The sequence below is a fragment of the Melospiza georgiana genome, chromosome 3, assembly GCF_028018845.1.
Source record: "Melospiza georgiana isolate bMelGeo1 chromosome 3, bMelGeo1.pri, whole genome shotgun sequence".
Lineage (NCBI taxonomy): Eukaryota > Metazoa > Chordata > Aves > Passeriformes > Passerellidae > Melospiza > Melospiza georgiana.
Genome location: NC_080432.1, coordinates 96,354,945 through 96,427,033, shown reverse-complemented (window position 1 = coordinate 96,427,033; position 72,089 = coordinate 96,354,945). Strand labels below are relative to the sequence as shown.

The 72,089-nt window shown below is 39.3% G+C and overlaps 1 protein-coding gene across 1 annotated transcript; it reads right to left on the bottom strand.

Annotated features, from left to right (window-relative positions):
* Positions 1-35,002: 35,002 nt before the first annotated feature.
* TMEM18 (transmembrane protein 18) lies at positions 35,003-46,603 on the bottom strand. The gene is given in 7 exon segments (XM_058019942.1): positions 35,003-35,744; positions 35,837-35,930; positions 36,802-36,856; positions 37,468-37,588; positions 37,790-37,908; positions 37,911-38,151; positions 46,406-46,603. Coding segments are annotated over 7 exon segments (918 nt in total). The 3' UTR covers positions 35,003-35,654.
* Between the last annotated feature and the right edge of the window lie 25,486 nt (positions 46,604-72,089).

Below are 72,089 nucleotides of genomic sequence, written 5' to 3'. Positions count from 1 at the left end.
TGGTGAGTTCTATCTGAAAATTAGGCTTTTATACATATTTTGGGAATAAAATGATTTAATTTTCAGTTATCTGTCTTGCTACATTTCTTTGCAATGTTTTGATTCTAAGAAGTAAATATCAAAACAGCTATGATAATGCTAATTTGTCAAGAAGCAAAAGACATAGAAATATTTTGTCTCTATGCTTGTCTTCAATGTCTTCATCCAAACTGAACAAAAACCTGTGTATATGTTTTCTTTTCTTCACCATGATGGAATTATAAACATATAAACAACATTTTAACTTTGCATGTATTTATATATATCCTGGTTTGGGACAAATTTGGAAGGGAACTTTCAAAGGAATGTTCCCTAAAGGGCAATATTCAGCAGCCCTCCTCCCCACAACTGTTTGGGAGATAAACCTCTTTCAAGAAAGGTGGGGAAAACTGTTTATTTAACAAGCAAAGTACTCACAAACTTGAAAAAATGGATAATATTGAACAGTGGGACCTCTCACTGTCCTGAGATGGCAAATTCAGAGAGTCCTTTCTGTGGGGTGTAACTCGGCCGGCTCAGTCTCCGATCAATCCCCTCTGTGCTGGAAATGCCACGGCCCGGGCCCTGGTGGGCACAGGTGTGGGCGCACAGGGCTCTTCTGGATTTATGGTCCAGAGCAGGACTGATCCAAGAAAAGAAAAGCCACACTCAGGGGGACTTCTCTCCCTCAGCTAGCCAAAAACTGACTAAAAGCAAAGGAGAGCTCCATCCTGCTGTCCGTGCTACTGACAAAATGCAGTGAGAGAGAGAGAGAGAGAGAGCTGAAGCTCTTATCTCTGTGTTTTGATTACAGCCACCTCAGACATTCCACCACTTCTCCTTCTCCCCCACTTCACTCTCAGATCTAGTTTTAAAAGCACAGAACTTATTTCTGGGCTAAACAGATGAATAGGAATACAATTTAACATCATGAAGTCACTCCAGGACAATACATTAGTGGTTCATTGCATTATTTTACCTTTCATATTGAAGTGTTTCCAAAAATTGTATAAATGTTTTCATATTATTTTTGCATTTGAAATTTCTTTATTACTAATATAATAACACTTTATTGATCTTCTAAACACCCATTTGATTGGTAGTATAGCAACTGACATTTTTCTAATTAAAATAAAGAAAGAGAGAGTGTTACTTAACTCTTTATGGGACATCAGGAACTATTTTGCAATACTACTTAGAAATATGTGCTGTTCTGTTAAGGACATAAATAAAAGCTTGAAAATTTTAACATGGAACATTTTTAAACACATGATAATAATTTTTAAGAGCCAATTTCTAAGAAGAAATAGAAATCTACACAAAAATTAAGAGGAAAATACAGAACTGGGATTGAAACGTAGTGACATAAAGGAGAAATGAGAATCAAACAGGGTCTGAGAGAACAATAGGTGAATTGCTTAATGGTGAATTAGTAATTGCTTCATTTGATTTGTTTACAGGATGAAGGGAGAAGGGTGAGAAATCAGATCAGGTATATTTGCCTGCTGACTAAGACTGCAGTCTGCAGTAGAATAAGTGAAGATAATATATTATATGTGTTTTTCATGATCCAGTTTTCTGACAAGTTTATTCTACATGCACTATGACACCACTACAGATATACACAACCTCAGAGAATAATCTCCCTAGAACTTGGGATGTGCTGGGTATGAGAAGGAATTCCATTCAATTGTATATACAGGATAAATGTTCAAATCTGAGTTAGTATTAAAAGCCAGATTTGTTGATCCCATATGGCGTCAGGTTATTCTTATGTCAGTCTTAACAGAAAGAGCTCAACACATGCAGTGCAAATTTACATTTTCCCTTTTTTAAAAATCTAATGGAAATATACATCTATGAAATATAATTCAACCATATATGAGGGCATAGAAAAGCAAAGTGCTATTAAATATGTATACTACTGACTTAATTATAGGAGTTAAGGGGAAACTTGAGAAAACTAGGATTTTCTGGTATGTTTTTCTTCTCCCTAATCTAATCAGACAACACTAAAAGCCCAAGAGATATATAAACTTCAGTAACTAGTTATATTAAACCTGTGTTTACTTAGATGATTTGTATGAAATAAATAAGTAATTGCCCAAAGGACATTAAAAAATGGAATATATGAGACTGCATGTGAACAAGCTAACACAAAGCAGAAAGCTTGACTAGTGCATATTTAATAAGAAAAATTCCCGGTGCTTTTATATCTTCTACCATTCTATAGAAGTCCTTATGTCACCTTTATCACCATAGTAACTCAGCACTTTGCAGTCTTCCTCTATTCATTCCTCTATTATTTTATCAGTTTAGTAAAAGACAAAGGATTTCCCTGATTATCCACTATTTGGTACCCTATGGTGTGGGCATCTTGCTGAGAAGTATTGAGAACAATGTAATAATTCATCAATCTTCTACAGCAAACAAAAAGTGGTCCTTGGTTTATATTATGGTATTATCAATTTGTTATTTCATAAAAAAACTAAAATTAATTAATCATCAGAACTGAGTCTTTTTTAAACACTTGATAATTTTTTCTGTAGCCTTGTGAGAAGAAGAAGCAATTATTATAGTTTTGAGCCCTGCATAGGTTGAAGACTGACTCTAAATTGTCAAAACCCAGCATTCAGAAGAGACAACAGTATTTAGGTTTACTAGAGGGTATTTTTTTTCTATCTTCCTCTATTATAGTACCTCCAAAAGGATGGAGGCTTCCAGTAAAGCATGTTTTGTAGCCCCAGTTTACTCTACTACTAAAATACAACAGATTAGAAAGAACAAGAAGGAATTCTCATTTACATCCATTTCTAAACCTTTGAGTTGTAGTGTATGAAATTAAATAAATATGTAGTTACTTATGTACTTAAAAGGAAAGAGAATTTGCAGTTAATTAGTTCTATACAAATAGGAGTAGCAAACACTCAATCAGTGACTAAAACCAGTTTTATAGACTGGACTCAAAAATTTAGGATATTTGCCTCTCATTTAATTTTTTTTCTAAGATACCACCTTGACGGCTTCTAAATATGCATTTGGCTGACTTTTATTTATTCATACTAAAGCAGTGTGCTGAGAGGCTTTGCCAGAGAACTTAGGTTTATCTGCATGAATGGATACATATTACTACTTTGAAACAAAGCTGACACTTCTGGGGTTTGATCCTTCGAGCGCAGACTGAATGTGCATGTGTCCCGGCTTTTATCTAACTTTGCAATATACTCTTCTCCTGTGGTACAATACTTCAGTTTGATCCAAAGAAGTGTTTTTATTCTGAATGCATGTTTCCAAAGTCCACGTTTAGATGTGGTTTTATTCTTAATAGAACTAACTTTTTTTTCCTATACAGTTTCCCTTAAGGTTACTAATAAAGCCTCAGAAGGACAATTTTTTTTCAACTGTAAAGTACTATTGGTACATCAAAAAATATCTTGTCCCCTTGCCATAATAAATTTAATTGAAGTAAATATACTAACTTCAATCCATTAAAATAAGTGCCATGATTTGTGCAGTTTCACTCCATTAATCTCAGCCTTGATCTGTGCTTTCTCAAATGAGTAAAGCAAAGTACAAACAAAAGAGTACAAAATTCATCTCATGATTGGTCAGCCAAGAGCTGCACTGACCAGCTCATGGGATGTGTGAGTCTCTGTGCTGATCAGCAGCTTGGGTGGGGCCAGATCCATTGGTTAATTCAGCCTGACAGAGCTTCAGGATCTGATTCGCGGATTTGAAAACACGAGACGAGGAGTAACTGGAGCAAGTTAAGTTGTACAAACTATGCTTAAAGACTGGCTGTGATATTTCCTGCAAATAAAGAGTTAAACACTCCTGGTCTAGATAGATGAACCTAACATTTACAGAAACCTATTTATCCAGCACTGCAGGCTCAGTGATTCTTTCTTCTGCCTTGCCTCACAAGGCATTTATATGCTTTCTCCACTGTAGGGACTTTTCCAAGCAAAGTTCCTCCACCAAGATTAGAGATTTCCTTTTTAAACCTCTTCTGATTACTCTTTCCTTACTCACCTGACAGCTGAGTGTGATTAAGCACCAATGAAGAAAATGAAAGGTTCCAACACAAGATTCTTGTGAACAGGTGATACTTCGTTTTAACATACAGTTAAAGCTGATTTAGCTAAAGGAGCAAAGAGACAGAAATAAGTCCAAGTTTGATACATGTAAATTTCCTTTAAAATCCCCAGTGCCCTTTATGTATTAGTCAGTCCTGTCTTGGCCCTGTTTTGAGCTTAGTTCCATAAGCTTGTTCCTGCTGTAGAAGCTCTGATTCTCTTTAAGGGCAATGGCAATATTTGAGATGAACTCAAGTGTTACAGGGCCAACAGTGATGAAAAACACTGGTTCCAGTTCTCCTGAGCCATGTAAGCTCACAGCTCTTAACAAACTGCTCTAGAGATTCTGTCTCAGTGAGGTTGCCAATAATGAATGTAGTGTAGCTCTTCTGTTCCTAGCAGCACATGAGAAAAGGACTCTTTCAGACTGTGACTGAATAATAAACAAACTAGAAAGTTAAAGCCCTGTAGTCTTAAAAGAAAACTTTCCCAAGTAGTAGCCAGGAAAGCTTCCATTTTAGGATAGGTTGATGTGAATTGCAATTATTTGTAATTTTGTACAGAATGCAGTCTTTAAAAACCCCAAGTCTTAGCTGTTTGTATCAGGAAGTGAGTCAGTTTTGGTTTGTTTTGATTACTTGGCAAGCTCATATCCCCTTGCTGTTACGTACATTTTAGTCTGCATGTCCATCACTGGAACTTGAATATGATTATGTTTGGCCCAGTAGGTTCATGTCTTTTAGAACTATAACATTACTTCACTTGAGCAGTTATTAGGGCTGCAGAGATGTAACTACAATTGCTTAATGGGATAATGCAAAATGAATGAAGTGAGAGAACCCCTGGAGGCTTCTTGATGTTTACTCTTTCAAGTAATGCACTCTACTAAGTCTGTCAGCTCATCACAACAGAGAATTATTTAGGGAACCGTGTGAACAGTGTTGCCTCACAAATCTTATAGCCACCCAAAATATAAAGTGTGTATTATACAGTGCAACTCAGACATTTCCCTGTTTTCTGCAAATCACTCTCACTACAATAGCTTGTCTCATCACAGCAGAGCAAATGAGAAAGCAAAGACGTAAAGTAGCAGCACACTGTTGCGTTTATATGCGATTTTCAAATTATTTATTGGTATAAAGAAAGCTAAATTACTAGGCTTATTATCATTTACATTCTTCTGAGAGTAGACTAAGATGGAAACATTTCATTCTCAACACAGGATCTTTTAATAGGTCACCCACAGTAACGCCACTGCTTAATGTTGTTACATGTTTTAACTCCAAATATATTTATGCAAAACTAATTACCTCACAGCATTATAGGCGTGTGAGACATATGTTACAACTTAAGAATGTGCAATCCTCGTGAAACCATTAAGATCACTTGCAAGAAGAATTGGCACCATTCTTTTCTGGAATTTTTACACATATGCATTAAAGACACCCATACAGTGCCGTCTATTGCTAATGGAATAGAAATATATTCTTGAAGTGAAGTGAATAGAAATACATATTTGAAGTGAAATATATATGCTTTAATAGCAATAGAATATTTTAAAGACCCTTTTACTAATAGTCTCTCTAAAGTAAAGGAAGATCAAGGCACATTTTCTGGAACTCTTCTAACCACTCCAAGGCCAGGTGGAACAAGTAAGCATCAACTCCTCCCCTGGACAGGGAACAACTTCTGATGTTCAGTAAGAGGAGGAGGCAACAGGGAGTCATGGACCAGTCTGTGAGCTTCCAGGGTGTATGACGGAAGTGTGACAGAGGAGCTGTGCATGTGCCATGGCATAGAAAACCAAGCCAATAACATTTTACAGGATTCTCAGTGGCAGCTGCTGCCCTGATCTCTGGACTCACAGGAAGCAGAACAGAATCTCAGAATCCCCAAATGGGCCAGGTTGGAAGGAGCCACAGTGGGTCACCTGCTCCAACCTTCCTGCTCAAGTAAGTTACATACAAACATTCCTAAGGATTGTCTTCTTCCAGTCACAGCTATCAACACTGAACTTTTAAATGTAGAATTTGGGCAACAAATGTGTCTGTATCAATGCCCTTCACATCATCTCAAATTTTCTGTGGTAAAGCCTATGCACTGTGAGTAGGAAGTGAGAAGAAAAGGTGACTTTTGTAACTGTGGTTTAAGGAGATAGAAGTCAAAAAATCCTCTTCTGCTTAAAAATTGGAATAAAACACTGGAACAGGCTGCTTAGAAAGGTTATATAGTCTCCATCCTTGGAGATTTTCAATACATACTTGGACAATGTCTTAACCAACATCAATTTAATGTCCTGCTATTTAGAGATGAGCCTGGATGATTTTATGAGGTCCTCTCTTACATAATGGTTCAGTGGTCCTATGATTTTTGGGGTCAGATAGGCTACCTGTAAGCCTAAATTTTACATTTGGCACCAATTACAGTTGAAAATAGCTCAATCTTGTCAATGTGTTTTACTGGATCAGAGAAGGGAGGAATGAGAGACTGAGGTTATAACTTTTTTGCTGGAGAATGGAGCACAGGCAGAGTTGCTGTCTGCTGAAGTTCTGCAATGAAAGTTTTACCTCTTTACCTCTGAAAATAAATTCACAGATTCCAGAATTATTTCAGGTTCACAGGAATGAACCTGATGTACAGCACAGTGTCAGGAATGCTATTGCTTCCATTTTCTCTGGACCATGGCATGGAAGAGGAAAATATGCCATGATTAGCTTCTGTCTCTTCTGTGAAGACTCCAACATGCTCATTTTGAAACAATTGGAACCAGAGATTTTGATGTCAATGTCATAGTGGCAAAATGTACAAATTACTGTTTCCTTACTTTTGTTTGACTGCTACTACTGTAATTCCTTCCTTTCACTTATATCTCATTCCACTGATGTGTCTGAGAACAAACTGCTAATGTACTTACATGATCTGGGTGACAAAGCTCCATTGTGAAGCAGTCAGTTTGGTAGTCTATGTTTAGCATTCCTGTGGTTATTTATTATTTATTCCCATCTCATCATCCTATTACAGGCAATAAATATATAAAATTGCAGAGCCTGATGTGTTCCTTGCCTGTCCCCAAAGTCAATACAGTCAAAACTATATCCAGGTGAATGATGAAATATTAAAATAAATATGCAACAAGCATCCATAGGAAATGCTACTTCAGTCGTCAATCTTGTGTTCAGATAGAGAAGGCATTCCCTGATGAAAAAGCTTCTTAGCATCAGACTTTGTTGCTGCTGACATGTTTTGGGGGAATTAAGATGTTTAATTCAGATGTGCAAAGGAAACCATAATCCAAGCATTTCTTTTTTCCTGCCTCTAAAGGAAAACCAAAAAACTCCAATTACAAGCCTGCTTTCCCAGGTAGAGAATGTGTAGGTTACATGTTTTTATTTTTTTTCACATATGTAATTATTCCTCACTTACCTTTTTTTCCCTTTCACTGACAAAAAGGACTGTTGTCCTCATTTGTTCTCTCTTCTCATACTTTACTTTTCCAGGTCTATTATACATTTCCTGGACTTGATGATCTTATAGGTCTCTTCCAGCCTTGAACTTCTGTGATTCTGTGATTCCTGACTCTTGTTTACTCTGTTATCTATTATCACTTTAATTCCCAAGAAGGAAACTCAGGCACCAATCCTACAAAATAACAGAGCTGCCTGGGGTAGGCGTTGGTTATTTAAATCAATTAGGGGATTTTAACATCTCTTCTTCCACAGAAGACTTCAGTCATCAAATAATAGTTTGTTCCATGGGGATCTGAGTGAAGAAAGGAGATACAATCCAAACTTCCTGGAAGCTGTGCAGCTATTTAGAAAATAATGTCACTGGATCACAGGAAGCACAGCTAAGTGCTCTATGCTTAAGCATAGCTTAAGGAGCTCAGGTCTCTCAGTTCAGGGCAGATTCCTCTCATGAGCTGAGAGATTCATTGCCTGTAGCATTTTTAATACATGTGACACTGGTTTCTCTACCTTTGCAGATTCCTGTGGCTCCTTTCAGCTTCCTCTGCTCCTGTTCCCTGTCAATAATGTGATGGTACTGTCTTATCCTTTGTCACTTTTCTAGCTCAGTGTCTGGAGCCCCAAGCAACTCTCTTAGAATACAAGTAAATAATAATAGAATCTACAGACTCTCACTGCTCTTGTCCTTAAGGCATTGTCCCCTGACCCTTCAGTCTCTTACTATGTGAATTCAAGGGAAAGCATTTTCCTCTGACAAAAACACCAACCAACCAACCAACCAACCAACCAACCAACCAACCAACCAACCAACCAACCAACCAACCAACCCCCACAATCAAAAAAACCAAAAACCCCCAAATCAAACCTGAGCTATAGAGTGAAATTGCTATACCCATAATGAAGTGTCTATTTAACTTTGACATAAACCCAAAATTTGGATAACCTAGAACATTAGAAGCTTTTTTAAAAGATTCCATGCTGCTGCTTAAAAATTTAGAACATTCCTTCTGTAAGTACACTATGCCACCACAGTGCAGAGAGCATGAATCACAATCCCCTGCTTTCTGGATGGCATAACAATTGTTTTCTTATGATCAAAAACACTCAGAGATTGCAAGGAGAGATTCAAAACTATAATATATGACATCTAGTCAAATGTTTAATGTATTTAAAACACAGTCAAATCTAAGAAAGCAAAACCATCAAAACATCTCTGGCACCACCTACAGAAGTAACTCAGTATGAGCTTTAAAGATTTTCTGTTGGAAGAAAAAATATTAAATAAAGACAGAAAATTGAAGAGGAGTACTCCTCTCTCCCAGTAAATAAATAAATAAATGAAAAACCAAAGAATTTCAGGAACTAGAATTATATGTAGGCTCAGTCCTCTACTGATGAAGTGCTGCTTATTAGTAGCTGCTATGCTTTCCATGCAGCATATTCAAACTCCAAAGTGTACTTACATGCTTGTGAATGTTCCCCAGGAAATGATGAAGTGACAAGATTCAATGTAATGTGGGGAAATCAGTTTTTACTATGAAGAATTTACTTTCTAGTACTGGAAGACTACATATATAGATTAATCACATTTTCACAGCTGGATTTTTGAATAGAGCCTCATTAAACTGGTATAAATATACACCATATTGTTGTGTATGTTTTGGTTTTTTCATCAGCATCAAGATAACTTTGGTACAGAAGAATGCTGTTTCATTATATCCACTCCAGCTGTGCTCTTCTTCCAAAGTCCTAGCACTTGCCAAATATAAAACTTAGCGCTTGCTCACAGCAGTAAGTTGGTAAAGTTTGAGTGAATGAAAGATAATATGAGAACAGAGTAAGTAAGGGAAAAGATAAAATGAACTTCAGAATGAAAATTTTGGTCACAGATATTTTTTGTCTCTTTGCTATTCACTAAGGTTGCTGTGCTTATTACCAGAAACAAAATAAACACTACTGAGTCCCCATAACAACGAAAGGAAAAAAATAGTTTTGATGAAAATGACAGACTACAGCAGAAAATCCCATATAACATCATTATGGTTGTGTAGATAGGCACAGAAAGAGCAGGTTATACAGCTGATATTGTCCTCAGAGCCCTTTGAGGAAAGTGTTTCACAGTAACAGTGATCTGAGAAGTTCAGAAAGATCTTATGATTTTAGTCCGGGTATAAAAATTGGTGGAAAAAAAAAAATCAAATAATGAGCTCACCAAAGTTAAAAATGCAAAATATCTTTTTAATTTCATCAAGGTCAGATTTCCTTTGTGGATTCCTTAGAGGTGAAACAGGTATTTTTATGTTTTCCAGACACAGGGCTGTGGCACAGCCATCAAAGAGGAAGTCAGTGGAGACCCTTCCTTAGGGGCTTGCAGTCCTGAAGGATCCAGCTGCTGGGCTGGACGCCCTGGAGGCAGCCAGGGCACTGCTGGCACACCAACACCTGCCCAGCAGCTCTGGCACACCCCTTGAACTGGTTATGCTTAGCTGTACCAAGTGTGCAGCATCTCTGAATCAGGCTGGGCACCTCGCTGGGCACTTAAGGAAGAGAAGCAAGGTTTAAGTGCACTTGTCGAGTATCTTAGCCAAAATCTCTGGTTTTCAAGATGTTTTGTAGCTTGCCAGCTAGCACTTTTATCCCCAAAGTTGCTGTGTAGTCTCCAGGTAGGTATAAGATTCAACAGACTTGCTGTATATATTCATATTTACATTCTTTAAAATTTTTATGGGAATATAAAATGTCTGTGAGCATTCTTTATTGATGCTTTTTATTGAAAGTAGCTCCCTGATGAAATTTCAGTTTATTGCACTGATATAACTCAGAGGGAAATTAGACTTGAGATTAATTTTACATCTTGCATTTCCTCACAGATTTTTCTTTTTTACCAAAACCAAATTATATATAACCATTATATATAAACATTACCTTTTGAATGGAATGAGTAATTATTAAACTGGAGATTGCTATGATCTCATTCAAATAGGCCTATTCTTGTAATAAAAGCAATGATTCACTGTTCACAAGTGAGTTTAGACCACTGACGTTAAATGCTAATCCTTCCACCAAACCAGAGCTAGAATGGTTTTCTTCGTGAGCTGCAATATCAAATTCCAGTAAAGGAACCATTTAAGCAGTGCAGGAGTGTCAAAAATATCAGTAAGTAGTGAGACCAAGGCCTGCATTGTCACAGAGGGCACTGAAGAGAGCACAATCCCTACCAGTGGGGAAGCAAAGGAGAGCTCTAGCTGATGGACTGAAGGACGCTATCCAGGTTCGTGTCATGGCAAAAAGGGTGGGAAATGAAGGGCATGACAGCCTCATTTGTCAGTGGCTTCTTCCAGGTGCAACATGTCAGATTTTTACCAAAAGCAACATGCTTTTTTTGTGGGTGAACAGTTGAATACCAGTGACATTATATCCTACTGCCCAAAAAAAACAGAACACCAAAAACAAAACCCCCCAAAAATCTGTTGAGTGACTGTAGGGGGAAAAAATTATGGACAAAGTTATCTCTCATCTATTTTCAGTTTATTTGCTTTGTGTATTTCATAGCACTTTTGATAATGTCATTTTTACTTTCTTCTCTAAATTACTATGTTTTCTCTCTTCTTGAGGGAGAAAAGTTTATGTCAATCAGACTCTAGTTGTCTATTCTATTTTATTATGTCCATAACAACTATTGCTACTTATTCTGGATTTATCTAGTGTATGTAAGGTCAAAACAAAAAGTTGCTGGTGAAACTGCAATTTCTTTCAGTACAATAAGGTTTTGTAGAAATAAGTCAGTTTTGCATGCTGTAGGTGGGTTTCATTTAACTAATTTGACATATCAATTAATATGGGCCACATAGCAGGCAACAACTATTATTATTGCAACAATTAAATAATGCTTTCCCTTAATTAAGAGGATGATTTTAAATTGATCACTTAGTAGTTAAGAGGTCGGCCAGTTACAACTCAGCTTCCTGCCATCCATGGATTAGATGTTTTTCTGTAAAATTATTTTCATGTGGTTTGCTCTGAATTCATGGATTTGCTTTAAAATGTCACTGGTGAGAAGGAAGTGTTCTTGTACTCTTGACTGAGTAGTTTTTTGGCAGACTTCTTAGCAACCCTGCATACTCTCTGTGACAGAGTGTTGATTTCTAGTCCTTCTATGAGATGGGGCCAGGATGGAGGGAATTGTTTTCTTTTTCCCTTTTCTATTGTTTGGAAGCAAATGTTTCCAACACTGTTCTTGTCACATTGGCAATGAATATTGCGCTTTTGTTTTGGGAAGCAGATGCACTTCAGAAACATTTTAATGATTTCTCAGTGAGGTTACATTATGTTTTCTTCTTTTTTTTTTTTTTTCCCTTTGGAGTACTTTTAGTATAGTATGGTCCTCTAACAAAACCTTACAATTATATCACAAATTCAATCGATGGACTCAAAGAGTAAGCAATGAGAAATGTGCATGATGCCAGAATCTGCGGCTACGGTGACTCATGCCCCAACAAAGAAGATGAATGGTTTCAGTGATAATATCCAAGTGGAGTATTCCACTAAACTCATGGCACTGACTCACTGCTTGATTAGATATGGCCCACAATAGCTCCAGTGAGCAGAGGGGGAGCCTTCAAGGGTAGGTTATAATGCTTTTCTTATCACAGACCTTCAGAAAACTCTAGAAGGTAGCCGATCCATTCAGCTGTTCCCACTGTCATCTGCATCTCATTTTTCACTGCACTGATATCTTACAGATCTTCCAAAATACATTTAGAGTAGGTAGATGTGTCAATACACTCTTAGGCACACGTTTAAGGTATTTTTTAGCTAGTGGTGGTCATCATTAGAAAGAATCATGGGTTTCAGAAGTTACTTGTGGATTACACGATTCTCTGAATCTGAAATCCACACATATGCATGCATGTAATCATATACAAACATATGATACATAATATGTATTATGCTATGTATTTCTGATTAAAAAAAAAAATGGAAGTATGACAATTTGAGTATTGAAGCCGAAAATATTAATAAATTTTTTAACTGGGAACTTTAAAGGGATATTTTCATCCTTCTTTATCCTGAAGTTTAAAAATAATACTGCCTTGAGAAGAGTAGATGGTACATGCAAACTTACACAGTCTCACATAGCATATTGCTAATAAAAATAGAAAAATCAAAGTACTCACAGCCTGTTAGAAGTGAAATGGCATCTCAACCTAAATTAGCAGAAAACAGCTGGAAAGATTTTATTTGAGAAATTAAAGTACTGAAATGTCTTTTATAGTGATGAAAAGGTATTACAGGGCCTAATAAATCATCTGGTTAAAATGCCATAATAACATCACTTTCTAAGAAGGCAAGATTTTAGGCAATTTTTTTTTTTGCTAAGCCCAACTGAAAATTTATTGTAATTGAAGCCTTTTCTAACTCCAAGAGGGAAAACAACTCACTCACTTCCTCTCTTCAGCAGTCTTTCATAGATCTGAAGAGCTCCATGTCATGGCCCAGATTTCTCTTTCTTCCACTCAGCAAATCCTCCATATCCTCCATGTAGAGCAGAGCTTCAATCTTGCCCAGCACTTCAAGTGAATTTTGAAGAGGAGGGAAGGTTATATGTGATGTAGGCTGTGACTCCTCATGTGCTGTCCACCTGTAGCTCTGGAGTGTGTGCCAATACCACTGTGTTAGCATCCATTGTACTGCTCACTGTAATCACAAAATATTTCATTTCCAAAAGTGACAACTTTTCTGTCCTGTATTTTATCCTACTGAGAGGTTGATTGTCTGAGTTAATCTTTCATTTACTTTGTTATATATCATAGTGTTTTAAAACTATTTTTTTTAATTTTGTCAAGATAATTTTGAACTCTATTAGTCTTTCAATACATATGTAGTCCTTACCTTATTGAACATTACTGTCTGCAGTTTTCTAGTCCCTTATTTGCAATTTTTCCAATTCTTTGATTTTTCAATAGTGTTTCTTAAAACTGTAAAATGAATATGACAAAATGATCCTGCTTCTGCTGAGCCCTAAGCAGCTCATTATGTTTGAATTACAAAGTTGTAGTATTTACAAAAAATCACTCTCAAAATATTTACTTATTATTTATCTACCCAAAATAAAACTCCTGGACACAGAAGGCAACATAATTTTCCTTTGAGTAGTACATAAGTAGCACAAAAATAGTCTAAATGATTGCATGAATAACTGATTTTTAATATTGGCTAAATGTTTTTTTAATAGTAAAAAAATAAAGAAACTTTTTTTTCCAGTCAAATAAAATGCTTGCTAGACTGATCCAGAACATTAATTTGGGAATTTGACTTGTTTATTATTCTTGGTTTTTCCTATTATTCAAAAGTAAACAGTGAGAAAATGCATAATTGAAATACTTGTTTTAATTAATAATTCTTTCCTATTTTGTTTTCATTTTCATTAATTTCTGAAACCAGTGACAGTTACTAAATTACTTTTAAAAGAAACCCTACAATGAGAGGGTTAAACACTGAAATAAGATCACTAAGAAGTTTGTGAAATCTTCAACCTTAGAGACTTTCAAAACTCAACTAGACAAAGTCCAGCACAGATGAATCTAATTTTCAACTAACCCTGCTTTGAGTAGCAGGTTGAACTATACCACACAGAGGTCCCTTCCAGCCTATATTTTCCTGTAATTCTATGTAAATTAAGATGGCAAAAAGCAATAATTTGCCTGCTTGACAAATGTCAGTATCCGTTGTTCCAAAATTCATAAGCTAGTATTTTTGTGCTTAGTGTGCTTTTAAGCACACAAATAGACATGTTTATTAGCTGAGGGCAGGATGGGCACGGTTCTTGGACATCTCATGTAATTGCAGGGACAGCGGCTGCTGTCCCATGGGCTGGACATGAGTGACTGTGGGCAGGGAAGGGGAAGCCATGGGGGTGGCAGCAGGGAGTGTCAGGGCTGGCCGTGCCCTTCCCCTGGACCCAGCACACCTGGGTCCCATGTAGCATGACAGTGATACCCATCAGATCAGATCATAAATGATACCCATCAGATCAGATCACAAATGATACCCATCAGATCAGATCACAAAGATTCAGCAGCACCATGTGAAGGCAGCACACAGCTGTGGGGGCGGCGAGCGCCCTGCCATGGTTCATCCATGGCCAATGAAACCCATCCCAAGGAGAGCACACCAGTGAAACCCACCCCACTGAGCACACACCAATGAAACCCACCCCAGGGAGAGCACACCAGTGAAACCCACCCCACTGAGCACACACCCAGTGAAACCCACCCCAGGGACAGCATACCAGTGAAACCCACACCAGGGAGTGCACAGCCAGTGAAACCCACCCCAGTGAAACCCACTCCAGGGAGTGCACACCAGTTAAACCCACTCAGTGAGCACATGGCTAGTGAAACCCACCCCAGGGAGCACACAGCCAGTGAAACTCATCCCACTGAGCACACACCCAGTGCAACCCACCCCAGGGAGAACACACCCAGTGCAACCCACCCCAGGGAGCACACAGCCAGTGAATCCCACCCCAGGGAGCACACAGCCAGTGAATCCCACCCAAGGGACTGCACACCCAGTGCAACCCACCCCAGGGAGCACACACCAGCCGATGGAGGGCATGGAAACCACGGGGAGGGAGCCAGAGCTGCCTCTGCAGCAGCCAGCACTGCCTGCTCTGAGCCATGTGCACCTGCCTCAGCCTCTGCTGCTGGGTCTGGCACCCAGGCTCTCCTGCTGGCCCTGCTTGTGCACACAGCAAGGGAGAACTCTGTGTTACACCTTGCACAGGAGACAGCGCATGAGAACAGCCTGTACACACAGTTTGGTTCCTGGAAGGGAAGGGACAGTGACATGCAGCTGGCATGTATGACCCGAGGTCAGGGTACAGGTGCCACTTGGTGGGCTGTCAGAGGTGTTCTGGTTGTGACCATGCTCTCATGCTATCAATGAAATTTCATGGTCTTGTCAGAGCATTGTGTCCTGTCATGCTGTTATTTTTTATTGGCTTCAGGAACAGCCATTCTCATCTCACACGCTTTGAGAGATGTAGCCACTAAGGCTTTATTCTTCAACTGCTCATGATGCCTCAGGTTTTAGCTTTTATATTTTTCATATTCTGTACTACTTTAGAATGTAGTTCTGAGCTTTGTATTAGGGGATAGTAAGCTCTCTTCACAGAATAGGGAGATGAAACAATTCCTTCTTCTGCTGGGAACCAAGAACAAATGATCCAAATCTCAGGCCCAAGAGCATAAACAATGGCAGAATGAAGAGAGAAAAATAAGAAGGATGGGACTGCATAATCTAAAGCTACAACTGGACAATTAACTCCAATATGCAAATGGACCAGAACTTATAAAAATGAAAGACCTCGTGACTAGTTGTGCATTTTGTGACTATTTTGGGTTCATCTTGGTTGTAGCCCTGGCTGGGCTCTTGTACTGCCCAAGGTGTATCCATTGAGGCCTTTGAATAAATATCTACTTTATTCTTTAACTCCATCTAGTCTCTGTTCTAGGACAGCCTTCACAAGGTATCACTCATCCTACAAAGTCTCTATGTAGCAGGGTGTGAAAATCTACACCAATGAAGGGCAAAATTCTGTTGAACTTGCCTTTTTTTTTATTATTATCCAAGGCTCTTTGCTTTTTTTTAATAACTTCACTTTTCACTCACCTGGCTGTGTCCAGCAGGAGATTGACACCATGTTCTTGGAAATACATACTGAATTGCACATGGATTATCTCACCCAAATCAATATCCCTGGAGTTTGCTAGAAGCAGTTGAAAATTTTCTAATACATCTTTCCTAATAGAAAATAATTTAAAACTTTTATCTTCCACATCCTTTCTGCAACCAATCATCCTGAGAGATGAGCAACAACCTATGGGAAAAACCTTAGAAAGTTCACTTTTAACAATTACTTTGTGAAAAAGTATGTGTGGAACAACCCGCTTCTAACCTCCAACATCTCTTTGAAATGTATTTCACAGTGTATGTGAGCTTGAGTTCACTGAGTTGAGCAGTGAACTTTTTCTCATGGACAGTGCCATGGTTAAATAATGATCAACCAGATCTTCTGAAGCAAAAAAAATGCCACAGCTAAAATTTGTGAGGAAAAAATGAGATCAACACATAAATTATAAGCTGTAGTTTACAGCTATGCAGGCACTCAGGAATTCCAATCCACCAGCTTTTCACATTCACATTTTTTTGGAAAGGAAGTGTGTCAGTGTCTCCTGATAGGGGCTATCTCTCAGCATGCTCTGTGGCCTGTATTCTTTTCCAGACTTGCTAACCAGAAGTGACTGAGGTGTGTTATCCCCTGCACCTCAGTTGAGGTGACACTTCCCCAGATTTAGCACCTGCAAGAATGATTTGATTACCCTCTGGTGACTCCAGTTTCTGGAGGAAATGTTTTTTTAGGCACAGATTGCAAGAGAATTAATGGTTCATTCACTTACTGCACTGGTCATGTCTGAAAGCACATTTTAAAAATGCTCCTTCCTCCAAAATACCACCTCTCTCTTGGACTATTGTCTAAGGTGCAAGCAGAATTTGTTTCTAACTTGCTTGTATTCTTACATGCTCCAATTCTCCACATGAAGAGAGAGATCACCTGTATGAGGTCCTGTTTGCCCTGTGGCATTGCTGATAATGCTGGGAATTAAATCAGCTCAAATTAGCTTAGTTTGCCTGTACCATTCACATTCTTCCCACTCGGAATGCTTTACTTCCACTTAGACAATCTGTGTAATTCATAAACCTTCAGCTGATTCCTAATATATTGTGAGAATTGTTGAAATCTCATTGCACATTTTGGAGCTCTCGTAAATGCAGTAAGCAGAAGTCCGGATGTTCAAATCAGCAAGATATGACATGGCAATTCATCCTCAAAAAATAAATTAGAACTGATCAAGAAGAGACATGGATGAATTAAGTAAAAAGCAGAACCAACAGAGGCAGAATAACAAGATTCCCTTCCTCCACTCTCTTCAGTGAGGTTAGCAGTGAATTTTTTCTTCCTTACAGGATCATTAAGAATTTCAGATTCTAGCATCTTTGTATTCCTCCCAGTAAGACTGCTGTGAACAAGAAATAATAGTGTGCTCAGTGCAATAATACTACAGCATAAGACATCAGGAGTATAAGATTTCTAAAAGAGCAGAAAGAGTTTGACCATGAATTAGTGAGAAAATTAGAACATTTTATTCCATATTATCAGGAGCTAACAGATGAGATTACACAAATAAGAAACATTGCAAAAGAAGTTAGCCTCTGTAAATGAAAACAAGGACATGCTATAATTAGAAAGAAGCATTACCAATAAATTGCAAAAATAGAGGCTTCATTAGAAGAAAATAGAAGTGAGGGAAATGCTTACTTTTGTTTTCCAAAATTCATATTTTAAATGTTTACCTAATTTTTCACCTCTGCAGGTAATAAAATAGAAGATTTACTTCAGAGTCCCAGAGGAATCTTGGGATTTTTTATTAAAAAAACCCCAACAACACAACAACAAAAGGAGAGAGTAGAAATACTAAAATTGTGGTTGTTTTTTCCTGCATCAAAGTAGTTCCCAGACAGTTGCACTGGCTGAAGTGTGTTTTTAGTTGTTATGTGATTAATTTTAAAATATCCTAGAAAATTTTGAGATCTTACAGCCAAAAGGTTGCCTGACAAGGAAACAATATTTTGTAAAGGCTTTCATGGTATTAGATGGAAAACAGTGTTTAAACTGTCTAACAGTGGTAACCTTGTAATAAGTGACTTGTACAAAGAGCCTAGTTTTATTTTACAGTTAAAGTTGATTTTGGCAGGAAGGAAAAACTGTAAATGCTAAATATGAATGAGGTATTTATGACATTATTGTAATGAAGATTTCCCTATGAAATGAAATTTAGTACGGCAAAGTGATTCTCCAATCAGTGTGTAAACAGAATTAAATTCAATGAAATACTATCAAACATTTTTAACACTTTCAATTTTTAAAGAATAAACAGTTAGAAGTCAAGATCTAAACTGCATATTTTAATTGCTTATTAAACTTTAACATTTACATACTAAATATAAAAATTTCAAATGCAAGAGATATACCTTTATTTAAACATGGATTTTCAAATTTACAGTTGTAAATAACCTACCACCCATGACTAACCAGAAAAATAATTCAGATGAAGCTAGTTTGCAGCCACGTCTAACATCTTTGTAATGTATTATTTCAGTAACTTAGAATTCATTTAACTACATAGTGGTTAAATGGTTTAAATGTAGTTTTTTTTTAACTACATAGTGGAGTGTGTTTTCTTGCTCCAAGATAGATTTAATGTTAATTCATACTTTCAGGAAAAGAGTAAGTGACCCTTTGCTTCCCATGCTAATGGTCACCTGCGGGTGGTGAACAACAGCTGTCTGCTGACTCAGAAAAGCATCTTCTCACCTCTCTCCCCGCCCCAGGCACATCCCTAAACTTTGTATGTGTATAAAGTGTTGCAACCTCTACTAATCTGTCTCTAATATTTTAAGGTCAGTAAAAGCAGAGTCATGCTCAAAAGCAAAGCTTTAGGATGTAATAAAATTTGTGGCAAATAAAGCACAAGGAATTGTACAGAAATATTATTCAGGCGGCCCACCAGTCATTTTCACATCTCCCTTAAGCAGGGTTGAACATCATATTGGCTGTAGTGAGACACAGCACCCCTCTTCTACTTGTGGTCTTCCAGCACTCGCTGCCCACCAGGAATTCTCACACTGTGGGTGTGCAACTTCTCTTCCCAGCTAACAGGGAGAGCAAGAGCAGCGTCTGATAGGACCTGAAGACAACTCCTTCTCTGCTGCACCCACTTAGAGGACACTGAGAAAGCGTCTTTCTCACCCTGCCTTCAATGGTGCTGTGTTTAATAGTGTGGCTGTGACCTTCTCTGTCATCACATTTCAAACATTTGTGCTTCTAACATGATAATGTGAAACTTTAGTTAACTACTTGTCTATAATTTTGTTATCTGATTCCTTTCAATTTTCAAGATAAGGCTACCTGAATTTCACAGTCAGAATTTTGGGGATGGAATGAGACTGGGACACACACACACACATACACACACACATGGGAAATGCATATACAGTCAGAGAACAAGAGAACAAATGGGGGAAATCTTATGCTTTACTGAGGCTGGTGCTTCCTTCAGTGCTTAAGAAATGCCCCTCCTGAGGAATACAGCTAAAGTCTCTCTCAGGTTTTGCCCTCAAACTGTAAAACAATTTTAGGCATAACTTTGACCTAAAAGCTCTGAACTGAACTGCTCCACTTTTTAAAGGACTTTTAAGGTAATGTTAGAAGAAGCTCTCACATTGAAAAAAAAAGTCTTGTCATAATTTTGCGATTTTTGATGTATACTATACAGTTTTGCTTTCAAGTTTTTGGAAAAAACATCAAAGTTTGTGCAATTCTAAGAGTCAAAATACTGCAAAAATCCCAATTCAACTTTCTTTTTTTTTTTTTTCTCCCCAGAAAAATGATCTGGGTAATTTCAGACATAATCTTGTTGGGGAAAAGCAGCTCAGAGACCAAAATTATGAACCTTAAAAATTCATCCGTTTTTCATAATAACTTTACTGCCAATGTCCTTGCCAGAGCTTCAGGAAAAATTTCACAGTGGGACTGACACAAGTTGAAACAATAACACAGCAGTACATACAGCATTGATGGACATTCGGAAACACCTGTGCATTGAGACTTTATATATAAAGTTTTTGCTATCCTCATAGCAAAAAATGAAGCATTAAAAATATTGAAACTGACCAACAGTGGAGCAATTAATAGCACAGAGTAAATAATGTGTAGGAAAATGATGATATTCTGTATATTTTAAGGCTCCAGCTTTCTCATGTGTTAAAGTAATCAATCCCACATGCACTATAAATGTCAATTACTATATATGAAGTTTAATGTAAATTTTCCCTCTTGCAACAAGAAAACAATATTATGTAGACCTGGAGAAAAACCACCATACACTACTAAAATGTTTTCAACAGTTAAACAGGAAAAACCTATCAACAAATGCAAGAATAATGATCACTTAAGCTGTTACAAAAAGATTAGCAATAGTCCTTCCTTACCATATGCATGTAGTTATTTTTACTGTACATATTAACATTCATTATCTTGTAATTTCCCATGTGCATGAATAATTATAATCACGAAAGAAGATTATTTTTAAAAAATTATGCAAATACCCAAGCATTTCGCAGCACAGTATTTTTTTCCTTAAAATTGTACAGCAATCTTTTGAAAAAATAACATAGCTTTAACTGAATTTTTGCTTCTGTATCTTTTGGCTCCTTATTTCAAAGATTTCTTGGTATTAGCTCAAATATTATGTACATACAAACTAATGTTACTAATTTTTAAGCACATTTCTCAGTGATTTCTCCTTCTGTTTCTTTAGTAATCCAAATAAAAAACTGTCCATCTACTTCTAGTATGATACTTAAAGAATGAGTACAGATTTAGTCAAGCGTTCCTTTGAGCATTTCCAAAATATATCTCCTTTATTAACATTTACAGGCAAGCCAAAATAGCATAGAGAGCCTCATTCCAGAGTATTTTGATGTCTAGATGTTCAGCAAGGTTGCAGAGGTCCAAGAGGTGTGGCTGCAGGTGCACCTGGTCCCAGCAGGCTGGGCTTTGCACCAGGCTTCGCCCTGTCTCACACCTGAGCTCTCTCTGGGGCCTGTGACAGGAGACAGAAGGAACAGGCTGCCCAGGAAGACCCAAGAGGCTGCTGGTAAGAACATTCCACTGTGGTGAGCCTCGAGCTCATGTTTTATCCATGCCAGAACTGAGACTGAGTCTAGCTAAATCGCTTTCTAAATGAAGGTCCCATTCCTAAAGCTGTGATTTACCAGGGGGTTCTCTCCACCTCTTTCTGTCTGATCATCATGGTCAGCAGTTTCAGCTTAGACTTGTGAAACCTTTACCAACAAAAATGTTACTCAAAAGAGCTTATTCCAAAAAAAAAAAAACCAATCCAACTCAACTAACCAAAAAATCCCCAAAATATCAGTTCCAAAATTATCAATATATAATTCCTCAAAAAAAAAAAAAATCCCATTTGCCCCCACTTAGGAGGACAAAAAGCAGACACATTATTCATTCCGATGGAATTTGTCAAGCTTGAAGGTAGCAAATCAGATTAGCATCCACCTATCATTTTAAACAGGGACAAAATAGTCCAGTTATTTGGAACATGCTATCAAAATCATATTATTTATGCACTTTGCTTTCAAAGTTGACCTGGAATAATTAAAAGCTTGGAAAATGCTGAAGAATTTCAACCAAATTAGCAATATTGCTACTAAAATTTTTATTGAGTTAAAAAACCCAACTCATTAAGTTTGGACTTGATCCCACGCTTTCCAGCAGGTCGTAAATGGATATATAAATACCCATTGGGTTCTGTCCATCTTCCAAAGTAAATGTGGACTATGGCTTTTCTGCCTCTCACAGAAGTGCGTGAATATCCTGGTAGCCCCAAGAAGAGCACATTATTGAATTTACCCTGAAGCATTTATTGAAATTATGGCATTTATATGAGGAAAGAAAGTGCATCAGAGGATATTTAACACCTGTGTTCTTATCAGGATGTCCCATAGCAAAAGCCACCAGGTGATCTGTGGTGGGATGCCAGGAAAGATGATTTTTTTTTGCTCTTATAAGCTTTAGAAAGTAACTGCTATTTGCCATAGAGACACAACACTGGAATGGATTTGGTCTGGACCAAAAGAACCTTTATTTTATTAATTATTCCTTCATTAGGCCTGAGTACAAGAATATCACAATCTATCTTTGTAAATCAATTATTTTTATATTTCTGAAAAATAAAGAAGCATAACCTACACAGTGAAAAGACAAGAAGAGTTCTAATATTGAATAATGATAGTATTGTATAGACAAGGTGTATAACAGTGTATAAAAGGTTTCTAATTTATTTATGAATTAAGTAAATAACCCTGGACTATAATAAGGATAAGAGATAATATTTTCTGCCTGAAAAGTCAGGGCATAAAATCCTGAGATGAACTGAAAATCAAGAGGGAGAGCAGCATGTGAGCTTTCTTGATTTCTTTCTTTGCTTCAATGAGAATGTGCTCTCACCTCAAGGTGGAGCTCCCTGCTCTGGGAATATCTACAGAAAGCCCAAGTCACAACCACTGTCCTGAAGTACAAACAAGGATAAACAGAGGGTGAGGTCTTGGCTCTGGTCCCAAAAAGGGAGCCACACACACCCCCAAAGAACTGCACAGGAATCTGTATGAACAAAGACAAGTTCTTTATCATCCAAATTCCTCACAATCACATTCCCCACTGCTATTGAACCTCCTGAGAATTTTTGTTTCTCCTGCATGCTGCACAGAGTAAATTCTAATGATAAATTGGGTTTCTCCCACAGAATTACTCTGCGAGAAGTGGTGAGGAGGTTTTCCCATGGGGATAACAGCCAGAGTGTCAGAAGAAGAATAACTGATTTTTGGTTGAATCCAAAACCTCTGGAAGAAGAGCGTGGCAACCTGGGATACACCTGATCTCTACTGCTCCCCACTGCTAAAATCTTCCTCCTCTCAGATGGCCTGAGCCCGTCAGACCTGCTGAAAAGTTTTCCGGTGTAACCCAGACCTGTTGAAAGGTTTCCTCTGTAAGAAAGTCAAGGCAGCTCTCAGAAAGGGTTAATGGGGAAAAAGATGGTTAAGGACTGATTTGTTATTGGAGCTCCTGAGAATTTTTTATGTGTTACTACTATGCACTGCCCAGAGTGTATCAAATGATCTTCCCTAAAACCACGATGTGGGGAGGGGCATTACAGAGATGCTCCAACCCTCTAAACATTTTTGTGGTCCTTCTTTGTAGACAAGAGGTTTAATTTTGTTACCAATTATCATTTTGACTTTCTTTTTTTTTTTTTTTTTTTTTTTTTTTTTTTAAATTTGGAATATTAGCTACATAGATTACATTTGTTTTCTGTCTTCCTCCTTCCTTACTATTTGTATTTCCATCCCAACCACTAAGAGCATGCCATCACATTGCAGAGAGGCTACAACTGCTCTCACACACTTTTTGGGAACCTTTTATCTTTGGTTCCTAAACTGCAGTTTGGGAAATCATAACTGACGTTCACACACTGCATAATATGTAGTGTTTAGGAGATATAAGATGTAGTGAAACCTTGCTGTAGTGCAGTGCTTATCAGTATTTTCAAGGTGTAAATCTCATTTGAGAGGAAAATACTAAGTTTTCGGAAAAATAAAAGTCAAAAAGGGAGTATTTCCTCTGGCTCCCCTCTCGTATCTACTGTCTTCTGTTTCTCCTCAGTGTACATCCTGTTCCTTGTAGGAATTTCTCTCCTAATAATTTGGCAAATTATTTCTTTATATGTTTTTTTTTTCGTATTATAATTTTTTTCTAATAACTTACTGCTAGTTCTGTGCAGAGACTTTCCAGAGTTAACTGAAGTGCTGCTTGAGCAAGGGAATTGTTGGCATCATTTTAATGTAGGGGCAATCAATACAGACGTGCAGAGTGAAATACATCGGATCCATTACCTCTCTGCCTAACCAAGAAAGAACTAAAAAACTAAACTTGAGAGATCACACTGAGGCAGATACTAAAAAAAGGAAGTTTAAGAGTGTTTTAAAAAATACTGGTCTATGCTGTCAGCCTACAGCCTGTCTATACTCCTTGATTATCCAAAGTGCTTATGTGCTGGCTCTCAAAGAGGAACAAGCCTGGGCACGCCAAGAGGTCAGCTTAAATTCAAGAAATGTGAGCCACAAGGTGTATAGAACTGAAACAAGCCTGATGGGCTAAACCATGCCATAAATACATGCTTTAAAGGAGTAAGAGCAAAGCCTATCCCCTCTGATTAAATAGGTCTGTGAGAAAGCATTTTGCAGTAGCATGGCTGCTACTGCAGCCATTTGTTCGGGCATTATCATAACACAGCATCTGCTCCTTTATATCCTTCTTTATAGCTCTGACTTTCAGAGAGATGGTAGTGATTGCCTCACATCTTTATTATATAAAAAGAGCTGTTTGCCAGTTCAGTGTTCAGGAAAAAAAAGTTTTTGTCAGTTACTCATCAATTTGCTCATCTGTTTGTCCTATGCAACATGATGATTTCAAGTCTGCTGACACTGTTACCCAAGGGAGTATGATTCATGCAATAATTTCCCTTCCTTCCTGCCTATTTCTTTTAAATTTGCTGGAACTTTAATACATCCCATACATATTTTTACCTTAAACTATTCTATCCCTACTTCCACAAAAGTAATTTATTCATTTAACTTTTAAAACCAATTTTTTTTTGTATTTTAGATAGGAGTTGTATAAGTATTAGACAAATGCTTTCAATTAAGATGGCATACAATTTTGGTTTTGTACCCTTAACATCCATTCTTGCCAAGATAGATATTGTATTTTTCTCTGCTCTTGGAACATGAATACCTTCAAGAATAAAAATTAGCATTCATAAAGATACTGTTTTGTTTATAGAATCCATTATCACCAAGACTATGAGAGAACATTAGTAAGGTGGGCAATTTTTCCTTTTTCTACTGGGAGATCATTTAGATTCTCCAGGATACAGGGTCAACCAGAGGCCTTCTGAAATAGTCTCCTAATACTGAATCCTGTAGATTAGAGCATGACTTGTTGAAAGAAACCCATTAGGGCCTTCTGGATGGGACAAGACAGGACTTCCCATTCCTATGGTAAGGGAAAGGCAGTTGAGGAAGGGACTGTGTTGGCAGACATATTGCTTTGGTGGGCTCAGTTCAGGTGAATATGAAAATGCACAGCACCATATTGACCCTGGCTAGGACAAGGATGCCAGATTTGAGTGTTGAAATGGTCATGGCCACTGTCTTCATGCTCTCGATGAACTGAGATGGGAGAAGCCTTTTGACTTGTAAAGCACACCCCAATCCAAAGAAAAAAGGAACAAGGAGTATTGTCTTATGGTCAGTCTCCCTCTTCAGCCGGGTGCTAAAGGCAGTGCATGAGGTTTAGTGACTTTTAACTCTAAGCACTGACCTGTTTATTAAGTCTTTGCTTGCTATTTCTGAAAAAGAGTTTTTATAGCCATGATTTGATGGGTTTAGAAGAGCTTCCAGGTTACATGCACAACATAATTTGGGCCCCTCTCATAGGAGCTCTTGTGGAGGATTTTTAAGCAAGGAATATGCTATCTTTTCCCTGAGAAAGCTCACAGGCTGTAAGAAGCACTTCTTTTTACTTCACTGTCCATTCCTATTTTCCTTCACATAGATGTTTTCTCCTTTCCTTGTCCCAGATGGCTGCTCTCCTATATCCACCACTACCACAAAAACTTTCACCTTATCATGCGTTTTTTTCTTCCATGTAATTTTTCCTCTGCTCATTGGTTTGTTTTTTCCTTAACAATTCCTTCCAAACATTAGATTAAAAAAAAAAAAAATACTTTAAACAAAAAAAGCATATTGGACTTCAATGCCCCATATGCCCACGATCTGTTTCTATACCTGCCAGGTTTGTTTCTCTATAGGAGTTCCATTTCAAACCTCTTCTCTTTTGCTGAGCACATCATCCTACAGGAGCAGTCTGTGAAGCTGCAATTGTCCTTCAAGGTCTCTTATGTCTCAGTTACTGTGGAAGCCTCCACTCTGGCCTTTAAAAGAGCATCTTCGAAACAGCTGAAACATGGATGAAAGTTCACTGTTACCACATCCATGCTCTTTCTTCTCTTTCCCATCAAACACCTCTTATTTGTGGTGCTAGCCCTTTGCTAGAGCTGTCGTTAGTTTTAGCCAGTTTTGTGCCTCTAGAAAGGAGTTGATTCACACCTGAATCCCCTGGAAGGAAAAAAGGGAAGTACTCTTATGCTTCTTTGCCCCTAAGAGGGCAAAGATGCTGTTTGGAGGCAACACCCTGCTTCAACCTGTTAAAGAGAAAATTACTGCAATACTATAATTTACACACAGACATTCTGAATGGACAGTGAAGCATGCAGAAAATCATGAGAAATTATAAAGTCATGCTTTAGTTGTTTGCCTTTAGAGGAGTCCTCATGTTTTTGAAATTTTAGAACTGAGAATCTTCTCACACTTTTGATACTAATTCCAGTAAAACTACACATAACAGCATTGTAGGCGTTCTCCTTCATCTCACAATCCTAAATCTACGTCATCAGACCTTTTAACCAGATTGGAAGATCCTGTACACAGCCAAACCCATGTAAACAGAGTAATATAAGGCCTAAATTAAATTACAGTAGATGTCAGAATAAGTTAAGATGACAAAATTGGTCTCTTTTCCAGTCCTACATAGCAATGGAGCCCTCTAAGGGTTACAAAGCAAAATGATCACTTTCTAGACAAGACAGAGTACAGCCAGATATGTAGTTAATTGAAAAAACTCTGCCACTTGATCTTTTCTTTTTGATTATTTAATACAGCTATAGTACCTCACATTACTCGGTTAAATTTAAATAAGATGACTCTAAAAGGATATATTCTACAGAAACAATCAAAGCTAATGGTATTGAATGACAATGATTGTTGCAAATAGAAATTGAATTAATATGTCTCTACCTAATGAGCATACATACAAGGAAGTTAGAAGGCATTGGTGTTGTTTAATCGAGTATGACATTTTAACCTATCATTTGCTAGGCAAAATAAATATTATTAACAATAATAATAATAGAATAATAAATCTAACGCAATTAGCATACTTTCAGCTTTTTCATTCAACATTTTGTGTGAAGATTCCACTTTTAAAAGGTTGTTTTTATTAGAGCAGACAAGGTTTCAATTTTTCAATTAAAAGGATTTTTGGTAACATTTCTGAACTATAGCAGGATAGAATTTGTCAAGATTGATATCTATCAACATACATGAGAATTAAAGAAGCAGTCAGTCAAAAAACATGATGATAATAATATTCTTTTTTTCCCCCGTATTTTTATCTTACTTGGCATTTATATTTCCTGATCATGATAGAACCATGCCAAGTTGTCTTTAGGCGCATTAATTTTACTTAATTTCATGTTATAAATACATTGATATGATTTGAAATTCATACCACAAAAAACAATCTGAAGACTCCAATGTATTTCACTCCACTTAAGACTGTGTGTCTTTTTGGATGATTTCTATTAACACTGAAGTCTTGAAGTCATAAACTGAAAAAGGCTGAGGGACTTGTGGTTGTTCAGCCTGGAGAAGGGAAGATTCTGGTGAGACCTTGGAACACCTCCCAGTAATTAGAGGGGACCTTCAAGAGACCTGGAGAGTGACTTTTGGCAAGGGCGTGTAGTGACGGGACAAGGCAGAATGACTTCAGACTGAAAGAGAGTAGGTTTACATTAGACATTAGGAAGAAATTCTCCACTCTGAGGGTGGTAAGACACTGGAACAGGCTTTCCAGAGAAGCTGTGGATGTCCCACCCCTGGAACTTTCCAAGGCCAGGCTGGATGGTGCTCTGAGTAACCCAGTCTAGTGAGTAGCATCCCTGCCCATGGCAGTGGGGTTGGAATTAGGTTCAAAGACTCTTCCAATCCAAGCATATATAATTCTACAAAATTCCAATGGACTTGATGATGCTTGAGAATCTCTTCCAACTCAGAATAAGCTGTCATTCTGAGAGTTTCTTCAGAGCTTGGAGAAGAACCTAATTTTTCTTTTGACATAAATGTATAAATTACTATCTTTAGTATATTTCATTCAAGTTAAAACTTGCCAAACTTTTTATAAACTTCATGCAAGTTAATGGTTTAGGGAACCACAGCTCATGTATAAACTGTTTTCTGTACATTTTCAAGTTATTTTTTTGTAAGTATCAAAGTTACTGACAATCAGCTTCTGAAGGACCACTATTTAATAATATTTTGGAAAATTTTTACTTCTACTTCAAAGAGAATTACATGCCGCCACATACCATTATAATTCTCATTGTCTGCTCACATCCTTTACATTTGTTCTTCCTACAACATGGTGGGAGCATAAAATTTGTATAACATACACTATTTACCAATCTATTTGAATTTTTGATGGCAAAAATCAATAAAGCAATTTGCTGGAAAGAAAAGAGTTGCATAAGCCTTTTTTATAAGTTAACTCTTTTTAATCAGATGGATGCTGTGTCTCACTTTTTGGTAATTACTGTAGAAATAATTGTTGAATGTAGGACTTAGGGACATTGAAAAAACAAAAAAGATAAAACTGAACTGTTTTGTTTGTGTTGATTCTGGGATTTAAAAAACCAGCCTGTGATTACTTACAAAAGCTCTCACTATCAATTAACATACAAATCCAACACCCTTAAGTAAAACCATTAAATCTGTCTCTAAGCCCATTTTTCAACACTGCTGTGGATCGAAAGTATTTAAACAACTAAAATCTCACAGTTCCCTGTATCCTGCTAGAAAATACTTTACAATAAAGAGCCAAAAGTTTCCATGTTATTTGTTTAGTAAATCAGCTTCCTGATTTTTGTGCTGCTTTTGCTTGAGGACAGACATTACAAATCACATGCTCTCCAGGACAGCTATAGGAAGCTGATTACTCTCACTAATCCCTAAATCAAGGTGATGAGTATTTTATCAAAGATATTACTCTTACAGTTATGGACCTAAATGATTCATGTCTTTTTCATGTCATATTAAAACCCTCCCAAGCTTAGTGTTCTTTAAGATCAAGGTGTATTGGTTCTGATTATATGAAACACCTCACATCCTCCTCCGCTGATTGAAACTACTCAGGTGTGTTTATTACACAGTTCTAATACTGACAGATGAGTGTGATTTCAGCGACAGATCCTACCCTAGACACCTCTTTGTCCAGCTGAATGTCATTCTGCCTCCCCCTGGGTCACTATGCAAACTCTTCTTGATGGAACAGAAGGAGAGAAAGGTACACAAGATTGTATTTCTTTGATTCAGGGCTGGATTAACAAGTCTATTGCAAATGACACTTGGAACTGGTCCATTTTAAGGCATGTGCCTTGTTTCAATCAGTTCTGCTGAATGCCTTCTTAATTATGACAATGTTTTGAGATGAAAGAGGCTATACATTTGATCCTGTCCTGTTAGTTTCAATCGGTTCTAACTTTAGACAGTGCCAAAGAAAACAGGACCATGATTTCAGTGGGACCACTTAAAATCAGTGCTTGTAGCAGTGTAGCATATTACCAGTTACAGCTCCTTTCCTGGCTTCATTACACCTCTGAAACTATGAGAAAGGTTCCTGCAGTTCATATTTATATGAAAAATAAACACAAATATAGGAAATATAGAGGCCTTCCTTTGGAGTCCCCTGAGATATTTTCCATTCAGTACAACACTGTTCTGGTATTACAGCAAAACAGTGGTGTAAGTATGACCACAATTCAGAGGAACTAGTTAGAAGAAGATAGATTATAAAACAGGGGTCCAAAATACACATCAGGTTTGACTTACGAGGCTATTATTTCTCAAGCATGTTGCATTGTAATTGTCTAATTGTTGTTGTGTGAATGTGAATGCAGTGAGGAAGTGGGATAAAGTCCAGTCAAACTGTAAGTCTATATTCTTCAACAGGTGGTGTGTGGAAAATAGAACTCGGATGAATAGCAAAGATAAAAAACACCAGGCTCAAAACTCGGTACACAAAGAACATTGAGTGGAGAACAATGCACACAGACCTTCTCAAATGTAGCCACAAAGCCTCTGAACACTCCAAAGCACTCTTTGCCAGGTGGTGGAGAAAGTCTGAAGTGAGAAGCTCGGTCATGACTGTGACTGCCAGCTGTCACATAACAAGGACAGACATGTTAATACTGCATTGTGCAATGGTAAATCACAAAGAAATAGAGGACATGCAGCAGCTCCATCCATTTGTGAACTACACTGCTTCAGGAAACTTTCCTGGTCACACAATAATGTAATTATTTTTCATTGTTATATTACTTTTTAATTCGTTGAAGACACAATCCTCCTCATGAAATTTTGGTGTGAATGAATAGGGTATTTATTCCCCTGATGCATTAAAAAATTTTAAAACACATAAATACTTTCTGCCTCTGGAAATGTATATGTACCTCATCATTGCTCCTTTTAAATGTAAAAAGCAAGAGTTTCACGAAACACCTGAAAGTGGCTCAAGATGTATCTTAGGGTTCAGATAACAGTTTATGTGTTCAGAGACTACACTCCAAGGCTTCCTGGTCATTCCAAAATGCTGCAGTATTTATGGAGGTATGGTGGAAAGTGCTACAGAGCCCTCTGAAAAGGAAAGCTTTGAGTCCGCTTTTGCGTGTGAGACAGTGACATCCAGCGGTGAGTTTGGTTGCCTGCACTGATCTCCTCCCCGATGGACAGAAAAACATCAATACTTTTATTTAGTTGAAACACATTAAAATATTTCAAACCTATTTTAAAATATATAAAAATATTTCAGTAGAGAAATATACACAGGTTTTTTTTCCCTAAACAAAACCAAAAACAAACAAACAAACAAACAAAAACAAAAACCACTTAGATATATATAAAAATACTGTGTTCACCTGAAGTGAAAAATTACAGAATCACAGAATGGGTCGCATTGGAATGGACACAGAGAGTCACCTTGGCCAACCTCCTTGCTCAAGCAGGGTTACCCTAGAGCACATTCTACAGGACTGCATCCAGAACGTTTAATCAAGCTTACAATAAAGGTATGCAAAAATATTTAGCCGTATTTGAAGAAATAGAATATCTCCTACACTACAGCTGTATTCTATCTTGTTCAGACAAAGAATCCCTACTCCTCTTTTTCCTGAAAATCTCAGTTCCTTTAAAAATGGAGCTTATGATTCTCAACATCCACAAAACCATTCTTTGTAAACTCTTGCTCCATTTGGGATTCACAGCCCCAGCAGATCACCATCTAACTCACAGCTTTTCTAGAGCAGATCCCTTCTTTCAAGACCCAGCTGTTGAAAATCACTAAGACTGTATTTTAAAGTTCTCTGTTTATACAATCAAGGATGTAGAAGACCTCAGTTGAGTGTCCTTCTGTGCCTTTTGGAGACAGGTGAGGTTTTTATTGGAGATGGAGATCAAAGCTAGGAAATACTGCTGAGGAAGAGACATTTAAAATCCCTTATTGAATCTGTTCCATTTTATCTGCTATCATGAGATTTGATGCACCAAAATGAGGATAAAATTTATTCTACATTAAGAATATGATATTTCAGTGGATATGGAAAAAAAGAGCATTCTAGGTTTCCATTTTTGGAAACTCATCCCAAAAAAAAGTTATTACTTTTTCATGGGAAACAAGGCGAACCTCAAACTCCAGAAAATTTGCCAATTAATTTCTGATAATCTGTCTTTTCACTTTTCACAGATTATCCTTATTCCACAGTGCAGCAAAATTACCCTCTACTATGACAAAGCTGCCAGGTTAATATTACTTTCTCCCTTGTAATGTTTTTCCATGAAGCTGACACCATGTGCTGTCATGGAAAGACACATTATGGTGGGCTGAATATCTGAGTCACTGCCTTTGAAATACACAAACCAGTAACAAATCACCTCCGTCTTGTCTCACTCTCCAAAGGATCCAGTTGAGCAGCTACCAGTTTTCTGCATGTATGTTTGGAAAGGAAATTACTGGCTCTTTCACAAGCAACCTAAATTCAGGTTTCCCAATTAAAAGCAGAAGTATTCCACCAATCTTAAACAATTGGCTCTCCTTCACTTACACATACAAATTCTAAGCACGCCAAACAGCCTCTAAATTAATGATGTAATTATTTAGGTTTGTCAGCAAGTAGGCCCATACTTAATGTTATTGTACTATCACATCATAAATCCAGACTCATGACGAAAAGAAGTCATGCTTCACTCACTGATGGTTTCTCTTATGGTTTATGATACCTATTTAGAAAAAAAAAACAAAAACAAAGCAAACCAACAAAAAACGTCGCTCTTAAACTCAGTGTTTTTTAGGTAAGTTTAGGTAGAGAAGATGACAGACAAATTTAAGTCTTTCTGAAATGTAGAAAATGGGAATCTTTTTCTGACAAACACACATGCCCATGCAAGAGAAGAAAGTCATCCAAGACAGCCAAAGAGACTTCACTAAGGGCAAATCGTGGCAGATCCGGTGGCCTTTTATGATGGAGTGACTGCAACAGTCAACAGAGGAACAGACAGATGTCATCTGCATAGACTTGTGCAAGGCCTGTGACCAGTCCCACACATCAACATCACTGAACTGGAGAGACATGAAGTGTGGACTGTTGTGTGGGTAAGAAACTGGCTGGATGGACACAAGCAGAGGATTGTAGTCAATTGCTTCATCCAGGTGGAAGCCAGTGACAAGTGGTGTCCCTCAGAGCCCCAGTCTTGACACTGGTGCCCTTTAGTGCTTTAACAATAACACTGCGAGATCCAGTGCAACCTCAGCAAGTTTGCAGATGACACAAAGCTGAGTGATGCAGGTGACACAAAGAAGGAAGGAGTGTCAACTAGAGATGTTTGCCTGGAGAAGAGAAAACTCCAAGGGGACCTGCTTGCAGCTTTTCAGTATTTAAAGGGTACTTACAAAAAAGAGGAGGAGCGGCTTTCTACAAGGACATGCAGTGAAAGAACAAAGGAGATCACTAAAAGAGGGCAGGTTTAGATTAGCTGTTAGGAGGAAAGTCTACCTCACAAAATGGCGAGGGCCTGGTTGCCCAAAGAAGCTGTGGATGCTGCAATCTGGCAGTGCTCAAGGCCAGGCAGGACTGGATCTTTGGCCACCCAGTCTAGTGGGTGGAATCCTGACCATGGCCAGTGGGCCAGAACTAGATGATCTTCAAGGTCTCCTTCAACCCATGTGTTTTTGTGAAATATGGAAACCACGTTTTTGTGTTTGTGAAAATTTATCTCACCTGTTTCTTACTGTAGTTGCAGGAGTCAGGGAAGGTTTTAAATTCACAATTTTGAGATACTCATCCTTCAAAAAAATACTGATACAATTTTTGAATTTGGAGCTGTTTATGCTTTCATAAAGCAATACTTCTAGAACACAAAAAAAAAATGCCATCATGCTTTTGAAACCAAGTATTATCCATATTTTTACCAACATTACACACAAGATAAGCAAAATAGCAAACTATTTAGAGAAAATTTGCCTTGGATGTACTAAATAAGGCACACTGTTTTCCACTGCAAGACTTGTTGCTCAGCTGCTCTGAACCTCCTCACTTACTGTGAATCAAATTCATACACTTCACACTGTGAAATGAAGGTTACTTGATAACAGGTGCTATCTCCATATGAAGTAAAACAGCTTCAAGTGTGTGATACTAAAACAATTGGGCACTGATTTGTTGCAGAACAGTTATCACCGGGAAAGTCAGGAGCACATCATTTGAGTGGTCATCATTAAGGCCATGTGTGAAAATTGCAAGTCTCCCCATCAAATTGTAGGAGCAAGGCTGAACTTTTATAAACCAGCCTGGGAGGACAACATCCTGTGTATATGAAATCAAAAAGGTCCTGGTTCCTTGGTCCTGGTGACAGCTGCCACAGCCCACCTGGCAGGCATTTGGACAGACTCCCTTCACTCCTTCCCAAAAAGCACACAATATCTACCAGATCACTTGAGATTTCTCCATACAGTTGACACCACCCAAAACTGCACCAAGAGTCGCAGGAGGACGGTCAGAATTCATGACCACAAACCTGCATCTATTAAGTTTGCTATTATAAAATAGCCTAGCTGCCAGTAGCTGTGGATGGAGCAGAGTGGGTAAAGGAATACCAAAGAGGTATGGGAAATGTAAAGAAATGGATCCAACACTAACACTTCACTGCCCTTTTCAGCAGAGGTTCACTTTGTCCCTGTTTAGACTTGCTAACTGTGTATGACATGCATCTGCTCTCTTCCTCAAGTCCCTATCTCCACACTTGTGAATTACTTTAATTCAAGTAATTAAAATCAGTTTTACAAATACTTCCTTAGCTTATGAACTTACCAATGTTCTGCAATTCTGTACCCAAATGTTTTTCACATTAGTGTAAGATCAGTTTTGTAGATCACCTTTCCTGTCTTAAATGACACTTATTTTAGACAGAACAGTACATCTCCACACAAAGATACAACTTTTACTAAATATGGACAGTCTCCACTGTGTCCACACCCCTTCTCCAATTAAACTCCATTCAATAAAAACAGGCTACTTGAAGCAAAACTAAAGCCTTCTTCATTTTTAACTATTTGTAATTTTCAGTTATTTATTTTAAAAAAGCATTAAAAAGGGAACAAATTGCGCATAACATTACGTTTCTTCCCTTTCTTCCTGTTCTATAAAGAAGCATAAAACAATCAAATTTTCATTCAGTTTTAAAAAAATGTATTTATCTAGAAGCCTTAAAAACATGAAGTATAAAGAGAAAGAAATGCAGAGATAATTTTTAATTATTTACACAAATTAAACTTGGAAAATTTGCCAAACTGGGAATTTTAACAAGACAAAAAGAAGGAAAAAGTCTGATTAAAAATGAATACAAATCAACTCAATTTAAGATACAGTAAGTGGATAGTTTTATTTATAAAATGCCACTGGCACACAGTACACACAGGAAGTATGAAACTTGATTTATAAAGAAGTGAAGTGCTTCACAGAAGCATGGATTCCTGAGTTGTTCTGAATAAAATCTCTCATTTACTGTAATTCACAACACAGCTCCAATTGGCTTAAGCAGCAGAATAACTGATACTTGATAAGCACACAATAAAGACATAGTAAAAAAATACACAGGCAAATGGAAACTGGAAGATTGTGTCTCATCAATACTAACAGCCTTGGTCATGGAGGAAAACAATCGTACACTGAAGGGCACAAGGACTTGTTAAGACTGGTTTCATAACTTCACAGCCAATTCAAATGTACTGTAGATACCTGCTTTCACCTCAATGCCCACAGCCACAATCACAAAGTCCTCTTGACACCAGACACAAAAATATTTCTGTTCCTGCATACCCTTACAGAGGGACTGATTATCCAGACAGGCATTATTACAACTGAAGAAAGAAAGAAAAAGTTTGGCACTTTCACTTCTTTTTCTCTTTTTCTACTTTCCTTCTCTGCTGTAGCATCTTTAGTTCAGTCATTACATTCAAAGTTCTGTAAACCCAGGAGACCTGAAAAGCAAGTAAATTATTGAATTCAACTAATTCATATACTTTACTTACTCATTTACTGAAAGCATCTATATCAATGAACACATACATACCACAATTATAATAGTGTTCACCAGCAGTGGCGCTGAAAATACAAGTGAAATGAACATTCCTCTTGAATCAAAGTATTGGTATTTAGAAAAGAGCCTGAAAGAAATAAAAAGAAAATGAAAGACAAAGTTTTATTTAATATAGTTCACACATTCAACTTTCCCAGCAACTATTCTACAGGGATACATCATCCCACATCTTGGGATCACAAAGCATTGGCCAGCAATCTACTGGATTAAGTTAGAAGAAAAGAGGGAGTTAATACTTCTTCAGTTATAAATATTAATATCAGTCTTTCTCTTCTTTACAGTTTTACTGTGTAAAAGCTAACTAACATGACTGACTACAAGAGTGCATCACAAATCATGCTTATTCTGAAGCACCTGAAATGACTTTAGGTATTTTGCTTACTTGTATCAGAAAATATGACAAAAATAATAAATGTAGCAAAGCTGTAATTAGGTCATGTGTGCCTGTGCAGGACTACAACTAGATGCCAGCATAAAGTGGTGTTAAACACACAACTTTCAGTGACATCAGGGAAAGATTAAGTCAATGCTCAAAATATCAAAAAAATCATCAGTTTAATTCTGGAATACACATTTAGTAAAACAGGCAAATGTTAATGTTTGTTATACATAGAAGTAAGTATATAAAGCAGCAGTGGTATTTTTGGGAAGTGGTTCTTCAACTATTAAACATGAATGCCAAATCCCCTCCAAACAAACAAAGAAACAAAACCCACCGAAAAAAACCCCAAAAATCCACCACAGTTCACATTCTTTCCCCTTAACCACAGCACTCTGCTTTTCTCTCAGTTCTTTGATGAGTTAGTTTACAAGTATCCATATAAACGGATTTTAAGTAGTACAATAAATGCATGCTATCATTATTATTTCTTAAAAGTATGTGATAACTATGTTGTACTGTATAGTTTTATTCAAAAAACGAAAGTGAAAAGATTTACCTCCAATTCATGGCTGCTAATTCATTGATATATTCAGCACAGTACACTAAGCCCACTAAAAATAAAAGAAACAAATTAGACTTGGTATTATCTTTAAAAATAAATTGCTCATAATACATGATCTAATCTAAATCCATGTGGTCTTAAACCAAAGCTAGGACGTGTTCTCTGCCAGTCAGCCATGACTGCTTTGGCTAGGCAAGGTCCCCGTGGACTCTCAGGCTGAAAACCCTGTGATAACACAAGTTGTTACTGCAATGTGCAAGCCGGTCTTGCTCTTCCTCATGCCATCATCACGGCTGGCAGCAGGGCACATGGTGAACTTGCTCCAGAAACTAAAGCTGACCGTATTCACCGAACTGCACCATCAAAACAAGGCCGTGTACAAAGCAACTGCTGGCTCTCAGTCGATTTCTTTTGTGCTTTTCCAGCACAGAACACTTCATCGGGAAGCTGCGATACACACGGCAGTGACCACGCAGTAACCTTACTCATCCCACTTCCTCACCAAGGCCAGAGCTTTAAGTCACTACTTCATACATTCTCTTGGAAATAAATGAAATACATATTTTTAGGTCATAGCAGATTATCATCGACAGACACACGCACAGCTGGCGGGGAAATACGAGCTTGCAGGCACTGCTGTGGCAGCGCACGGGCACTCACCCATGCAGAGGAAGTGGCCGACCTGCACCCGGCGGTGCTGCAGGGACGCGCAGGTGAGCAGGAAGCAGAGCAGGTGGAAGGCGGCCAGCCCCAGCAGCCAGGGCTCAGACCAGTCCGTGCTCTGCGGGCACAGGGAGAGCGGGTCAGGTAGCGGCGGGACAACGGGCGGCCACGGCGACCGAGCGCGGCCGACGTCGCTCACGGACCGCGCCCCGCAGCCTCCCGTATCAGGCTCGGCAAGGAGCGCGCCCCCAGCAAAGGCCTCCCCCCTCCCCGCCGGACAGCCCCGCTCCCCCGGGCGGCCCAGCCCCGCTCCCCTCACCGCCAGCACGGCCGACAGCCCCGGCGGGCCGCGCACGGGCGGCTCCATGGCGGCGGTGGCAGCGCCGCTTCTCGCGAGACTCGGGCGGCCGCCGCTTGCTCTGCCGGGCGATGGTGGAAGGGGGCAGCGGTGCGCGATGCGGCTCCGCCTTCCCCGAGGCGACGGGATCGGCGATGGTCCCGCGGTTCGGAACCCGGGCTAAGGTGGCTCTGCACAGCCCGGGGCTCCTTCTCCTGAGAGTGCTGTGGTCGCGTGTTGAGCGGTTGGCGTCGGGCGGCGCCACTGTCCCCGTCCGCTCTGTGGGTCCCGCTGGGCTCGGGGCTCTGGGTCCGTGGCCCAGCACTGGTGTTAGCTTTGGTCTCCTGTCAGCAACACCCAGGGTTGGCTTTAGCGATGGAAGTGCAAGGAAGAAAGAGGTTTAAGCCGAGCTGGGAGTTCTTTAAACACAAACACAGCTGAGCTCTGCAGGCAGGAACTTAAGTTAAATGAAAACCACTTTTTCTCTCCCAAGTAAAGTCCACCGTGACCCCCGCCCACCTCGAGTGGCAGCGGGGCCCCTCCTGTTACCGCCGCTACACAACAGAGCTCAAGGACACATCTTTTAACTTTGGAAGTTGAAAAGAAAATAAAATATTACAATGGAAAGGGAACAAGAGACATGTTAAACCTCTAATTTATAATTCCATTTGCTAAACGCACCTAGTATGGAAGAACCAACTATTCTTAAGACTTACCACTTAAAGAGTATTTCAAACTCAGATTCCTAACAAAGCCAAATCTAATTTGTTTCCAAATCCATGGAAAGGACCTGGGGGTCCTGGTGGCCAACAAGCTGCTCATGAACCAGCGGTGTGTCCTTGTGGCCAAGAAGGCCAAAGGTATCCTGGGGTGCACTGGGAAGAGCATTGCCAGCAGGTCACAGGAAGTGATCCTGTCCTTCTGCTCAGCCCTGGTGAGGCACTTCTGGAGTGCTGTGCCCGGTTCTGGGCTCCTCAGGACAAGAGAGATGTGGAACACCTGGAGTGGGTCCCATGGAGGGCTACAAAGATGATTAAGGGACTGGAACATCTCTTTTATGAGGAAAGGCTGAGGGAGCTGGGCCTGTTCAGCCTCCAGAAGAGGTGACTGAGATGGGACATCATCAATGTCTGTCAGTATCTGAAGGGAGGGCATCAGAAGGATGGACCAGGCTCTTCCTGGTGGTGCCCAGCAATAGGACAAGAGGCAATGGGCAGAAACTGATGCACAGGAAGTCCCACCTGAAGATGAGGAAGAACTTCTTTACTGTGTGGGTAACCAGGCACTGGAACAGATTGCCTGGAGAGGCTCTGGAGTCTCTATTCGTGGGGCTATTAGAACCATCTGGACACAATCCTGTGCTGTGTGCTGTAGGATTACCCTGCTTGAGCGGGGGGTTGGACCAGATTGTGGTCCATTGTAGTCCCTTCCAGCCTGACCCATTCCGTGACTTGTTTGGACAGTCTTATGGCTAATAATAAATTTTTGTGTTTTGTAAATGAGGAATGAGTTTTGTGTAATTGCTCAGTAGTTGACTTCAGAAACTGTCTGCAATAGCTGAAGGGCTTCAGTAAATGCAGGATGCAGTCATTAACTATATGAGTGGAATATGATGGTCAGGGGTGAATCTGTCATGCAGACAAAGTGGGTGGATAAGAAATTATTGCCTTACTATGGCTACAACATGCTGAATTAAAAATTCATGTAGCTGTTACTGTCAGCCACTGTAGCATCAGCAGAAACTTTCCTATAGGGAAATAGGAGTTGTTTCTTTAAGACTGACTAAGATAAAGTCAATAATGCTGTTTGTCAGCAGATGGTAGCAGATACATAAGTATTGCCAGATCTTTTGTGTAGTACATGTTCTCTTTCATTTATTTTTAGTGGAAAATGAAATGTGAACAGAAGATACTTAGAAGGCAGTGAACAGATACATTACTCTTTTATAGGGAAAAACTTGTGTATTTGTCCTTTTATATCTCCTTTGCAGAACCAGTATGTGACAATAAGAGCCTAATTTTTAGAATACTAACCACATAATAATAATAATAATAATAATGGAAATGCTTCTGTTCTCATTATTATAAGTAACTGAAGTAGTTTGTAAAACTCCCTCTCGTTTTCTGTTGCAAGATTCAGATTCCTATGTAATTTTCTTCTGCACTACAGTATTATCCAAGCAGTTTGGATAAAAGGTAAAAAAAAAACTTGGTTGATAAAAGAAATTTTTTCTGTTTTAACAACAGAAAAATTTCATTTATTTTACATAGGAAAGGATCTAAAATCAGACATTTATCTTAAGTTTATGTTGCTGAAAAAACTAGCTGGCTGGTAAAAGTTTATGTACAATAGGATATCCTAAATTTAAGTGCTAAATTATGTTCCTAGTCATAGCCCTTACACACGTTTGCTGGCAGACCATATTTTGCAGTAGTAGAAACCACACAGAAGTGCCTGTTATACTTCCTGCTGAGGGAAATTGATTCTGCAGGAGAAGATGTGAGAAGGTGTGTGAGTGAGTGAATGAGGCAGCCCCTCACCTCATCAGTCAAGGCAAAGGCACAAGGTGACCACGTGTGGGGGCTGGTGACAGGTGCTGACAGCCCAGTTTGTGTGCTTTGTAACATCCCACTGCAGAGTTCTGCTCTTGGGGACAGGGCCTGCTCACCTCAGCATCTCCTGCCTGCCTCACAGCCTGCTCTCATGGAGTCCTGTGTTGTACGGGCTGTCTTCAGTAGTCTTTCCAGAGCTTTGGGAGGCATTAGCAGCTTCACTGTGAAAACATGCTGAGCCTGGGAGAGGAATCTGGGTAATCATTATTGCTGTGGTCACTTTCAGGGCATCGTTTTTATCTGCTCTGAAGATTTTCTTTATATTCATGGTTGTGCTCAAAAGGTGCCTTAAATTTGCATTTGCTTCCAAGTGCAACAGAAGTGAGCCTGAGTCTGGTTATTCACTCTAATACATGTTTCACTAAAATCCTTCACTTTCCCTGTCCTTGCCATTATAAAATAATTATTTTTGAGTGGTTCCATTATATTTTGCAGCTGCTGTCTCTTTATCTTTTTATAGTACCAGCTTTTATTGGTCATTATGTGCTTGGAAAATAAGAATAATAACCGTAGTGTGGGAAAGACTTCTTTAGAAATAGATTTTAGAACTGACTGGATTGCTTTATGTATGTAATTTGTGAGATTCAGGTTTAGATGATGGATGCCACTTCACCCAAGCTTGAGGTTACTCCTGCTTTTGAGAATGAGTTTGACTGGATGACCTCCAGTGGTCTGACCTTTATTGCTGTACACTTTGGATTTCCCAAGGATATGGACTGGGACCAGCTGGCTGGGAAGCAGCACTGCTGAGCACAGCCTGGGAAGCCTGGGGGTGCAAAAAGCTGAACATAAACCAGCAGTGTGACCTGGCAGCAAATACTGTCAGCAGTTTCTTGTATTAACAGCACACCCAGGAGATTAAGGGATTCAGTATTCATCAGGACACATCTGTATCTACCTTTGGATACTTCACATATAAGGAGAGTAGAGCTAAACGGTGAAAATTCAGCAGAGGCTGTCAAAATACTCAGGGAGTTGAAGAACTTGTGCTGGGGCAGGGGCTGAGGGAGCTGGGCTTGTTTGGCCTGGCAAGAGGTGTCTCCAGGGGAAACCCAGTAGCAACCTGACAGTGCTTATGAGGAGCTTGTAAAAAAGATGGAGCCGGGCTCTCCTGGTGTGAGAATGAGGGGCAATGCACCTAAAGTGAAGCTAGAAGTTTGGGCTGGATAAAAAGAAAAGAATTCTCCTCATGAGGACAGTCAAACAGTGGAAAAGGTGTCTGGAGATGTGGGATGCCTCTTTTTGGGGGATTTTTTGACTCAGTTTGATAAAATCCTGAGCAACACGGTCTCTCCTCATAATGAATCTAGCTTTGAGCAGAAGGTTGAAATGACTTCTTAAGGTCCCTTCCAAGCTGAATTATTCTGATTAAGTGATTGCACAACTTAAAATGAGAAAAAACAACTTTTTAGTAGTGTTGACTAAACAATATTGCTTTAGCCTGGAAGTGAAATAAATATTTTTGTGTGTTTTTTCCAGAATCTTATTCCCATATTACCTCTCTTTCATCCACTTTCTGTCAGGGCTTTTTTTCCTCATTGCAAAGTAGCTTCAGGCATCTTCAGGTTTATTTTTCTTCCTCCTTTATTCTCAGACAGTACATGCAGTCTGAAATACAAATGTCTTTTTTTTTTTCTCTACCTAATAACATGACCTCCTGTTAAATTATTCCACTAATCCCAACAAAGGTCTCAGAATCCTTTCAAAGCTTTACTCTATTCTGGCAAAGAAACTAGATTGTTTACTTCTGTTGTGGTCTTTGTCCATTCAGGGTGGAAGAGGCCAAGTGTAGTTGCAAGAAAAAATCAGTCCTGACAGTCTCAAGTCCTGTTCTTAATTATATACTTGACTGTCTCTTTGACTCATTCTGAAGTGTTCTTCTCACAGAATTGCTGCATTGATTGTTTTTCATTTCAGAAATACCACCTCATGTCATTCCATGGGATGGTATGGAAATAAAGCACCTCTGCATTTCTTTGATGTGTGATTGCATTGCACCTGAGACAATGCAGTGCATTTAACTTGCAACACAGCTATTGTAATAAAAGGGCAAGAAGGAATAGAAGTATCTGGGTTGTGCAGGGCAACTTTCAGGATTGTATCTGATCTAATTGCAGAACTTCATGTCAGCATTGTATTTTCTCCCTCAGGCCATGCTGTTAAGGCACACCCCAGACACTCCTACCTGTCATTCTTAACATGTAGGGGAAGTACAAGCTGCAGGGAGCAGCAGGAGCAGGATCAGCAGGAGACATTTTTGTGAACGCATCATTGTTCAGCCTTTTCATCTCTGAGATTAAACACTTGATCCAAATCTTGTACTTTGAGGCTCCTGCTGCTTCTTGCTTATCATCATTCTCTAATGAAAGAAGAATGAAGTGTGGAAAAATGGTGGTAATTTGGCAAGAGACAGCCAAGAGCTAGAAAGCCAGCACATCCATCTATTGCTCCTGGAGCTGTCCATGGTAGTGCTTTCTGGTGTTTTGTCTATTTCATGTCCTCAGTAGTTCGTAGTTTTGTTGGTATAATGAGTCCAAATGGCTCAGCCCATCTGAGCACTTTAGTTAAGATTTGATTTTTTGGATATAGAAATTGACACACACAAATTATGTACTTTCTAATACAACAATAATTGCAAAGGTGTGAACATTTGTCCATTTAATATGTTGCAATATTGTCACAGCTCCTATCAGCTCCGTAATATCTGTGAGCTCAAAGCATATGACCAGAGAATATTCCCATTTCGAAATTTTTGGGCACAGGTGGGAGCTCCACTGCAACATCTTGATTAGAAGAGCTGAGAAGCAGGCAGTTAATCCTCCTCCAGCTTTTTTGTAGTTTGAAGTTTTACAGATTCATAGGTTATTCCACAATGCTGTTTCCTCATAACTGGTGGGAAATGTCTCTAGCTGTATTCCTGACTGAATGGGGATGTTGCTGTCTTTATGATGTTTTGAATTGTTCATTGCTGTTCAATATGTGATATAGGTATTTTAATTCAAGGTTATCTCCCATAATAGCACACCAGTGCTGACAAGTCCACTGTTGGGAAGATTATGACAGAGGTTTTAGGCACTATTCTGTACATGGATTTTATATGACCCTTCTGTGTCAGAGATTCAAAATATCTATATCATCAGAGATTTTGATTTATGAGTATTTCCCAGTTTTGTAGGTGTCTGTGGTAGGGACAGAGATTTGCAACTTCCCTATGAGCTGAGATGTCATCTTTGTACAAGGATGTAGGTGGACGTTTTGAGGCACTGAAAAAGAAAATATATGAGAGATAAATCAGCAAAAACATTTAAGAAGCTAACACACAGCATATCTGGAAAGTCTTAGAGAAAAGTCAAGTTGCACAAATTCCAGGACAATGTGAATGCAAGAAGGAGACCACACAGAATATTTTGGGCAAAGACTAATTTTTAGACATACAGACCGAAGAATTACAGACCTAACTCTTGAATTCTCAGTTGCATGCCTGTTGTTTGCAATCTGTTCTGTTCTGATAAAATAAAGGAATTCAGCAAGAAATATGTATCTGTCCAGTAACCATATCCTGTACTTCCTTCCTGGAAAAGTATTCTACAACTGGAGATCCTCTCCTCCAGCTCCATCCTCCCATTTTTATGTTCTGTGTCCAGTCTTTCCATGCCCTGCTTGTACAATAAGCAGTACTGCCAGAAAGTAAGATAATAGTCATTTGTTTAAAAAAGAAAAAAATTTGAAAAAAGAAAAAATTATCCCCTGCAGTGCCTTTTGGTGGCATACTGGAAAATACAAAATGAGAAAGAAAAAGTACAGCAGAGGAAAGACAATGACAAAATATGGTAACACCTGGGGCACCACTAAAAATCCATTTTAGAGCCTACATTATCAATTAAAGGACAATGCCTCTCTGTGTGCTTGACCTCACACATAGCAGTATGAGGAATGGCAGCATTCACGCTTTTGCAGTGTACATTGCAACACCCTTTCCTTGTTACTGCTGTTTTCTCTGGTTTCCAATTAAATTTACCTTGCTTAAAAACATACTCTCCTAATATGTTGCCAGATCCTGCATTCACAGAGGGACAGGGAGAGAAACTGTTCCACTGTTGTCCTAATGAAAACAAATAAATATATGATCACATGGAAGTAGCTGCTCTGCCTTCCTTGCCCCTTGTCCCTTATCCCTGACAGAGTCAAGCTGCATGGCTTCACGGTGTCATTAGCTGTTGCTAGGAGAAAGATGCAGGCAGAGATCTTTTTCTTAAAGATTAAGTCTCATCTGTCACCACTAGCAGTAGATAGGCAATCTTCCAGATGTCATGAACCACTGGAATTAACTGTCTCTCACCAGTACAGTATTGAGTCAAAGTCAGGGCTCTAGCATTATCAAATTCCTTCAAAAAATGCTCATATGGAGACTCCAGGGTATTGGGATGTTTTCACTGGGGAGAGTGGTTTATCTCTCTCTTTTCCAACACCTTTGAATATCTCTCAAGAGGGTCCTCTGATCTCTTCCAAGCTTCAGAAACTTTTTTTCTTCTCACAGGCAAAATTCTTCAGTTCACTGTAATAGAGATGGATTTTCCTGGGTTAAGCAGGCTTAGCTTTTATCCGTTTTTTCAAATACTGCCTTTATTTTAATTTTAACTTCATGCAACGTTGATTTGGTAGGGTGGGACTCTGCAGGGATGCCTTGTGGCCTTTACAGACTGCTATCAGATCATTCAACCTTACCATGAAATTTTGGTCCTTTCAGTGATTGAACTCAGCAGAATTGGGGTGGTGACCCTCCAATAGCTCCCCTTGTTTTTGTTCTCCTGAACTGAAGGTATAATGGTGGTATAAGAGCATTTACATTGATGTGTTAAATAGTGTCTTAGAGTTGTCCTCTTTGGAAGTAGAAAGGCCATTTTTTGTTGTGGTTTTTTTTTTTTTTTTTTTTTTTTTGGTGTTTTTTTTTTTTTTTTTTGGAAGGTCTGTAAGCTTGTGACTGGTCTCCTATTACTTTCTTGTTCATTTTGGATTTCCTTCAACTACAGAGGAAGGACAAGGCACATAAATATTTCCAGATCTGTTGCTTGCAAATAGCAGGATGTCAGAGTTGCTGAATTCTTGCTTTTAAGGCTGTACTTTGTGTCCCCAGTAACCCTACTCTGGATTGCATCTCAGTGTGAAACTTTCTGCTTAGTTTGGGAGAGAAACAGCAGTGTGTGCACAGGCTGAGTGCCCAAAGTGTGCTCCTTGTAACTCCAGGCACGGACACTCAGCACATTCGTACCTAGGAGAAGTGATGCTGCTCAGTAAACTGTTTATGTAGATTCACCTTAACTGTTCAAGTTAAGTACGTTATCCTTAGCTAATTAACTCAGAAGTTCATCCTCACTGGAGAAAAAAAAGACTTCTAGGTTGTCTAAGGAAGAAGGCCCAAGGCAGAAGCTGGAAATATCTGTGAGACTTTCTTTCTATGGAATCATTCAGGGAGCTATTTTATTTAGCTTGTTCCTGTTTAGATTGAGGGAATGAAATACTTTTCTATGTGATAATTTGTTTTATTTGATCTGTTTAACATATAAAGGAAAAATCCAAATAGTAGTTTTATTAGCTGTTAACTACTAATCTGCTGGTGGGGTTTTTTTTCAGATATTAGAGCATTTTTAAAGGCTCCCCTGTAGTTCTGGGGGTTTTATTTAGTGCCGTTAAAAGGCTCCTTTTATGGACAGTGGACTTTATGCACTAACTGGTACAACATTTTTGTTTGTCAGTGTCCAGTAGCAGATTCCTAGGGAAGAATATAAGAACAGGACAATCAGATAGTGATACTTGCCCAATAAATTCTCTCTGTATCTACCACCTCTTTGCTTTGGAATATTGAGAGCTGGAAGAAATTCTCTGTGATTGAGATTTGAACTGAAGGTGCTAAAGGTTCAGTGCAAAACCTTAATAAATTCCTGGTGATCACCGGAAACACGTGTGAAGAGTGCTGGTGTGCAAATACCCGGGCAGTAAAGCTGATCTCGCCCTGCTGGCTGTGAGTCCCGGGTACCGGGGTGCGCAGGGGAGGATGAGGAGGAGAAGCTGGCTGGCGTCCAGCGCCGTTTTCCTGTCGGGAAGCAGCGGCAGGTGGCGCTCGGGCTTTGCTTTTCCGCAGGACGCCGTCGCTGTTCAGGAGCGCGGAGCAGTATTCACCAAACATTCAGATGAACCAAGTTTTGTTCTACAGATCCTCATCATAATAAAAAGCCCAGCGCACCTCTTAATTGCATGGAACAACGCCTGTGCTTCCCACAGGCAATGTTAATTGCTTTTTTAGCCCCTCCTGCTAAATATTTTTTGTGGACGCTGCAGACTTCTGTAGAAACCTCACTTGTTAGGGAAAAATGCAGGCAGGGTCTTTCACCTTAAGGGTTAGGAAAGCAAAAAAATGTCATCACTAAGACTTAAAAACTGTGTTAGGCATCTCTGTGGTGTCTGCTGTGAGTCAACACCCACTGCAATTGTGTCTGTCCCATGCACATTCTGCTGTGCTGTGCAGAGAAACAGCATCTGCTTCGGTTCACTTGTGCTGTGCCCTACAGCTGCTCCAGCACGAGAAGGAAGGCTGTGTTTGGAACATGGGAGGGCTGGTGAATAGGAGGGCAGCAGCCAAATGACTCTGAGCTTTCTAGCCATGCCGGGCATACAAAGCTAATCACTCGCTGTGCTTATCTGTTAGGGCCCTATCTCATACTTTTACTAAGCAGAATTTCTTTGTAGTGTACTTGATCACTGCTGCCTTCTAAGCACATTTATTTACTTAAGAATAATTTGAGATTGATGGGGACAAAGAAGTTCTGATCAGAGTTCTAAATGCTTGTGGATTCTGCCATGCTCCCTGGTGCAACTTAAAATGTAGACCCCAGTGGCTCTTGGTTTCTTTGTTGATGCTGGCTCTGGAACCTCAACTTGCTGCACAGAACTGGAGAATCTCCATGTGATGATGTGATGGAGAGTAGAATCCTGGCATAAAATTTAATTTCAAAAAGGAGGAAAGACCTGACTTTCTTTCCAAGAAGAATGGTTGCAATTTTAGATAAGCAGTTTGGTTTCCTGATTTTGAATATATAATGTTCAATATACAATGTTCAATTGTGCTAAACCAGGTTTTGGCCATTGCCATGTGTTAGATGAAAGCAAATTACTACAGAGAGGTGCTGTTGGGCTGCATCCACAAGAATTCAAGTTCCTTGTGTTCTCTAATACAAGTTATGATGATGGTGTAGGGAGAAACTGCCCTAAAATGAATGGAGTAATTCACATCTTTTGTAGAAGGAAAGTTTTGGTAGAGAATCAGTTAGCATGCTGTGCACAGTGGAATAAGAATTCGGATTTACTTTAGGGCTGGACGTGTGCCTCTCTGGCTTATTGAGATGCATTTGAAGATTATGGAAAATCCTGTATGAAACCAGTCTTGTTGAATTCTTGTATATATTGTCAGTGGGATTAGTGCTGAAGTGCAGCCTGAACTTCCTGGATGCCCATTTCCCTGTTTGAGGAATGTTCTGGTAGGAAGAAAAGTTCAGTCTAAATATGTGCTCAAATGTAGGCAATATACAGTCATGGAAAAATAAAAATCCTAGAACTTAAGTGCACCTGAAAAATGGGACCTGAAACTTGTATTACATGAAGTTCTGTTTGTTTTTTTTGTTTGTTTGTTTGTTTGTTTATTTTCTTTGTTGTTTTGGGGTTTTGGTTTTTGTTTTATTTTTTTGTGGTTTTATTTGTTTGTTTGTTGTTATTTTTGGTTGGTTTTTTTCTGTGATAGCCAAATGTTTCTTTTGTAAATTGAAGAAGTATTTTTGATTTCCCATTATTGGTCTCCTAGAAAAGAGACTGCTGTTAACTCCTGGTTTTAAGAGTCTTCTACTATGAACAGTGAAAATCTGTATTAGTTACAAGCACCAAAGGCATGAAAAAAGTGCCTGGTTAAAGTCATTAAGAAATGGACTTCTTTGGACTTCTAATTAATGCTTCTGTGGAAAAAATAGATGAATAAAAAACATTTCATGGAACATACCTGAATGTTACTGGCTAAATAAGCAGGCAATGAAAAAACAATGGAGTTTTCAGGTCTTCATATTTTCTTTGGAAACTATGAATAGTTTTGCAGTGGTGTACCAAGAAAATCCATAGTAAATTGAAAAAAAATTACTAAGATAGAATGCAGCTCCATTGTATTGACATGAACTGTAAGCAATCTTAGTGATAGCTTGTATGTTGTAATTAGTGGATTCACAGTGTAACAATTAACGGGAGGTGCAAGACTGAAACAATTTTAGTAATTAAAATGTTTAAAACCAGATAGAGTTAAGATATCTGCCACATGTATGTCAGTGAAAATGAAATAATGTCTGATAGAGAAAACTTAATATCAAAGGAAAGTTTTAGGCATGGGAACTTGAATTGCAATGTCAGAAAATAAGAACTGTTGACTTACTGTATTGATTCTTTTAAAAATATGTGTGTGCATGAAAGTTCATGCACTTGGGGTTCTCTGCTAACAAGAAAGTTTGAGAGAAAAATGTTAATTACAGAAAACACTTTTTTCTTACAAATGTTTGCTGGAAATAAAAATTGATAATTTAGGCTGTTGTAATAAGAGGTTTGACAATAGTAGCTGAAATGGGCAGGACTACCAAGAGCTATGCAGGCAATTCACTTTTATGGGAACTGTGTGCAAGACTACTCAGCTCTCTGATTTTACTTTTTCTCTCCAACTGCTCTCTTTAAGAAGATTTGTTTGGGGATAAACCTAAGGAGGAAGATTCCAGTATAGGGCATTTGCTATGTAAACACTTAATGCACCTTTTCCAGACAGATGAATAAGCAGCATGTCCAGCTGAGGTTCCTACTCAGTCAGGGTGTTGGGGATTTTCAGTTTTACAGAGCTTTCTATGTATTTGAAAGCAAAAAAACCTCATTGTACTTTGTTTAGTCACCCATCTTCAACATGTATTTCTAAATACTGGAAAGTCACTGAGACATTTCACTAGAGAAATGATGAGTGTAATTAAGGATTTTGAAAACTGCACTGTTCTCTCACACAATTTTTTTTAAATTTCAGTTGAATGCTATCAATGTGACATCTCCATTTCTGGATATTTTCAAAACTTGAGTGGGCAAGGCTCTGAGCAACATGACCTAACCCTGAAGTTGGCCCTGCTGAGAGTAGGTGGTTTGATTGGATGGCCTCTATGGTCCCTTCTTTGGTAAATTTTTCTATCATTGTGAAGATTCAGTTTCAGCTAATAAAATGCCTCTTTTATAAAGGAAAAGATAACTCAGTTGCATTCTGACATAAACTCTTGGCCTAAGACATAGATAACATTTTTTCCATAAACAAATACTTTAAGAATTTTTCTCCTTGATTTTCTAAATGAGAAGAGTCCTTTCTGCAAAGTTATATATTTTCCTAGACCTTGATGATGATTAGTGTTTCTTGAATAAGATTTTTTTAAAGAAAAGACTTTCACAGTCAAGTCAATACCCATGAATCTGCCTTTGTTAGTCATGAAATATTCCATTTGCTTTCCATGCATATCCTAATTTCTTTCCACTTTTATATATATATATATATATATATATATATATATATATATATATATTAGAGGACACTTTTCTTATGCAGGGAGAGGGATAATTTTTTTTAATTTTTTTTTTTTTTTTTTTTTTTTGTTACATTTGGAAATACCTCAAATTTCATACCAAGGGACTGTTCCCAAAGAAGCCATTTAGGAGTCAATGTCTGAGAAGGGGTGGGAGAAAAGACTATTGTGAGGACACCATGCAGCTTGAGGCCCTTCCAGGATCAGATACCAGAGGAGGAGGAGCTGGCATGGTGACAGCTGTGAGAGCTTCTTCAGCCTCACCCAAGAGCCTTTAAACAGGTTGTGATCAGCTTTGAGAAAATGCAGTTCCTGGTAGAGTTTGAATAGAGCCTAGACCCAGGTCAAGACATTCCCAGTTGTTCAGAGCCTAGGCTGAGTATTCTTGGCATCATTTTAGAAACTGGCAGGCTTTTATAATAGATAACACATTAACTAGAAAATTACTCTGGCAGTTCTTAAGCACCACTTTTACTGAAGTCAAGTGTTGCCACTCATAAAAATAATAGCAAAGGATGTTTAGGATTACACTTAAGAATTACATTTTAAAGGCTGTTATGGGAACTGAAAATAATTTATATTAAAAATTGCAATTTAAAGCAGAAGAATCAATTCAAAAGCTAAGTCTATAAAAGCTGTTCTGGCAATTTTTTGTCATCAAGATGAAGTCAGTATCATCGTCAGTTCAGAAAAAGTGAAAAATTACTGTTAATTTATAGTGTTATCCAGTGCCACCCAAAGGCTAACAGTACAACCCAAACATACAGTGAGACAATGACAGATTGTAATTACTAATGTTTCATCCTGAATAAACCCACGCATTCTCTTCTTTCCTTGTAATGAGAGAGCAGTTCTAAATTTTCTCGGTGGGGAGAAGGCATACACCAAACTTATTTATTTCTGCTAGTTTGCCTAAAGCAAGCTCAGTGCTGTAAAATTTAAACCAGAAAGCTACGAAGAACACTGGAGAGATTAGCAGAATGTGAAGAGCTGGCAGCTTGCCAGTTGTCTGCTGTGTTTGGTATTCATAGCAGCCCAGTTTCAGTGGTTTCATCATTGTGAGTGAGATGAAGTTGTAAAGTATTAAAAAGTGATTTAATTTTTTTCTATGATAATTTTAATAGAGTACTGAGGATGGGGTGCTGTTGTGATTTAAAGTAACAGCTTATCAAATGCAATGTAGTGTAGTGTTGCCAGCTCTTCGTTCTTGCAGAGGGGACATGGATTAATGTTATCTGTTGAAGTTTTTACATACTCTGGTGCTAGACAGGAACGTGCCATTGCTAAAGGAGCTCAGAAACATAAGAGGCTCTAACACATTTGGGGCAAGATGGAGAGGAGGTGGCAAAAGCCACAATGTGGCACACAGGAGGTGAAGAGGAGGAAGCAAAAAGAAAGCATTATTTAAGGACTAGGACAAAGGGCTTAGAAACAAAACCAAAATGAAAAAAGGACCTAAGCATCAATAGATTAAAACTAGGATTCCCATGGATGATTTTCAAATTTATGCAGCCCTCCAGAGCTGCCAAAGAGTAGAAATTATTTAAAGAGAAAGAAGCTGGGTGAGAAGGACTATGGCCTCAACCAGGATCACCGATGTACCTGCCATGCTGAAAGATTTTTCCTTTTTTAATGAAACCGATGCTTTTGAAAACCTTCATTTTGCATCATCATTCACTTTTCCATGGTCAAGAACTGTGGAGGGCTGACTATGGCCGGCTGCCAGGCACCCACCCAGCCACTGCCATTCCCAGTCCTCAACAGGACAGGGGGAGAAAATAAGATAGAAAACCTCAAGAGTCAAGATACAGACAAGGAGATGGATTACTTAGCAATTATTATCAAGGGAAAAACAGACTCATCTTCAGGAAAATTAATTTATTGTCCATTAGAGTTGGATGGAGAGAAATAAAGACAAAAATAAAACAATTCCCTTCTATCCTCTTCTTCCCACGTTCAATTTCACTCCTTCTTTCCTGTCTCCTCTATGTTCTTCTTTCCACACACTGAACAGTACAGGAGGATGGGGAATAAGGACTGTAGTCAGTTCATAACACTTCATTTCTGCACCTCCTTCCTCCACGTCTCCCTTGCTCCAGCATGGATTCTGTCATGGGCTGCAGTCCTTTGGGATAAACCCACTCCTGCATGGCCTCTCCAGTCTGCAGTTCTATCAGAGCACATCCCTGGGCTCTGGCCCAGTGTCTGCCATGGCTGCAGTGGGGATAATCTGCTCTGACATGATCATCTGGACGCTGCAGGGTGCCAGCTTGCTTCCCCATGGTCTTCTGCATGGGCTGCAGGGGAATCTCTGCTCCATTCCTGCCTGCTTCTCTCACCTTGCTGTCTGCAGGGCTGTTTCTCACACATCTTCCCTACCATTCTACTGCACAGTGGTTTTTGCCCTTCCTTAAATGTATTCTGCTAGGGATGCTGCCATTGTGATTCTGGGGCTCAGCTGTGCCCTATGGTGAATTGTTTGGAGCCATCTGAACTTGATGTGTCCCACACAGGACAGCCCTGTCCTCTGCTCACAGTGATTCTTCTGCATCCCCCACTGTCCAGCACCTTGCCACATAAACCCAGTACAAACATCAACACCTCTAGCCACTTTCTTCAAAAAATGCAGGAGACAGAGAAAGAAACAATGTATGTTGTCATAACATGCTGAGCCATGCCTGCTAGAAAAATATCAGTGTCTATGGTCTTCCCTATGGCCTAGATGTGAAAAATACAGCAGTATTGTTATTTTTTTCCAGATGGGGACAATATCTGCATGTGGTTGATAGGGCAAATCCCCTCTCTCACTGGGTAATACAACCTTACCCAGACAGTGAAAGATCACATTGCCCGTTCAGGCATGCACTTTTCATCGTGCCACAGCATGATGGAGCATTCCTTTGGTAGTCTTTCTGCAGGCAGAGATGGCTGTGAAATTTGTAAGTGCCAATGTTGTGAACACTTTGTGAATAACTGGAGCCTGATTTGCTCTTCATTATAATGTGAAGATGAAAGATGTTACTGTGTCTACAATAGTTTCTGCAACAATTGTCCTCCCAGCCTACAGGAACTACTTGTTGCACATGTAATGCACAGGAGGAGCACAGAATCTGAAATGCCATTTTCAGCCTTTTTAGTAACAGTGGTGATAACTCTCACCACGATTAAAAAAAAAATTTATAAATGATTGTTAGTGAAAATTTTAGAAAAAAAAATTACCTGTCTCATAAATCCATGACGGTTTTCACAGGCATTATTGTGATGCTTGCTTTCTAGTTCAGCTGCTTTCTGTCTTCTCTTCTGGCCTTTGATGAGTCAGAACCCATGCAAGGACTGGCATTGTTGTATGTGTAAATTAAGAATTTCCTTATTTTAGGAAGATATAGATGCCTTTTTCATTATTGCTGTAATCTTTTCTGAAGGATAATTTATGGATGAAATCTCACAACAAAACTACACATATGACAGCTGAAACTGCATAACCTTTGCTGGGAATAATATATACCTCTGTAGGACAGTGAGAGGAATGATTTCTCGTGCTAACAGTGTGTATGGAAATCTGCATGGCATCTTCTGAGTAACAGCAGCTGATACAACAGCAATAGAGTGAGTGAATGGAATACCCCAGACAAACTATTCTAAGGGATGTTTGCCCAAAAATCTGATACTACTAGGAAGAAAGTACCAATGATTGAGTTTGCTTTGGATGACCTTCATAATGATTAAATTACAACAAACAAATTATCAAGATACTTTAGATAAAATAAATCAATTTGAAAACTGGAAAAAACTTAAATAATAATAATAAAAAAAAAAAGCTTGAAAATTTGTAAATGTGGAGAAAGTTCTTGGAGTTAGTGGAAAAGAACAGCAACTTAGTAAGATGCCATGAGCATCCAGGTACTGGAGCAACAGTCTGACACAGAGACCCACACCTTAGTGTGTATGTGAACTTGTGACATCCTTTTTCATCAGTGTGTCTTGGCAGATTGTAAGGACATACACATAAAACTAGAGAATCCATATCTCCATCAGCAGCTGTGGGTAAGAATTGAGAACTTGTCCAAAAGTGAGGTTACATGGTGTGGATGCAGGAAGAAATACATGAGTAATTTAAACAGGAGCTTCAGAGGAGTGGTGAGGGTGGCAGGGAGGATAACATACCCACAGTGGTTATTAGGGGAAGACAGATCACCCTTTTAAAAGCAGCAGTGACATTGGTACACAAAAAATTTGCATTTCAAGGCTAAAAAGAGGAGGAGAAACTAGAGCAGAAAGAGGAGTGTGGGACATCAGCAGAGAGAACGTTCTGGTACACAGCTGAAAACATGTAAAGGGTGAAAAAACTGGGCAAATATAACACAGCAGTTGACAACTAGTGCAATGCTGGAACACATCGTTCCAGAGGAGGAGGAAGAGCCATGCTGCACTTTACCTGATTGCCAGCCAAAAAAGAACTGCATAATTAGAAAATTACACTTAAGGGGAGCTTTCATGAAAACAAATATTGTTGAAGTCTCAATGCCCCCCCCCCCCCAAAAAAAAAAAAACCCACCCCAAATCATCACTGTAAGCATAAGAAATCTTAATGAAGAAGGGAGCAGGTGCTGCTTCCAGTTCAGAGGAGCAGAATTGTAAAGTGTGTGAGGGAAGGGAGCAGGGGAGATGAGGGGATTTCTTTGAGTGGTGACTGACTGTTTTCAGAAACCTTGGACAGTGAGTGATGAGGTAAAGGCAAACCACTGCTCTGCTTTTAGAAAGCTGGAAGCTGTTTGCAGGAGGAGATCTTACATGTAGGTGCTGGCTGAGATAAAGTGTTTATATCTGCCTCTTCCTTTTTAGTTTTTTTCTTTCAGCAGTCTGAATTTTAGCAGCAGGGAAAAAGGGAAATAATTTTAATGAAACAGGAGCAGAACATAATTCTTACTGAAACTAATCCCAGCTGCTTGAATAACCAAACGTCTGACAAAGGTGATTTTCTCAAACCCTAATTTCAGGAAAAATATGTGTGACAGCATTCTGAGTATTCTCACCTGTACGTGGCTTTTCATATCAATGATGTATGCATTTATGTCTTCTTAGAGGAGAAAGCTACCCTGACCAGAATATTCTCCTTTCTTTGTTGGCCAAAGATAAAGTATAAATATAGGAAATGTCTCCCTGAAACAGCAATTCACTATGTAAATAACTCTCCCGTCTTAGCAGTGAGGGTGATGGAGGGCAATTCCCTTCTCTAGAACAGGAACATTCTAGTAAAGTGCTCATGTTCTAAAAAAGATAAACCCTTAGCATTAGCACATGAATGACTGTGGTAAACTGGAGTCTACTGCTAAAGATTAAATATGAGAATGCTTTTCAGTTCAGAGGCTCTAAATACCTTTATAATTTCATTTGGATATACAGGGTTGTGTGGCTGCTAGAAGAGAGCTATATAATTTAGTGATGTATAAATTGTCCTACTTGGTAGGGCAGGTGTAGCAGGTGGGCAGCAATAGCTGCTCTATGACTGACCCCCCTCCGTCCCCCCAGTGTACGTGGATGTGTATGTGGGAACCAGAGCTTCAGCCCCACCAGCCTGGTGTAGACCAGCTAAGAACCACTGAGGGAGAAAGGTGCTTGCTCTGACTGGTTCTGTGCTGCAGCCACAGTGGACAGCTCAGCTCCGGCACATGGTGGTTCCCACCCTTGAACTTTTGCTTCTGTAGATGTTAGACATCTGTGTGTTATGACTTCCTTTCAAGCAGACAGTGCCATAATTATTTATTGCTTTCTAATGGCTTTGCTAATCTTGTAGCCTCAGACGAGCTCTTGAACTTCCTCCATCACTGACGCCAACCAGATGGAGGTTGCTACCAATTGTGGTTTGTCTAACTTGTCAGGTTCTGCCCTGGTGTGTTTCAGAAAAATGGATATATTTGTTATCCAGGTCGAACCAGGTGAATCCCATCACTTTATGCTGCAAGCAACCAACAGTAGTCCATTAATCTGTGTTTCTGCTGGGTAGTATGACACCTGGAAAAGGTTTAAACCAACTGTCTGCAAAGTCTCTGGGTTGTTGCTCTGGAACCTTTTGCCTGCTTGGCCTGTGGGTTATTTAAAATTGCTGATGGTCAGATAAGAAAATCAATTTAGAACTGAGCTATGGGATTGATGGAAAAGCCTACAAATCAGTATCTTGGATGTTTGGTTATGTAAGCCCAAGTGTTCTAAGATGTCTCCATGGAAAGCTTAGGAAACAGGGGCTGCCTTTCAATGATCTTCATCACCTTTTTAAGCTTTCTTGACATGAGAGGGAGGTTTATGATTTGCAGCTATTCCCAATGTTGTATTTCTATGAGTCTGCTAGGAGAAGGCAAGCCAGTCCCCTACACCCTGAAGTGCAGTGTCCTCACTACAAAAGGGGCACACCGCACGGGCTCCAGTGTGCAGCTTCCTTCCAACAGGAAGAATAACTTTTCTTATGCAAGCCAATTGTCAGAGATTGGATTAGATAAATGTCTTGAGGCATCTTGGAGTGCCAGTGTCTGTGTCAGTGTCCGTGTCCATGTTGGTGTCTGTGTCCATGTCCCTGTCTGTGTCTGTCCATGTCCGTGTCTCTGTCCGTGTCCATGTCCGTGTCTCTGTCCATATCCGTGTCCATGTCCGTGTCTGGCTGCAGGGGCGGGCCAGGTTTGCATGGGTGAGGCAATGCCCTGTCCCACCCCCAGACCCCCAGCCGGTCAGAGCTATCCCCCAGTCACATGCTGGGATGGTGCCAACCCAGCTTCTAATTGGCAGAGCTTTCCATCACTCACACATGTCAGTGCCAGTCCAGCCCTGATTGGCTGAGCCACAGCAGTCCCGCCTGAGGGGCAGGGCCATGAAGGTTTAAAAGGGGCTGACCGTGAAGTGGCCATTTGTCTGGACCTTGACTTCGCTGGGGTTCCACATGGGAGTTCAGGAGTCGGTGGCTATTGTATGTGTGGTTGTCTGTACCTTTTCTATCTTTCTGCCTCTTCTCCTCATTCTCTTTACATGGAACATTTTTGGGTAACTTCTCATAGGTTTAAAAGTTTCTAGGTTGAATAGACTGAGTTTATACTAATCTAATATTAAATTAATACTAACTACTGCTATAATAAGTGTTTTATAATTATTTTGGTGTTGTATTTACTCCTCTGCCAAAGTTCCTTTATTTTCTATATTTTTACCAGTAAACTTTTGTGTACTTTTGACCTTTTGAGAATATCTAGTGGGATTTCTCCTTGCACCAAATGAGAGTAAAGGAACCTTTGCTTGAACTTCTGGGTTTATGTTCTGGAGTGTAACACCAATACTGCCTGCTATTGCAATGCCTATAACTCCAGCTGTGGTCATGTAGTCACACCTAAAAAGAGTCTATGTTGATCACTAAGCTGCTGACTTAGACACCATTGGAGTGCTTTGGATGGCACTTAGCTCCTTTTTTCAACTGCAGAGTTGTGCCCCATGCAATTTCTTCTGGTTGCCAAGAGACTTTCCACTGTTGCTGTGTCCTTGGATGTTATCCTGGCATGCAGAACAGATGTCTTGGGCTTGTTAGCATTTTTGTCAGCCACAGGACCTCTTTCTTGTCTCTCGGAAGGGTGCAGGAAGGAGGTGAGGTGAAGAATTGTCTGGCATTTCCAAACATGCAGGGCATGGCTATAAAGAGAGCTCATAGAACACTGTGCTTGACTACTTAGGCAGACAAAAGTCTTTGAAATCTAGGCTTGAGGTTTTTATCTTCAGTTGCAGCTTGAAAAAGGTGGCTGACTTTTTGTGCTTCCTGCTTCAACTGACCAGAAGATAAAAGAAGCTGAGCATACTATTGCAAGAGTGAGAACGAGCTGTCTGAAGCCCATGTATAATTCTGAAGGATGTTGAAGAGCACTTTGGCCACATGATCTGTCCATGAGGGCACTACTGTGTAATGACATCAGGTGCAACCCCACTGTATGGATGGATAAGTGGTGATATGACAAGTTGTTTCTGAAGTGCTACAAACTGTTCTTTGTTCCTTGAGTTGTTTTCAATCCCTGCAGGAAGAAAGCCTTGCTTTTCCCTGTTGCTGCAATTTTATAAAACCATACATAAATGTTTTCCTGTTTCTTTCATGGTCGTTTTGTGCGTAATCTGCCCCAGCAGAAAAAGCTAGATGTGCACAAGTTCTGTGCTGCTCTGTTAATGTGACTCATGTGGTATTTCAAACTAAAAATGTGATACTATTTCCATCTTTCACCGGAGTAAGAACCTGCAACTAAGCAATATATATAGCACAGCTGCTGAACTGCAGAGTTATTGGTTATAACTTGAAAGTACACAATCTCTGGGTATTTTGTTTTACAAAGTCCCTTTTACAGTGCATCAGCTCCTGTGCACCATTCAAAAACTGAATAGGATGCAACCATTGCTTCTGGTGAGAGGGACAGCTCTCATGGGCTGTCCTCAGTGGTCCACAAGTTTTCAAAGACACACTCTTCAAGAACTGAAGCATATATGTGTTAAATAAAAAAATGTAAAAATTTTGAAACCTTCTGCTTTCAGTGATCCAAGATGATGTTAGCATTGAGATGTCAGTGGTATAATATCAATATGGCTTATGAATTCAAATCTTTTATAAACATGGAGCTTTGTTTTTCATTTTTTTTTTCTGGAAGTTGTACTTATGATAATCTCTTTTACATATACAATGATTTGTATGAGTTTTTATACACCTTGTCAGGAACTAGGCTTTCTATACATTTTTGATTTGAACAATAATGGAGCTTGACAACATGTTATAAACCAAAGTTTTATTGAGGCGGTGGGAAAGATGAGCAGTGGCATAGCTACATGCAAACTCACCCAATCCCCAACAGCAAACACAACATCCTTAGTGATGCCATGGCTTTGGACTTCTAGGACACTTGGTGTTGGAGTCATCTGGCCACAGCTGCCAGTTGTGCAAGTGACTTTTGCAGGTGAGTAGGAATCCTGCTGCCCCCTGGCTCCACTGGTGGCCCTGTGGTGTGAGAGAATCCTGCCTTAGATGAATAACGTGTGAGGCATCCTGCCTGTGCTGCCCAGGGCAGGGTGTTGGCAATGTGTCAGTGTGCCTGATACTGGTGGGGCCAGGGTGTCACCAGTCTGGCTGGGCTGGCCATACTGGGCAGAGGCTCTGTGTCAGGAGCAAGCCTTTCTGTGTATTAAAAGAGTGTCAGTATAAGCTCTCAATTCCTTGTCAATGCTTAAGCCAGCAATTCATGAGAAACAGTGTATAACAGAGTTGGAATAGGGATACAACCAGGTAAACTGTTAGTTTGTAATGGGGGAGTGTTTTGGGTTGATTTTCCGTACTTGTAAATGTTTTTCTTAATTTCTCTCTACCCTTCAAGTACTGCACTTCTTTCATTCTACTGCTACCCAGGCAAGACCTTGATGAATCCTAGGATGTGCAGCTGACTTCTAGGGACTGAAACTGGAGTTTAGACAATTGTCAATATTCCATGTGGAAGAATGTATTGATGTGTTTTTTCAGACCAGCTAAAGGCAAGAGGTTTTATAAGCACTGCTGGAATGGTGGGCTAAGTGAAGGATTCCCACCATAGAAAAGAACAAGCAAGTGTACCATAAAGGACTGTTAAAGAACCAGATTGTTTAAAAAACTGCTTCAACCAACTTGCTTTTGATTGCAGTCCTGATTGGTTTTGAGATGCAGATGTGATCTGATACTAAATTAATAACTTTTCAAAGAAGCAGTAGGACAGCATGCAATATTTTGGTTTTTTTTTTTATCAATAAATAATTTCAGAGAATCTAATACAGCCCATACAACTGCAATGACGAATCCTATTTCTTGTGTTCCTAATGGGAGCAAAACAACTGTTTTATTTGCCCTCTGGGATTTTATCTTCACACGTACAATTCAGGTTGATGAGCTAGACAACAAGTACATTGTATAGCAGCTATGCTCTTCTGGACTGCCTTCATTTATTTGAACACCAGAAGTCTAAAAGTCTGTAGTCTGAGCTTAGTGAGTACCCTTCATCTTTTCATGTACTGTTCATGTAAATGGAACTCTTCCTCTCCAAAAGATACTTCATCTCACTTGCTTTTATAAATCTACCTTGGGATGAAATTGAGAGAGATTTTATAAAAGAAGTTTGAATCACCAGAAAAAAAATTACTGATGATCTACAGCAGGTGTTTGGCACAAAAACACTTTTAATGTTCTACGTGGGAGGCCTATGGTTAGTTTGAAGCAGCTGTGTACTGTCCCTGAATCCACTGCATAATACCTTCCCTAACTCCAAGTTAAGTTAATTCACTGATAAACTCTGGTTAAACTGACATTTAGGATTAGGTTGAAAGGAATTTAAGATAAGCAACTTGCCATTACCCTTGCAAAACACTTGTAAAATAAAGATGTGCACGTTTTTAGGAAATATCAAAAACTTGAAAAAAACCAAACTCAGTAATGATTTATAAAACCATATTTATTTGTTCTAAAATTGAAAGTGAAAAAAAAGAGCTTTATATATTCATTCCACCCTCACCACAATGAAAATAATCAGGTGTTAATTTGGATGTGAGAAATGTTTTCAGTTCTGCTTCAGAAAGTATTATTAAAACTTGATGTGAGCTAATGGCAAGCACAGGCAGCAAGTATTAATAATGCTGCAGACCTAGCATAATCAAGTTGTAATAACTCCTTCCAAAGGGATGTTTTTGTCTTCTCTGCAGGGTTCAATTTTCTATCACAGACAGGAGGAGAGCATCTGAGCAATAGGAAAGATCAGCCTCCCAGGCATGACAGCTGTGTCTGCTCCTACTTTCAAGTTATGCTCCTTCCTCTTTTTCTGGTGACACATGTCAGATGGATTAATGACAAGTACTAGGCCTCCAGCAATAAGGAAACACTTTTGGTTTTTTAAGATCTCCATTTGCTTTAGTGCATATCTATGTGCTTAGTGTGACCCTGGCATGGAGTTGAGTGCACATAATCATGCCAGGGATGAATTCACATTGCAGATAACATTTTTAGATAGATTCAGTAATCTGGGCCAGTAGCCAGAAAACCCTAATTGGTAAAAAAATAGCCCAACTTTTCAAGGGCAAGATCTCTTTTTGTATGTAAGTACAAAAGCAATCAGACATTTGTAACTTTCTATTACCCTGAGGGTTTGGAACACCTATAGAAAATTCTGTCACTTTGCAAGCCTATAAGAGCAGGAACAAGAAATTCCTCTTATCAGGCTGGATCAGGGAGACTTATCACTTCAAAGGATGAATATTCTTGATGCTTCCTGAGGTTTATGTTCATATTTACATGAGCACTTGCTGCCTCCTGCCCAGGAGAGAGCTACCAGTTCTGCAGTCTGGATCAGATGTGAATTATAGCGTACTCCCTGAGACCTCATATGAGAAAGCTATGAAAGCACACAGATAAAGGAACATCCTGGATTTTACTTAGATGAAAGATGCTTGCATCCTACATAACTCAGAGTACTGGAGAAGACTCAGTCATAGTGATACCTAGAAGAATATGCACCATCCCTCATCTTCCATGTGGATTACCTGTATTGCTGGTTTTTCCAGTTTCAGAGCCTTTAGGAATTGCTTTAATTCTCAGGAAAAAGAATAAGGAAGTGGAGAATGATGTGACAAGATACAAGAAATTCCAATTAGTGGCACAAACTGCTTAGTGATTTGGTCACTGAACTATGTGGCTTATTTGAGAGGTAATTGGATTTGTGTAGTGCTTTAAGGGTTCTCCCCCATACTCTTTTTAAATTTTTTTCCACAGGAAATTGCTCTTTCAGAAAGTCCATTTCCAGAGGCAAGAGTGGTATGTTAGTCTATTTCTAAGAATAATTTTTATAGAGGGGAAGTCTGTTAAAAGGACAGGAAGAATACTGATGTGGCAGGATAGTATCTTAGATTAATTCTCAATTAATGGTGTTCAGGACTCGCCTGTTGGCTATTTCAATTTGCTACAACACCTAACGGGTTGGGAGTTGGACTCAGGCTTCCTAAACCCTTTCTTAACTCAAAGAAGCAGACAATCCCTGCTAAAGTCAGTCTGGTAACAGTATTGTCAGTTTCTCTCAGGTGTGAGGCCCCTTCAGGTGTACCAAAGTAGTTTGGGTAAACTGAGGGTACAAAGAAAAGCTGTAAGCTGGTCTGACATTCTCCTTTCCACAGCAGACTGAAAAACTGCTCGGAATGGAAGCTCCTTGCTGGTGGCAAGGAGGTTTTACACAAGGGGAGTTAATGTGAATGTAGGGCACAGGTACTTGTTGGTTAGACAAATCTTCATCAATGAAGGAGATATAAAGGCAAAAACAAAGGTTTCAATCTTTGGCCAAATTTCTTTATTGTCCTTTACTTGTGCATTTGAGCCAGTGTCTGGGTGTGTCACTGAAAAACAGGAAATCAACTCTTAAAGTGTTTTACTGCGTTAGAAAGTCACCATTACTTTATTACCAGTGCTGGATGTGTGGGGAATTCTCCTCAAAGCATGAATGCCCACTAACCTAACAGACCAGGTTATACTCCTCAAAGCAATACATATTAATCACATTTCCTGAACATATGCATATATGCTAATTATTTTGGTGGACATATTGGATATGGTTCTGGATCTTTTGATGAATGCTACCTCCTTGAGAGGTTGTCAATTATGTGATCAGGGCATAATGTACTTCTCTTACTATTCTTTGCTCTGACATACAATCCTTGTTGCCAAAACTAAGATATCTGCTGATACGTATAAATCACTAATATAAATAGATAAGGAAGCATCAGCTGGCACAAGACTTATTAGTCTTATTAGTCAGAGATGCAGGGAGTTAACACAAGGCCACATTAATCTCTGGTATTTGTACTAATCACTGTATGGTACAAAAGTGAGCATTAACTGTGAATACAGGGATCACAAACTATTGTGCTAAAGTAGAAAAAATTTTCCAGCATCTTCACCCACTGCTGTGTAGACTTCTTAAAGAACTATAACTATTTGTTGACAGGTGTAGATCTGCCAAGTGGAATTTCTTCATTCCCAGCGTCTATTTTTCACTTTGTGTCTTGAAACACACCTGAGGCTATTGCCTTACTCATCAGATCTAACTGAAACTTTAGAAGCTTTATTTCCAACAGATTTGGTTGTTCAGTGCTGCATGCTGGAAGTGGTTTTTTTCTTAAGTAATAAAAGGGGGATTTTTAACTTCAATCAAGATGCAAATCACTGAAAAGAAATCACAGATTTCAACTTATTAGGGAGTTCTGTGCGATCTGATACCTGAACCATAATTGTTTGGTCTAGAAAAGATAAAATCTATCAGTATCAATGATCAAATTTGAAGAAAGAGGGAGGAGTCAAATTCTGTAGTAATGTGGTTTCATTAAGCTGTCATACTTAAAAGCAGATGCTGACAAGCAGGATGGTGTGGTGGGAAAGCAATGTGGCTTGGAATAAATTTCCCTCATTCCAGAAGTTACACCACTTTGCCCAGCAGTCTCCCAGAATTTTATTCTTTCTTTCTTTTTTCTGCCCACTAACATGCCATGTATATGTAATAACTCTCATTGCTATTAATTGTTCATGCTTTTGTAACTTTCCGGCTGGCAAATGCTTCATTATCATCTCAGCAGCGTTGTGAATCAGCAGGATACCAGCCATTAGTGCATAGTGTAAAGGAGTAGCTTTTGTTATAGCAAATCTCACAGAAACCTAATCACAAGGTGGCTGCTCTGCTGTAAATCAAAGTCTCTGATCAGTGATATCCAGTGCTTTTATTAGATATTTATGTTTTCATTTCAGTTTTACTGAGACATTTAGAAACATACTAGATTGTATCAGTGACAGAAGGATTTGAGTTCTGTATCTTTTCAGGGATTGCAATGAATATGTTTTTACAAGTCCTGATTTCTCTATGCTTTTTCCTTCCTACATAGTGCTCCCCTTTGTTATTGCTTTTATTAATAATAATATTTTACTTTGAATTTAGAATTAATATTTTAATTTGCTATTTATATCAACTAGTCTTGTACAGTCTCAGAAAGTTTATACTTACATAATTTGGTTGTGGACGTGTGCCACTGCTTCAGTAGGCATCATTGTTATGCTTTGTATTTAGCATATGCCTTGTGTGGTACATGATGTGGCCATAGAAGGGTCCTACCAGGCTCTTGAGAGGTCATAGAATCAAAGAATGTGCTGCACTGGAAGGGACCCATAAGGATCATCGAGCCCAAATCTTGGCTCTGTGCAGGATACCTCAAGGACACACCATGTGCCCAAGAGCACTGTCCAAATGCTTCCTGAGCTCTGTCAGGCTTGGTGCTGTGACAAATCCCCTGAGGAGCCTGTTCCAGTGTCCAAACACGCTCTGGGTGAAGAGCCTTTTTTCTAATATCCAACCTAAATTTCCCCTGACACAACTGAGGCCATTCCCTTGGGTCCTGTCAGTAGTCATGAGAGTGAAGAGATTTGTGTCTGCCCTTCTGCTTGCACTTGTGAGGAAATTGTAACTGCAGTGAGGAAATTGTAACCTCAGTCTCCTCCAGGCTGAACAGACCAAGTGACCTCAGCTGCTCCTCCTACGGCTTCCCCTCAAGGCCTTCCCCACCCTCATGGCCTCCTGTTGACTTTCTAATAACTTAGGGTCTTCTTACATTGTGGTGGCCAAACCTGTGCACCATACTCAAGGGGAGGCCACCCCAGTGCGGAGCAGAACAATCTCCTCCCTTGCCTGGCTGGTGATGCTGGGCCTGATGTGCTTTAGGATTTGATTGGTCCTTCTGGCTGCCAGGGCACACTGTCATTTTCCCATCAGACACAGAATTCTGTTCTGGTATTTGGCAAGGAGGGAATATATCAAGCTCTCCTTTGCACTGGGACACTTGTAACTGGTTCTGTTCGTGCCCCATGGTGGAATATCTGAAAATAAATCCTTAAGCCAAGACAACCAAGAATCTTGTGTGATCTGAGCCTGCCTACTCGCACCAACATCTGCAGTTTTCCATGAATAATCTTTTTTTACAGTTTTTATCACAGTGGCCTCAGCCTACTATTTACCCAAACATCCTTCTCTTTTTGTAATTTCTGCTGCAATGTGCACAAAGTAAATAATATTGCTGGGATACTGAAAATAATGCCTAGTCACCTTATAGGTTATCAATCTAGGTGATTGTCTCTCTGAACTTAATACAGAGAATGAAAAAAATCACTTTGAAGCACCTGTTTCCTTCTTCCATTTACAAATGGAAATAGTAACTCTAGAAATAGTGTTAGCTCATCTTTATAAGGCTGCTATGCCAAGGTATCCCTCTCTAATATCTGTGACTCTCACTATCGAGACTTGAACAGAGAGTGGCTAAATGGTGCCGTGCTTGTACAGGCTCTAAAAGCAGGTGTTAAAAGTGCAGCCTGTCCAACAGTCACCTTTAGTTCCCTTCTGTGTTTCGCCTTTGGGAAGGCCGGCTAGCAGAGAGAGTACAGGAGTTGGCTATGATTCCTTTGCTCCCAGTATTGGATTGCTAGTGAAAGTCTCTTGCTTATGGAGTGACCCTCTGTGACTCTTTGGAGTGGTGGGATGTTGGCAGAGGTTTATCTCCCTATCTTGTCTGTGAAGGTGAGTTGGTCCAGAATAGGCTTTCTGTGCACTTGTAGCAGGGTGGGCTGTGTTGCTCCATGGCCAAGTGCAGAGTCCTTGGTGGGTGTGCAGTTGTGTGTTTGTGGGAGTTTGAGGTGAGCAAGGAAGGTGATGCTTGTGCTGGGCATTGTGTGGTGTGTAAATGCAGATATCAGTATAGAAATCTCTCCCTAATGTTCCTGCAATCTGGGAATCAAGTAAACTTCTCCAATACGGTAATAAAGGCAGTAGATATCACTGCCAGGCATCTTCCCCTGAGGTAGCCAGACATCTCTGGCTGTGATTAAAATTCTGGGTTTTCAGAATTGGCTTGCAGATAAATGAGTCAATAAACCTCAAGCTGACTCGTAGTTGGGCAGGTTTCAAAGGCTTTCTTGCAGGCAGATAGAGTCTTCTGAGAGTGTATTTTCTCTGTATGCCCTGCTACTGTCCTGTGCCTGTGCAGTGCAGAGATAGGGGATGCTGGATGGGTGTTGTGAAGGCTCTTTCTAAGTGCTTACCGCCTGGGCTGCTCACTGATTGCTATCAGTAACCTTCCCTGCCACTCCTCTTTGTGGTGTGTGTTCCATGTGCAGTTCTGTACAGTGGAGAGCTGTTTCCTCTGCACTCAAATGTAGTTTGACCTTTGTGGCAGAGGGCTGGAGCAATCAACTTACAATATAGGATATAATTGTATACTCTGAATTGGCCAGATACACAACAGGCTCAGCCTTACTGAACTACCTTTTATAACTTTTTTTCCTTACCACCTACAGCAACCACTGGTATTTCATCACTGATTGTGCATTCTGATGGTGTGCTCTCTCAACAGAACTGAGGAGCAGTACATTTTCCACTGTGTGGGTGACAGAGGTCACTTGGCTTCTTGATAATGGAGTTGAGATGTCTCTACTTGCCTGGCAGCAAGTAGGTACTAGAGTATGACCTTTAAAAGACAAATGGGATGTTTTTTCCTAGGCTTTGTTTTGTAAAAATTACCTATAACTGGTCTGTGGAATATTTCTAATTAGGTGTTCGAGGATGCTAAAAATTAAGATAGCATTGAGAAGATGCAAAAGAAACAGAGACCGCAGGGTAATGTAGGAGGGGAGACTGCAGCAGAGGGTGAGGAAGATGATGAGGGGACTAGAGCATCCCTTTTACGAGGAAAGGCTGAGATGGGCCTGTTCAGCCTTGAGAAGACAGCAGAGAGGGGACCTCATCAATGTCTACAAGTATCTGAAGGGAGGGTGCCCAGAGGATGGAGCCTGGCTCTTCTTGGTGGTGCCAAGTAATGGGACAAGGGGCAATAGGCAAAAGGTGGCTCTACTTGAAGGAAGAACTTTACTGTGTGGGTGACTGAGCACTGGAACAGATTGCCCAGAGAGGTTGTGGAGTCTCCCTCACTGGAGATATTCCAGAACCATCTGGACACAATCCTGTGCTGTGTTCTCTGAGTGTAATAGGTTGGACCAGATGACACAATGTGGTCCCTTCTAAGCTGACCCATTTATGTGATTCTGTGATGTGGGGGTGCATCCCTTTTCCCCCCACCTCTTCAGGCTGCTCAGAAATGCTTGTTAGGTCTCAGTGTTGATGAACAGGACCTGGGCTTAGATGTAGAACAGGACCTGGGCTTGGCTGATCATTTCTGATCAGAAATGCTATATGCTTCCCCAAATCTGTGTTATCTAGCGAGCTCCTGGTTTTTTAACAAACAGCCTTGGAAACTAATTTTTTGTCAGGATAGCAACCCAAGTGGAACAATAGTTTTGTTATTGAACTTTCTTTGTGATAGTTAACAACCTGAATTGCAGCCAGGATGGAAAATGACTGTGACCAAAGTCATCTCTCTTGTTACCCCATAAACAGCAATCCTAAGTGAGACCCTTTGATCTCTCCTAGTCTACAATGGGCTGTGACCAGAAAATTCCCTCTGAGTGGGGCTTCTCAGAGCCAGTGAAATGTCAAGTTTGCTATACTTGGAGGGCTGCCACCAAAGACTGCTAGCAGAGCCTGGGCTGATAGCCCTATTCCTCGATGGAGAGGATGCAAAGGCATCTGGTGTGAGTACTTCATTGACTGAAAGGGGAATTTTTCATAAGTTTACCTTCTACACACTCATTTAGGTCTGTGTGCATGCAAGTGTGAATATCCTATAGCAAATGTCCTATGAATGTTTCTCTTCTAGATTCTGAAGTACTTTAGATTCATAGGTGGATTTTGCCTATAGGTGAGTTACTGTTGTGCCTATAGTAAATTCTATTGAATCTTTTGTTAAACTGCCTAAAATAGGCTATTGATTAAGTGCTGTTAAGTTGAAGTATTAAAACCTTTAGGCCTAAACTGGGAAATCTAGGGCTCGGTTTGGCAAGGGGCTCCATTCTGAACCTTGCGACATGGTGAGAGAGTCTCCCTTATCCTTTCTATCCTTACCTTCTCCTGTCCTTACCCTTTTCCATCCCCAGATGCATAAACTTCTTAAAGAACTATAACTTTGGTGTCAGGTGTAGATCTGTCAAGTGGAATTTTTTCATTCCCAGCATCTATTTTTCACTTTGTGTCTTGAAACACACCTGAGGCTGTATTGATATTTTTTGGATGATTTTAGGTTTAGATTGATTGATTTTAGTGGAATTTTTCTGTGTGCTTTAACCACCCTATGAGTGGTAGAGCAAACCTTGCCAAGGAACCTTTTCATGCTTTCACTTAAATAACAAACCTGCTTTTGCCAATACATTTGCTGGTGAGTGAGCCATCTAAAGCACTCATTCACAACATGCGATTCAGTAAATGGAGATGGGGTGTGGTTGAATAGCCCATTAAATACAATGCTGCCATTGCTAGTAACAGACTGCAGGCTTTTTATTTACTTTGGAAAGCTTCTGGACTATGGCTTGCCAAGTTTAATTTGTCCAGGCTCTTCTGCTATATATTGAGTTTTATTTTAGCTTGTTTAACAATACCAATAAACCAGCAATAGTTTAACAAGCAGGTAACTAGTATGTAATTTGTTTAGCATTAGCTGGTGTTGTACACTTGCGTAGTAATTTTGATGTCCTTCTGCAAATTACAGAGAGCAATACCAAGCAGTTCTTCTGTGTACAGTGAACTGTCTATGACCCTAGAATAATAATGTAGTGAATTGGAATACAAGCAAAGGATGGTAGCAGAGGCCTTGATGGTACAAGAAAACCAGAGGCTATAAACAAATCACCAAGTCAGTTTTACCTCATTAAAATAATGCACTCTTGGGAGCTCAGTAAAACCATTAAGGATAACAGAATAAAACCCAAGTACTCAATAAGTATAAAACACTGTATATGTAGTATCTTTAGGAAAGATTTTGAATTATGTGCCACGAAAAAATAGCAAAGTGTAGCACAAATTAATATAAAAAAATAACAGTCAAATACTCGCCACACACTGAAGTGAGGAGAAAAGAAACTCCACCATCAGTATCAGTATTCTCCTCAGCTGGTTCCCCTCCTCTTCTGCAGGAGGAGGATTGGAGCAGAAATTGGTTTGTGTAACAGCAGAAATAGATGTGTGTATGCATGTGTGTGTCTAGCAATTTTAACTGTAGAATTTTGAGAATTTACCAATGGAATTTTGTTTTGTGTTCTTCCTTGCTTTTCCTGTAATGGTTATATCTGAATATTAGTAACTATTTGGTTAGAATGTTAATATTATAATTATAAACCAATAAATTACTGGTTTCACCTGAAAAAGGTGTTTCTGTGGTGTAAATAAACTGCACATGGTGTAGTGTAACATGACACAGCTTAAAATACCTTCAAACTATATCCAGAGAAGTGCTTCATATTATTTCTTCTGAGTGTTAATGAGGTTAGAGATAAGGAGACAGAAGGATTAGGGCAGATGGAGTGGCAAGGGCAGACTGGGTAGGGGTGTCAGGAAGATGTCACATAACTGGAGTTATGGGTGAAAATAGTGTTTAAAAATAAGCAGTCAAGCAAGATAAACATTACTGCTTAGTTTAAATGAGAGATAAACATTAAAGCAGGGAATCCATCTAGTGACATATATTCTGTTATTTATGATCTATTTTAATAGTATTGATATCTATTGTCTAACTCAAATTAGTGTTAACTGTTACTAGATGGAGGTGGACAAATTGGGAGTTTTATGGATGAGAAAGTGCAAATGCTCAATGATACATCTAGTTCATAGTTGAAAAAAGACTAGCCTTATTAAAAAAGACTGTATTGTTATAATGACAACACATCCTACTCCAATAATACCTCAGAAATTTGTGAAACAACCTATGCTAAAATGAAATATTTTACAATCATCTGGTCAAGGTATTTTACTTACAGGAGTTTTAAAACAGGAGATTGAATGGTTCTTCGAATAAATCTGGAAGCTGCTGGCAAATCCAAGAGATTTAAAAAGCATAGTGGAAAGCCAATATTTTTTAGAAGGCCGAACAAGAGTTCCCAAGATTCTGGCCCCTTGTATTGATCAGGGGAAAATGACGTCCTAGGTGATATACAATGTTAAAAGTACTTAATGAAAGTAATGCTAAGCACTGTGTGAAGTTGAGAATTTGTCAGCTTGAAACTAAGAAGCTTAGATATGAAAGAAATCAGACTCTTAATATATTTGTAAAATATTTAATTTGTAAAATATTTAATTTCACACCATATTAATTAATGGACTGGTAGAAACCTGATCCCAGTAGGCTGATTTAGCACTCCTGAAGTAAATGTGTGCAATCTCAGTACATTAGGAACAATTCAAGCAACTTGGGTTGCACCTGTAGCTCCAGAGATCTTCTGACAGAAAAGTAGGTCAGGCAGGAGGTAAGGAAATGATATGAAAAACATCAATAACCTTAAATGAATGAATTCTGTCTCTATTATTAAACAGCAGTGTAAGCCATGGGCACTGGGTTGTAATTGTACAGACTACGGTGCTGACATGAGGGAGTTCTTAGAGACTGCAGTATAGATGCACACAGTCCCCGGGAATGGAAGTGCATCATATTGATGGCAATTTCAAAAAGAAATCACAATGAATATACTTTTTTGTGCCTGTAACATACAAAGATGAATTTTGTATTGCCGAATTTTGTATGACCTCAAAAGAGGCTTCATTTTTCAATAGCTACTCAGATTGCTGTTGCAGATTTGTTGCAGGACTGGAGGTTTTTGTCTAGATCTGCTGTTCCTACCTCTTTCCCAGCCACTGCTACCATTACACAGAAAGGGCAGCACAACAGCAGAAGGCTGTTAAACATATTACATGTATACAGCATCTTACAGTAGCAAAACAACTGGAGAGTTGCCACTTAGATAATTTTCTGAAAATTGATATTGTGCTAGCAGTTGCCTTTTACTATGATACAGACATTATTTTTTAAATTTTTTTCTGAACGACTTGCTGCTCCTCATTAAGTTCATTATTTGTGGTCAGTCAGCATGGCATGATAGATGCAGTGGTATGAGCCCTTGTGTTGAAATCATGCTCCTTGTCACACTTATGGATTCAGAAATGGTTCTTTAATGCTTCTCCGGCCAAGTTGTGTTTCATGATGACCGTTTTTTTTCATATGGGTTGCTATTTTTGCTTTAAATGAGATTATAGGATGCTGTGTGCCCACCCACATGCTTAGCATACACAGCTGAGAAGAGACAGTAAGACAAAGACTCATCTGGTAAAGACAAGTAATTTCAATAAGGAGTTCTGAGCCACCACTGACTCCCAGAGCAATGTATTACATTTGGGTCTTCTTTTTTCTCTGACTTAGCATCCATTAGAAATTTTGATGAATGAATGTAAGGGGTGCACCTTTGAATGTAAGGGGTGCACCTTTGAAGAGAATCAACCTTACCTTACTTTGGTAAGGTATTAATGATCTTAATCTGAAGCAAGACTGCATGCCTTAATACATGTAGGAAGTTATAATGGTCCAAGCCTGCATAATTGGCTGATGGCTATAAAAAGGTATGTTTATGGCATTTCCCTCTTTTGCAGCTGCACTGACTATCACGGATAAAGTGATAGTGTGGGTGAAGAAATCAGAATAAAAATTTACTGTGTCTTCTGGTAAATTGTGCACTGGAATCAGCTCTACTCGTCAGGCTGAACAATGAAGAAGCATTGTCCTCTAATACAGTGCTGCAAACATGTTCCTCAGCATCCCTCAAAGTACAATCTGAGGTACAGCTGACAAGGAGTCAAAGAGTGCCTTTCTGTTACATCTGCAGCCTCCTTTACTTGGCACAGCTTCCTGGAAATCACAGTCTGATGTCCAAACTGATGTCTGATACAGATGGGAAGATGCTTTGTATTTGTTACTCCAGCAAAGAAGGTTAACGTCTGCCCTGAATAAATCCAGAGCATTTGTTGTTTTGTTGGTGCTGCTGTTTTTGCCTCCTGTTGGCATTATCAGAGGTAG